This window comes from Hemitrygon akajei, unplaced genomic scaffold, assembly GCF_048418815.1.
Source record: "Hemitrygon akajei unplaced genomic scaffold, sHemAka1.3 Scf000095, whole genome shotgun sequence".
Taxonomy (NCBI): domain Eukaryota; kingdom Metazoa; phylum Chordata; class Chondrichthyes; order Myliobatiformes; family Dasyatidae; genus Hemitrygon; species Hemitrygon akajei.
This window is the reverse complement of record NW_027331981.1, coordinates 2,153,557-2,225,645: the sequence shown is the minus strand read 5'-3', so window position 1 is coordinate 2,225,645 and position 72,089 is coordinate 2,153,557. Positions and strand designations below refer to the sequence as shown.

The 72,089-nt window shown below is 42.7% G+C and overlaps 3 protein-coding genes across 3 annotated transcripts; 2 read left to right on the top strand and 1 right to left on the bottom strand.

The window, feature by feature from the left end:
* Nucleotides 1-14,871: 14,871 nt before the first annotated feature.
* Nucleotides 14,872-23,727, top strand: LOC140722963 (scavenger receptor cysteine-rich domain-containing group B protein-like). The gene is made up of 6 exons (XM_073037583.1): nucleotides 14,872-14,964; nucleotides 15,044-15,118; nucleotides 16,481-16,792; nucleotides 16,922-16,957; nucleotides 18,669-18,785; nucleotides 23,714-23,727. Exons 2-6 carry the CDS (start codon nucleotides 15,052-15,054, stop codon nucleotides 23,725-23,727), a joined length of 546 nt encoding a protein of 181 aa, XP_072893684.1. The 5' UTR covers nucleotides 14,872-14,964; nucleotides 15,044-15,051.
* A 10,943-nt stretch (nucleotides 23,728-34,670) lies between these two features.
* On the bottom strand, nucleotides 34,671-50,078 carry LOC140722970 (uncharacterized). The gene is made up of 2 exons (XM_073037594.1): nucleotides 49,996-50,078; nucleotides 34,671-37,569 (listed from the first exon to the last, which is right to left on the bottom strand). Exon 2 carries the CDS (start codon nucleotides 37,175-37,177, stop codon nucleotides 35,720-35,722), a length of 1,458 nt encoding a protein of 485 aa, XP_072893695.1. The 5' UTR covers nucleotides 37,178-37,569; nucleotides 49,996-50,078; the 3' UTR covers nucleotides 34,671-35,719.
* Nucleotides 50,079-53,907: 3,829 nt separating this feature from the next.
* Nucleotides 53,908-69,981, top strand: LOC140722962 (uncharacterized). The gene is made up of 4 exons (XM_073037582.1): nucleotides 53,908-54,060; nucleotides 56,223-56,416; nucleotides 59,468-59,635; nucleotides 67,963-69,981. Exon 4 carries the CDS (start codon nucleotides 68,356-68,358, stop codon nucleotides 69,979-69,981), a length of 1,626 nt encoding a protein of 541 aa, XP_072893683.1. The 5' UTR covers nucleotides 53,908-54,060; nucleotides 56,223-56,416; nucleotides 59,468-59,635; nucleotides 67,963-68,355.
* The last annotated feature ends 2,108 nt before the right edge of the window (nucleotides 69,982-72,089 follow it).

The window sequence follows — 72,089 nt, the reverse complement described above, 5'->3', positions numbered from 1 at the left end:
GTACACCTCTATCATGTCTCCTCTCATCCTCCTTCTCTCCAAACATAAATCCCTAGCTCCCTTTATCTCAGATCATAATCCATACTCTCTGAACCAGGCAGCATCCTGGTAAATCTCCTCTGTACCCTTTCTAATGCTTCCACATCCCTCCTATAGTGAGGCGAACAGAACTGGACACAGTACTCCAAGTGTGGCCTAACCATAGTTTTATATAGCTGCATCATTACATCGCGACTCTTAAACTCTATCCCTCGACTTATGAAAGCTAACACCCCATAAGCTTTGTTAACTACCTAATCTACCTGTGAGGCAAAAGGTTGAGGAAAATGAATTAGATATAACAAAATTGACAAAATTCGCCAACCATTATTTCTTTGAATGACAGTGCTGTCGGTTAAACAGGCGATTCTCCTTCCCATCAAATCCAGATCAATATGCTGTCAGTCTTGATTTAACTTAATTACCGTGCTTGCATTCTGCGCCTTTAAAGAATACCGAATGAGAAATAATGAATGCGGAATGCTATTATCTAGCCAAGTTCTCTTCGTCGAAAATGTTGACTTAATTTCATCTGATTTATTTATTTCATGTTTGAAGTATTTGTCTCCTATATATAATGCTTACTTCATTTTTTGTACACACGTTTTTCAGTGAATACTTGGCTCCACCATGGGGCAACAATGGAGAAGTTGCAATATATATTTTAACAATTCCATTTCCACGTATTCTCTTTGAGAAAAGTGAATGATGCTTTTGGAATTCCGATACAAACGTCACCGTATCTGGAAATGATGGGGATGATGATGATGATGATGATGATGATCATGATGACGATGATAATAATAATAATAATAATAATAATAATAATAATAATAATAATAATAATAATAATAATAAATGTTCTTACTTTTTCCATAATTATAATGATACTTCCATGTCTTTGTTTTCGTAACATAAGAAAGAAAATATAATTTCCTGTAGTAAAAAGAGGATATAAAAAAATAAACGTGTTAAGAATAATTATCTAGCCTTAATTAACGACAAAGAGAGAAAGTAATTTTGATACTCAGTTCCGATATCCCATTATGAAATTTGGACATGGAAAACCATGTCATCTGTTTGAGAACCAATTGGGACTTTATATACAATGAACGCAATAGGAATTCGCTGCACATTGTTCAAAAGTTCTTTTTCCTGACTCTGTTTCATATCGTCCTCAGACCACCGAGCTCCAAGATTGGTGTCCGGAAATGATGAATGCTCGGGAAGACTGGAAGTGCAATTCGGAGACACCTGGAAAACGGTGTGTGATCTGCACTGGGATATGAATGAGGCCAGCGTGGTGTGCAGTCAGCTTCAATGCGGAGTCGTTGTTGCTGTGCGGGGAGGAGCTTATTTTGGGGAAGGAACAGGACATGTTTCGACTCATGTCTTTGAATGTCAGGGTAATGAGTCGAGGCTATGGGACTGTCCATTTTCCTCAGGAACTCATCGTTGCACCCATGAGAATGATGTCAGTGTGATCTGCTCTGGTGAGTACCTAGAATCCAGATATCTGTTATCGACAATTCTCCCATTAGCGATTTACAAATTGCATCAGCAGAGCACTGTTCGATATGATTTTCATCTGACATTGACGGACAGATTAACAGGGTGAAAGTGCCGGAAGAATAAAATAATGATTGACTTCAATTTGGTTTCAACGAATGAAATTAGGATATTTGCTATTTGTTAATAAACTGAAAACAAAAATCACCAACAATAGCGCAGCAATTTCGCTGATAAAACCACAAAGCCGAGAGCAAAGGAAGTTTGTAGATTCGCCCATTTACTTCTGCATCAAGACACCGAGTGTCCTTAATAACGTGGAATTTGTTTCAGCGGGGGACTTAATGGCAGGCGTTATGCACGATAATGCAACTCTCACAAAAACGTGCAGGTTAAGATTCGTTAAGTACACAAAGATAAGCATGGAGAGACATACGCATTTCTATGTTTGTAGGAAAATAGCTCGTAATGCAGCGTTATTATAAATTAAAAACAATACATCATCGCAGTGGAAAATATATTAAAAAATGCGGAATGGTATTTTCCTTTAGAAATTGAGTGTGAAGTTTTTTCAGCACATCTTTCAAATTATACCGTACACCTGAACGCGAAAATTACTAATTCGAATAAATTTAATGATACTGGATCTTGTCACATGTCTGAATACAGACACAAAACTGATGAAACGTTAAAATTCCCAGCTGGTTTTGCAGCTCTATAACGGCTATCTCTAATAATACAAAGCAATTAAATATGATTTATTTCAGTACTGATATGTTGACGGATTATTGAATATTGCCCGAAACAATTCTCCTTTCTTCTGAACGGAACCACACAGATGAATTGGTGCGGAACGGCAGATGAATACAAACCATTGATTTTGCCGCACAACCTCGAAGCGTGCATCTGCACCAGTATAGAAAATACATGATTATAGCGAGATAACTTGTTCCAACAGCCTCGGATTTTACTGCTACAAATTTAGACATAACGACTGTAAAATGATAAAAAAGCAGAAGAATAAATAAAATATCAACTATATAGCTGTTAGTTGAACGAAAGATAGCTTGTGAATTTCCATAGTTTATAATCATCAGCGGACACTTGTTGGGACCGAACGTGATGAACAGTTTGAAAGTTGCTTATGAAACCTAAGAAATAAGTCGCCATTTAAATAAACAAAGATGGAAATAGATAATGGAAAAGTGCAAAGAAAATATACATCACAACCAAAGACAAACATCAATTTAATCACCAATAACTAAAAAGAAATTCGAAAATGTTCCGTGTGAGTGCATAATATTTGAATGCATGAAGCATATAAATAAGAAAATAAATAAATATAATACATATTCATATCGGCCATTGAGTGGGCAAGAACTGTATCGGTCGAATATGGTGCTGAATAACGGTATTTTCAACTTGGACAGAATATAACATTTAGAGTGATGGGCATGAAACTGAACGATCAACAGAATCAGGAGTACTGTATAGAAATCAGACAAGGAAACCCTTCTTCACCTGCATGGCCCAATGTTTGAAACAATGGTATTCATTCTGCTAAAAACCTTCAAAAACGCGAGATTCCTGTCGTGGTATATGCAGATTATTCACAACACTTTGAAAATACTTTGGAAAAATGATTGCGGGTCAATCAGATTAAAAAATAACATGTCTGCATTGTGCTATACTCTGTTATTTTCGCGAGGCTCTGCCGAGCAGACGGAGTGGATGGCGGTCCTATCCTGTGCAAGTTCTTTCAATTAGTTTATGCTGCGATTAATTAACTGACTTCTTTTATGAATAAAACAGGGAATCATGAAGCACGACTCGTTGATGGGGACAACAGATGTTCCGGCCGGGTGGAAGTTCGGCACGGGGACCAGTGGGGAACACTTTGTGATGAGTACTTCAGCTTGGAAGATGCTGCCGTGGTCTGTGAACAGCTACAGTGTGGTGCAGTAAATGCAACTCCCAGAGATGCATACTTTGGTACAGGAAACGGATCAATGTGGAAGGATGACTACATTTGTTTGGGCAATGAGTCCCGATTAGCTGATTGTCAAGTCTCAGCGTGGAGTCAGATCAGCTGTTCGCATGGAGATGACGCCAGCCTGATCTGCACCGGTGAGTTGTTGAAGCGTTTGTCTGAATGAAACCTTTCTTTGGTCGTAGAGATATCCATAACAGAGACAAAAATAAGAAAAAATAACAATTGAATGTATCCAAAATTTTCCGGCAAAACTAGGTAACGATTTTGAATTTTTGTGGCAACGATCTGTGTTTGCAATTTGCACGGTTTTATTGTGGATATCCAGACCTTGAGTACACAGTGAATAAAACTAAAATGTGAGGAGAAAATATTTGGAAGTGCAGAGAATTATGTCAATTGTTGTCAAGATAGTAATTTTAGTACCATTTTAAAATCTGTAAAAATAAAGATGTAATATTTGAGGGGAGTTAACTCATATTATGAACTGTTGAAAAAAACGATGACATATTTAAAAATAAATAAATGGCTTCCTTTATGTTCGGCGAGTAGGAATAATACCTGGGACCGCTACGTGTGTGTCTTTTTTTTTATCCTGCGGATTGAGAAGAGAGGTTTAATGGCTTCTGGGGTGATTGCCTTGTAGGAAATCAGTGTATAAATTAATTTTTGCCGCTAATAGCTGAACATATCTGGGATACATTGGCTAATTATTAACTGTTTTACACAATCCCATCCATATTGTAGATGAAATGTGGTCTCTGCGGCTGACCGAAGGGGGAAGCCGCTGCGACGGCCAGGTGGAGGTTTATGAGAACGGCAGATGGAGCAGAATTCAGGATAACTTCTGGAATATCGATGAAGCCAACGTTGTCTGTAATCAACTGCGTTGCGGTGTGGCCGCATCCTCCTACATCGCCTCGGGGCACAGAGGGAAAGAAGGGCCCGTGTGGGTGACCGACCTTCAGTGTGAAGGAAGCGAATCACATCTCGAAAATTGCAGGACATCCATATTGAATCGGTCTTCCTCCGACACCATCGGCGTTGGCGTCCTGTGTTCAGGTGAATAGCATGGAAAAGTGGAAGTTTTTTATTTGTAATATCGTGTGGCTATTAATTATATATAGATAAATTTAGACGCACTGAGACTTGCCGATATTGAAATCTCCATTTGTTTCATCAAATCGGCGTTGACAATCATATATCCTCTTGCATTGTTTCCAATTTATATAGTCACCCACAGCTCCTACGGCAGCCCCGCTCCTAAAACATACGAGCAAATTTATAGTACTCAATTAACTTTGTACATAGTACAAGTTGGGAGGGCGCATAGAAAAATGAGCACGGATGAATAAAAACGTACTTATCTGGGCAAAATGTGCAAACTTCGCATAGAGATTCGACATTAATTCTGCCTCGATAGAACTGCGAATTTGCTCCATGTTTTCATAATCCCATAATTTGGGATATGTACTGAACGGGATCGTCCTGGAAGTTCAAAAATTTTGCTATTGATTACAATTCAATACCAAGAGTTCTACCTGCCTTCTCTTTCTCTCTCTCTCTCACTTCCCCCCAGCCCCACCCACATCCCTCGCTTATTCCCTCTGTTTTAGTGCTAGTCTCCTTGTTTATCCTGTCCAAATTCAGACTTCTATTCGAGTCTCAATATATGATGATCAAAGTTATAGCAATGGCACAATCCAGTGCCGTGAGGTAATGTTACAGCTTGGTCATACTCCACTTGTTAAGTTCTGTTAAGTTCTGGTCAGCTTACTAAAGAGAAAATGCGGGGACTGTAGACAGTGTGCAAAGGCGATTTACGAGGTTGCCTTATGAGAGTGGGTTGAGTGAAATAGGATTTTTCTTCTTGGAGTGACGGAGCGACGGAGGGTGAGAGGTGACGATACAGGTGCATAAAAAGATTATAGGAATTATAGTTTGTGTCATTTCTTAGGAGTGAAATGGTACTACAACAGGGCACTGTTTTAAGCTTCTTGGAAGTAGATACAGAGGGGATGTCAGGGGTAAGTTTTTACAGAGAGTGATGGGTGCATGAAATGCACTGTCAGTGTTCGATGCGGATACAATAGGGTATTTTAAGAGACTCTTAGATAGATACTTTGACCTTATAAAAATAGAGTGCTATGTGTTAGGGCATTTATATGCAGTTCATAGAGAGGGTGACACGTTGGGCCCATCTATATTCTTGTTCTATGTTCCAAAAGAAGGAACTTCAGCATTTAGTTGCGCAAGGAAGGGGTTCTGGAGGGGAAATTTGAAAGAAGAAATTTGCAAGAAAGTGCAAAACCAAACGATGGTACTGACGCCTGGCATTATTTCTGATCGGAACCATTAGAGATATGGACTCAAATAAACGTTCAAATACGACGGAAATAATTGTCTTTTACTTCAAATATTTTTCGCTGCATCTTTTAATGAAATAGTTTGGTGATATTTTTGTCCGTGCACTAATACCGATTTTCATGGAATTATTTTTTTTGCGCATCAGTAGGTCTAGTCACCTGGAGTGTCTGAGAGACATCAATTTTGTGATATTAATTCTGAACCAACATTAATTGTTTGCTATATTCCGTAGATTTTCTCTGAAACTCTAACCTTGATGAGTCAATGCATGGGATGAAATTGGTTGTTTGTATATAGGTGCATTCATTGCTATTCTTTTATATAAAAGTGATACTTACCCTGGACATAAATGTAATGAATATCAATCGGTATAAAAAGGGAAAATGAACTATGAAGGAATGACACTTTAATAGGAAAACCCGTTGGAAATATCATGATAAATGCACATATTGTCTTTTTTACGCACGCAGCTATCTAAACTGATACGTCCTTGCAAAATCAATTTTATTCCATTTTGGTAGACAGGGCTTGACAGAAAGAGGAACCGAAATACATCGCTACAATGCATAGACTCTTAACTGGCTTGTAGCTCAGTGCAGCCTATGTGACAAGTACAATTGTATTACTGATATTCTCCTTGTGCAGATACATGCTACCCATTGACAACGCAAGACTCAATCTGCCAATTGCACAATTAAATTGAGAACCCTTTTTACTTTCAACCTGACTGGAGATGTGACATAGTTCAATAACAAGCGATGTCACACAGTATGCAAATCGTATCAGACTTACCAAGGTCCGCACACCAAGTGGTAGCAATACCCACGTCAGCTGAAGTTTGGCGACTGCATTTCATCGTTCAACACCATTGTAACAGAAATGCTGTACTTTTACGTCTTCATGAATATAATCTAGCGAAAGTGAGCCGTACCTTCTAGCTGATTTTCATGTAGTGTGATCGATAGATTTCTTCCTGTTTGACTGACTTAGTACTTGTTCCAGTCACTACACTGAATTTTGAATATAATATTTGTTCCGTCAGTGATATTTTGCTGCACTTTGAGTCATCCTGAAAGCTGCAGCAGGTTGTGAGCAAATTTGATGCTATCGCATAAAAAAGACATAGGGACAATAATTAGGCCATTCAGCCCATCGAATCTGCGACGCATCTATCAACGTTGATCTCGGATTCCAATCTACACCAAACACCTGACTTCTGGCCATATCTTTTGATATTCTGTCTGATCAAGTAACGATGAGCTTCCGCCCTAACTCTCCGTACCGATTTGGCCTCCGCCGCCGTCTGTGGCATATCATTACAAATATTTACTACTAGATGGCTGAACATATTCCTCTGCACCCTTCTTTTAAACGGGCGCCCCTCAAAACTGAGGCTCTGTCATCTACTTCTGGACACCCACACCATAGGAAACATCCTCTCCACACCCACCCTATCTTGTCCCGTCAACACTCAGTAGATATCAATGAGATACCTGTGAGTATAGATCCACCTGTCGGACACACCTCTTATGTTAACACCTTCCTTCCCGGAATCAGCATCGTCAATCTCCACTGCACTCTCTGCAATAAGAGCACACCCTTTCAGAGAGATAGGGCTAAAACTGCTGAGGATACTCCAAGTGCGGTCTATCTAGTGTCTTATAAAGGTACAATATTATTTCCTTGCTTTTATATTCTATTCTACTTGAGAGAAATGTCACCATTACATTCGTCTTTTGCTCCCACAGACTGAAGCTCTAAATTAACCTCTGGTAGTCTTTCAAGTGTACTCTTAATTCCCTCTGCACCTCTAATGTTTGAAACTTCTCCCCAATTAGATAATAGTCCGCATATTGCTCCTTTTTATCGAAATGCGTTATCATACATTTGGACTCTCAGCACTACCTACCACTACACACTTCTTCGTAATATCAGCAAGCTTTGACCATCAAATCCATCATCTGAATCACTGAAAGCAATGTGAAAAGCAGCGGTCCCAATACTGACCCCTGAGGAGCACCGTGCGTCACTGGCAACTAATCAGAAAGGTCCGCTTTCATTCTCACTCGATGCTTCTTACCGATCAGCCATTCCGTTATCCGTCTCTGTTCCTTTCCTAAACGCCATGGGATTTAATCCTGTTAAGTAACCTTTTGTGTAGCACCTTATTAAATGACATCGAAAGTCCAAGTAAATATCCACTGCCTCACCTTTGTCCACTTTACTTATTGCTTCTTCGAAGAACTAACTCTAACATATATATCAGACAAGATTTCCCTCAGCAGAAAACATGCTGACATTGACTTATGTTATCATTGTTTTCCAAGTACCTCGGAGCATCATCATTTATAAGAGAATCCAACAGTTTCCAAACCACTGTGGATCGGTAAACTGGACTATAATTCTTTCTCCTTTCCCTTCCTCCTTTCTTAGAGTGATATTTACCATCATTCCTTCCTCCAGGACCATGCCAGAATGAAGTGATTCTTGGAAGGTCACGGCCAATGCATCTATTATCTCTTCTGAAATGCCGAACATGTCCTTACCCTAGAAATTACCTAGGGTTAACTAGGTAGCTCTCTATTTTTCTGAGCTCCATGCACCTGTCCAGGAGTCTGTTGTAAGATGCTAAAGTATCCTCTTTCACCACCGTCGCCGGCAGCCCATTCCACACACTCGCCACTCCCTACATCAGCAACATCTTTGTAAATCTTTTCTCCACACTTTCCAAGGCTTTCACATCCTTCCTGTGGTAAGGCGACCATAAATGAGGAAAATACTCCAAGTGGAGTATGAACAGTTTCCAATGTAACTGCAACATTACCTGTCGGTTCCTAAACTCAGTCCCGCGATTTATGAACGCCAATGCACCGGAAACTTACTTAACCACGGAGTCAAACTGTCCAGCATCTTGATTGTCGAAAGGACCCAGACCCCAAGATCCCTGTGATCCTCCGCCCTGTCAAGAGTCTTCCCATTAATACTATATTCTGCTGTGGTATCTGATCTACGTACCAAAATGAACCATCTCACATTTATCTAGGTTGAACCCTATCCGCAACTTCTCAGCCCAGTTTTGCATCCTATCAGTGTCCCGCTGTGCCCTCTGACAGACCTCCACACTATCCACAACACTCCCAACCTTTGTTTCATCAGCAAATTACTAACCCATCTCTCCACTTCCTCCTCCAGAGCATTTATAAAAATCACGAAGAGTATTGGTGCAAGAACAAATCCCTCAGCCACACCACTGGTCATCGACTTCAATACAGAATAGGACTCGTCCACAACCAGTCTTTGCCTTCTTTGGGCAAGCCAGTTCTGAATCCACAAAGCAATGTCCCCTTGGATCCCCTGTCTCCTTATTTTCTCATTAAGCCTTGCTTATTGTACCTTTCTAAATGCCACGCTGAAACCCACGAAGGAAGCTTGACAATTTTGGAAGGGTTTGCACAAAGTAAAATCAAGCGACGTCGTGGGCAAAAAGCTTCTCTTCCAGATGGGCTCAATCCCTTTTATGCCCACTTTGACTGTCAAAATCTGGACGAGACATCAAGAATTCCCGAAGCCCCCGATAATTCTGTGATTTAAGTCTGTGAGGCTGACATGCAATTAGCGTTCATGAGGGCAAAGTCACCAAAAGCATCCGGCCTAGAAGTGATATCTGGCCACGTAGTTCAATCCCGAGCTGATCAACTGCCTGGCGTGCTCAGGGGGATCGTCAGCATCTTGCTTCGGCAGTCTGATAGAGCCACAAGTAAACGTCACATACCGATTTCTTATGAGAACCTGGTGATCTGCCTGAAGAACTATCGGTCACTTGCAATGGCAGCAACAATGAGGAAGTGTTTTGAGAATTTGTTAATGGAACATATCAACCTCTGCCTCAGAGGAGACAAGTCCGTGTTACACAGGCGTGTAGGTGGACGAAACCAAGTACAGAACACGGGCGCGGAGGCAGATTTGGGAGGCGTTATTGACGTATCGAGGAGAGTCGGTATCGTTATCCGGGAGAGTCTTTACCCGGAGTTCTGGGTTGGAGAAAATCCAGGAGCGATGTTAGACTTAGAACTGACAGTCCTAATTTACTCACACCGGAGACGACTAACGAACTAGCAGCTCTTTGTTGTCTTTATCCTGCATTTTCTGATGGAAAGCAGGAGGGCATGGTTAGTGGAATCTGGGAATGATTGGAAGTTAAACGAGGGGAGTGAGGCCCAATTCCGGAGGTAAATAGCAAGATGCGGTTTGACAGAAAGGACCATGACATCCCATATTTGCCTATTAGAGCAATAGGTTCACTAAAGATGCCATCTTATTGGCTCTTCATACTATCCAGGGACACCTGGACGGGAAAGATACACACATTATAGGGTTGTTTCTTCACTGCAGCTCAGCATAAAATGCCACCATCCCCTTACAACTGATCAAAAAATTGAAGTCGGTATCCCAATAACTACTTATACAATTGTATCCTGCACTGCAGACCCAGACAATATGTTCCGAATGACAACAAGGTCTAGTCTAAAATCTCCATCAGCACTGGTGATCCAAAAGTTTGTGAGCACAGCTTCGTGTTTCATTCGCTTTAAACTACACCTCTGCCATTCTCAAATTTGCTGACGACCCCACTGACGTACACCGAATCAACGTTGATGACACAACAGCATTTTGAATGGATATTAGAAAAGCAGGAGTAGTGGTGCCACAGCTCTAACCTCCTCCTCAAAGTCAGCATGACAAATTGGAGGTATTCAGTTCAGGAGGAGGAAACCAGCGGTCCATGAGTCAGGCCTCAACAGAGCATCAGATGCGGAGATGGTCAGAAATTTCAATTAGCCCCTGTTATTATTTCGGAGGACCTGTCCTAGACGCAACACATAACTGCAATTACAGCGATAGCACACAGAGTCCCGAGTTTCTTGGGAGATTTCGAAGACTCGGCATGGTATTTTAAAAAAAAAACAGAAAAAAAAACTTCGAAAGGTTTGTAGTAGAAAGTATATTAACAAGCTATATCACAGCTAGGTATGGAAGCATCAATTCTACTGAAGGGAAATCCTACAAAAGGAAGTGGAAATCAATTTACTAAATATGCGAATTTCAGCGTCGTTTTTGGTGACATATAGGTACCTTGATAATAGATTTATTTTGTACTAAAAACCCAGAACTAATAAACAAGATCAATAACCCGGGTCTCTGTTCCTCCCTCTGCAACTGGATTATTGACTTCCTCATCGGGACAACAGGTAGGATCGAAAACAAAATCTCCTCCTCGCTGATAATCAACAATGACACAGCTGTATTGTCCTATATTCTCAAGCAGTGTCCTTTGGTCTCAGACACGAACAACATTGGAAACATGCTCTGGACATCCACTCTGTCAAAGCCTTTCATCATCCGATAGGTTTCAATGAGGTCACCCGTCATTCTGGTGAACACAACCCAGACCCATCAAACGCTCTTCTTATGAAATGACATTCTAGTGAACCTCCTTTGACCCACTCCATTTTCAGCAGATCCATTCTGAGATAAGTGGCCCAAAACGGCACAGAATATTACTAGTGAGGTCTCACCAGAGCTTCAAATAATCTCAAAATTACATCCATTGCACTTGCCTTAATATCCACAACCTCACTATCGTTTGGAGAATCCTGCACAAGTGCTCCCAAGCCACTTTGCGCTTCTTTTTTTTTTGTATTTTCTCTCCAGTTAGGAAACCGTCAAACCTTTCTTTTTTTTCTAGAAAAGGGCATGACCATACACTACCCGAAACTGTATTGCATCTGTAATTTTTTGTCCACTCTCTTAAGGAAAATTTGTAATTCTGTGGCCTGTCACCTCCTCAAATCTAACTGACCCTCCAGCTACCTTCATATTGTCTGCAAACTTCTGAACAAAGTCATCAACACAATCATCCGAATCATTGACACAGAACATGAAATGAATTGGTCCAAAATCACTAAAATCACCACGTGTCGCCGGCGGCCAACGAGAAAAGAGTCCCTTCATTCCCGATCTTTGACTACTGCCAATTAGCGACAGCTCTACCCATCCTAGAATATTTCCTTTAATACAATGGGCTTTAACTCGTTAAGCAGCCACATGTGTGGCAAGTTGACGTTGGCCGTTTGAAGATCCAAGTACCACAAAATCGACCGACTCTCCTCTGTCTATCCTGCTTATTATTTCTTCAAAATAATTGCAACAGATTTGTCAGACATTTGTTTATCTTCTGCATTCTCATTGATAATAGATTTCAATATATTTCCAAACACTGAGATCAGGCTTACTGGCTTGTAGTTTCCTCGTTCGTGCAAAAGGCAGGGAAATGGAAAAGCAGCAGATGTGATAAAACGTCCAAATACCAGCCGCTGAGTTACGTCCTTAATGAGAGAAGCAACTCCCGCTTCTCGATATGTTCTATTCTTCCAAACTTACATTTTATGCTTAGATTTCAAACATTTTTAAATTCCAGAATAATTGTTACATCACGGCACAATACTTTTTAAGAGTAATAATAATAATTCCAGAATCATCTTTAGAAACGACAAACTGGTGATGTTTATAATTTACAATATATTGATTTATTTTCCATGTTTCTGTTCGATAGGCCACTTGCAGTTACGGCTCTCCGGAAGTGAAGATTCATGTGCTGGTCAGCTAGAGGTTTATTACCGTGGATCTTGGGGCGTGGTTTGCGATGACTCCTGGGATCTGGTTGACGCTAACGTGGTCTGCAGACAACTGGGTTGTGGATATGCTTTGGAGGATAAAACTCACGTTTACTGCGGAAGACGCTCTCTCCCAGTTTTGTTAGATGAAGTGAGATGCTCGGGTAACGAAACATTTCTCTGGGAATGTCCATCAGCACCATGGGGCGAACATGACTGCAGTCAAAAAGAAGCCCTGACATTAACATGCTCTGGTAAAGAAAATTTCAATTTGTTAAAATTTTGCAGCACGCAGTGACTACGGAGATGTAATAAATAATGTAAAGCAGGAAAGGAGACCATTGGGCCAGGATGAACTGTCTAAATGTTGATAATGCGTGAGAGCACACCTACGCAGAAACAATCAACTTATTCCCTACGTATCTGGAATGTCCATATTTCCCATTACTAATGTTATAACATTAATCACCCTGAGTTCAGTATTGATTCTGCCTAATAACTCTTCTGCCCTCGATCCAGTGTTTCCCCGTTTTCTTTACTCAAGCTAGGCAAGTAAAGAATCACCAGTCTATGCATCGATACAGTTTGATGGTTGACTGATTGTTCACCAACTCTTTACACTACTCAAGGAGCTGTGAAAAAAACAGCACTGTGAGGCGTTCTTACAAAAGATAGATTCAAATGTTGAATCCAGATGTTGATTCAAATTCCTTTGACCCATAGAAAAGTGCGCCTGACTAAAATATGCAAGCAGTTCTTAAATGCCCGATCTCCTGAGGAAATTCAATTAGTTAGCCATGCAGTAGTAAGTAGCTGTGAACATACAAGTAAGCAGAGCCAGCTGGTGACGAGAAGTAACATAGCAATCCAAACCAGGAGAGACGGAATAATACCATTTATCAAACTGGAAGATGCAAATTCCACGTAATAAGTACAAAAAAATCTAATTGAATTCAAAAACATGCCGTTGTTGTTTTTTCAATTTCCACTGCTTCTTTCTCCCCATGTTTCTTTACCTCTGCTTCTCACTTATTAAAGCAATTGGTAAAAAAAAAATCTGAAGTAAAAGTGCCTCTCGAAACAAAATCAACGAGAGGAGCCAACGTTAGAAATTGGATACTGAGAATGGAAGGTTGTAATGTGTCCAGAGAAGACAAATTTTCTATTGAGTTTTAATGCCGCAGAGAAGAATAAACGTGAGATAACACGATCAGTGTAGTTGTGGCAGAATGAAGTAAAGTGGCAAAAATCCAGAAGTTCATGTGAGGTCAGCTTTTCTGAACTCAAAACACTATTTTCTTGTCAAAATAGTGTAGGTGATCACATTAGAATCTCCAAAGATAATGCCTGGAATACATATAAAATGTATTTTTTCTTAAAAAATCTGTTTCAAATACTGTTATTGAATCGGGGGATAGAATAAATGAAAATAATATTGTAATTTCGCCTTTATTTCATCACAGTCTGTTATTAGTCTGGATTTAGTTGGTGCGGTCATAAGAATAAGGTACTGAGGTACAGTCAACACATTTAACCACGTACCGCTTTTGCCCTGAAGAGCAAGTGACGGTTTGTATCCGTCCACTTATTTCCAACGACTTAATTCACACTTTTCGTTAAGGACAGAGGATGGACAGTTTCTCCTTGCTCTTCAACTTCTTCCCTAAATGAATTCAAATATTTACCTTTCTCAATTGTTGGTGAATCCGATGAGATTCCAGTATCAGACACTCAGTCAGCTATTCCTCAATTTTCAGTCACTAACCCCTTCTCTCTTTTAAGTAATTCAGCACAATATATCACTCCGTGTTTCCTGGTTTCGCTTAATTTTGCTAATCTATCACTTCCTACTGAATATGCACATTTTCTTTGATTGTCCTAGCTCTACACACCACGTATATATACACACACACACACACACACACACACACACACACACACACACACACACACACACACACACACACACACACACACGGCTAATTTCTTTTGCAGAAGTAGAACAAACGCGATTTCCATTGTATGCTAATTTTGCCAAAACCTTTGTTTCAAATGTATCCTTATCAGAGCACAAGAAGTTGCGCCTGCAGAGCGCAGGTAGTCGATGCGGAGGAAGAATTGAAGTGTGGTACAACGGGACCTGGGGAACAGTGTGCTCCACGGATCTTGATGCCAAATCTGGGGAAGTGATTTGCAAACAAATGAAATGTGGACCATTAAAATATATTTATCCTGGCTCATATAAATTTGGAAAGGGACTTGGACCTATATGGTTGGATAAGATTAAATGTACTGCACACGAATCGACCCTTTGGCAGTGTGAGTCACAACCGTGGGGAAAACACCAGTGTGACCATTCGGATGACGGAGGAGTTGTATGTGAGGGTAAATAAGAGAGTCTTATATCTATTTACGTTTTACATATTTTTGTATAAAATCGTCAAAATATTTATTTTGCCAACAGAAACCAACATGACGGAAGGATTCACTGAAAAAGCCTGCTTGCAAGAAAACACATTCTCTTCTTTCCCTTCAGAAGGTAACGAATTCAAAACGCCTCTGCTGAAATCAGAAAGCCTTGTATAAACGTCGCTATTAGAAAAATTAATTTCGTTCCTTTTGTCCTCTACGAAATTGTGTCCGCATTGACTAAAATCCTGGTTTCCCGTGACTCTGTTGAGCACTGCCAAATGGGAGTGTCTAGTGAAAAATTCCATGCCCAGACAGAAGATAGAGGGAGTTAATTGGAAATAATTGGGAGAATTTGTTATCTGGCAAGATTATAAATGATATGCGGGAATTGCCTTATGACCAGCTGGACGGACTTGGGAATCGCTATTACCTGGGAAGGAGGGAAGTGAACGATGGAAGTAATGGGGTTATTCAAAGGCGAAAGATATTGCTGGTTTGATCAAAATAAATGAAGCAAATATATGTAAACCGAGGCATACATAAATGCAGTCGGGCTTCTGGGCAATATAGAGAGATGAATAAAGGCTGTGATCAATAGATAAAGATATCTATTTGGTTGGAAATGTGAGAAAAGGAAACTTCAAGGCATACTGTGTTACATTACCAAACTAACATAAGTGGTTAACCAGAGAGAACATAGGACGACGTATGTTCAAAGCCCATAATTTATGGTTGGATTGAAAGATATGCATGAGCTATATTCGACTATTTTCTTCGCCGGCATGAACTAAAGACAGAAAAACGGTGGCTGATAGTGTCTTCATCGTGTGGTTGAGCATTTCGTGATGAGGTATGAATTGAAGAGGAAGGTCTGTGACTTGCCTTCATTAATCGGACACTGATGGTAAGAATAAGATATGTTGCGTGTTCATTCAGCAAGGAATTGACTGCAAAAAGTGTTTGTGGATATGTAAGGCAATGGTTTCACATTATTTATATTGCCATTCGTTGCATTTCAAGAAGCATGTGGGGGCTATTCTGCGGACCTAAAATTAGTCCTAATAGATGCATAACATTAGGTGAGACAGGTCAGGTAGAGAGTCTGAATCATTGTAAAAAAAAATACCAAATATTAACGGACGTATTTAAGGTGACAGACGACGGCTTAAATGATGTGTTAGAGGAAAACCTTTATTCGTAAATTGAGCATGATGTTGCTTGGAACGGGCTTTGAGGAGTGACATAGAAATATTTACAATTACCGTCTTTGATAGGCTTTCCGCTGGAGTAGGCAAGTGTAAATATTTGACCGATATCGATTATATGAGGCGGAAGAGAGGTGGCATAATTTGCATAGTGTTGGATTAAGAAATGGTGTGCCGAGGTGCCTGCCCTTGCGTTCTATAATTAGTTCTATTTTCCCTCTGACGAACTTCAGATTCCCAGGTTAAGTATTAAATACATTTTCATTTTATTCTTTCATACCTAGATGTTCCATTGCAACTTGTTGGCGGCAGTCACAACTGCTCCGGAAAGCTTGAGATACGGTTTAATAACAGTTGGGGCACGGTGTGTGACGACTCTTGGGATCTGGCCGATGCCAATGTAGTCTGCAGACAGCTAGGGTGTGGCCTTGCTCTCTGGCCTCCAGAAGATGTTAAAATGACCCAGGTGGCCGCTGCTGTCTGGCTTGATGAAGTAAAATGCACCGGAAGTGAATCGTTTCTGTCCAGCTGTCGTTCCTCATCATTTGGTCAACACGACTGTGATCACAAAGAAGATGTCATCGTTCTTTGTTCTGGTATGCTTTGGGCTTTGTCTGACATTTCAATTTCTCTCCAACTGATTTGTAAATTTCGTAATTAGAAACATCAAATATAAACACCAACAGAGATGCGTTTGTTGAAACTTCTTTTCAATCTGTACACAGGTTCCAGAGTGACTCCTGCTGAACGCAACAATTCAGGTATGGATTTTGACGCTTAAATATCGCATTTATGCTGCAGATATCAAGAATTGATTATTCGTATTTCCTAACTGCTAAGTTCACAATAGATGATTTGGAAACTGCATGGGACCTTGATTGTCTCGCCAATAATTTTAAGCAGGAATATGCAGAATTCTTAAAAACTTGAACTCCACTCCCGTTCAAACATTTTTTGTGACTCAACTTGTAGCACATTCGATACTCTTGAGAAAGTTTTGATTTTTGCAGATAGTAAAAATTAAAGTTAAAAGGAAATTTGTTATCAGATATCCATATATCGTCATATACTGCCTTGAGATTCATTTTCTTACGGCATTCAGTGTACATACATAGAGACATAACAGAAATTCTAAAGAAATTCTCAAAAACAAGCGCGGAAAAATAACAAACACCAAAAGGCAACGAAGTAGGCAAATGGAAAACCAGCAAAAATGTCAACAAATGGATCAGTAAAAATTAATACTGAGAACAAGAGTTGTGTAACCCTTGAAAGAAAATATAGATTGTGGAATCTGTTCACCACTAGAATAATTGAAGTTACGCACCCTAGCAGGATCATGGCTGTTGATAGATAATAACTATTCCTGAGCCCAGTTGTGTGAACCCAAGGCTCCGGTACATTCTTCCTGATGACATCAGCGCTAAGAGTGCATGGCCTGATGAGTATTTAGTCATCCTGCGACAGCGCAGCATGTAATGTGTGCTCAACGGCAGTATAGTTGAATAATATTTTGGACCCGAAATAATATTCAAGATTTGGTGACGATCTGCAAGAGTGCAAATGCTCAGTCTTATTTTTGAACCCTTAATGCATGCGTTGAGGAAGAAGTATCAAGGCTATGAGGTCCTATTTCCTCTGTTTTGCTCTGACTTCACAAAGACCAACATCGCATGTGGACCTGGCCTATAAATGCATATTTGGAATGAAATCAATTGCACTACTGCTAGTTACATACAGACTGCCAGCAGTAATAATCAGCAGATTACCAACATTTTCTGGATCCATTGCGTGTCGTATGGGTTGACTTCATCGAGATAGCTCACTCCACTCCCACAGCATTCTCTCCTCAGCACTCCCACAATGTCCTACCTCACTCCCCTTCCACAGTTCCCTCCTAACCCCTGTGGCCCTCCCTCTTCGCCACAGCTGAGGGGAATGTGGTAGGTGATGGAAGAAAGGAGAGTAACGGAGGTCCAAGAGTGACACTATCTTTAAAATTATTATTTAAATTATTAGCTAATTATTAGCTAAATCTCTGTTTGCTGATTAGAGGCGGATAAGAGAAAAAAAACCATAGATAAGTACGTTGAAATAATTTCTTCCTGGAATTGTTTTCATAAAATTAAACTCACTTCCCTTCTTGCTGTTCCAATCCAGCAATGTGAGGGAAAATAGAATTTGAACACGACGTTGCTTCGGATGTTTATCCTGATTTGATACCAGGTGGCTGGAGAGAACGTTTATTGCTCTGGGAAATACTTCTGACATATCCGGCTTTATTGTGAAATAGTCCTTTTGTTTCCGCTCCGCTCTTTCTCTCATGAAATGTATAGGGATATAACTTTCAAAAATCGTGATAACTGAATATATGATTAAATTCATTAAACATCGCTCAAAATTTCGATGCATTGGATCTATAGTGTTTGTTTTCTGTTTATTGAAATAGATGTTTTTACGTTTCGTTTAAAGCTTTTGGAAACTGGACCCCATCCATCATGGTTACTGTCTGCATAATTCTTGGATTTATATTCATCATTGAGTTTTTAATACTGTTCACGATAACGTGGAGACGATCAGCAATCAGTGGTGAGGGGCAATCTTTATATCGACCTTTTATTGTGACGCTTTCAGTTTGTTGAGGTCTTCCCAAAAAATATTTTTGTGCAGAAAAGACTAAATTAAATATGTTTTCACCGCTTTAGTTCGAAATTAATTTGACTTCTGTGAGACATTTATAATGGTGGCTTTCACTGTCCCTTACTGTTCGTGGATTAATGATAACTTTTCATTATGCAGTAATGGAAATTGAAGGTTAAATCTGATTTGGTAAGTGGCTGCTTCACTGTTTATTTCACTGTAATACATCCATGCGTTGAACATCTGGACGTATAAGTTTTAAAAATCTGCTGTGTATTCTCGAATATTCTGATTCGGTTCTCCCAATCGAAGTAAGAGAATGCATTTTCCCCATTCCTTTTCTTCTTATGATTTTATCATTGAATATTCGCGATGCTTTAAAATTTCTTTGACACAGCCAAACTTTCTCTGTTAGGTGCTGGAGTGACGTGTGAATTTCCATCCTGTCTTCATCCGCTGCCATACTGATGGCATCTACATCTATCTAATAATAATATTAAACTCGTCTTCGATTCAAATGTGATGTGTATTCATTATGAAACAAAGATCGGAAATATACTCGTTCTTCTGTACCTTTCCCTTCGTCCTTCTGATGTCAAATTTATTCGGTTGATTGGCCAGGGATATGATGCACACATCAGTCCGTTTCAACGATCACGTTCCCTGACTCTTCAAATTGACTAAGATCATTTTAATTTATTTTAATTTAATCATAATATTCGTGTACAAATTCGTTGATGCCGATGTTCATCTCAACTCCCTCTTCATTAGGTACACTAATGAGTGGCCAAGGATTACCTATTGATTTCTACCAAGCAATTTATGAGGAAATTGAGAATATTCCACCATTCAAGAATTTTTCTGAGATGCAAGATTCAGGTCTGTATTATGACACAAAATCCGCGATGTACAAATTGATACCGTCTCAATTCATCCAATATTGTTATCAAAATCAAGGAACAACAAAAACTCACGGCTCTGTAGGTACTTCAGAAATGAAATTGTAACAAAAATAATAATGGGGTATCATACAATAAAAACAAGAGATTCTGCGGATGCTGAAAATCTTGGCAAAGCACACAGTATTCTAATGGAACTCAGCAGATCAAGGTGCACCTATGGTAGAGAATGAACGGTCAACATTTAGAACCAAAACATTTTATTGGCTCTGTGAAGGAGTTACAGAAGCCAAAATAAGGAGCTGGAGCATGGGAAAGGAGGGTAGGTTGGTTGGTGATAGGCGAGATCGGATGAGAGGCAAGGAACCCTTATAGAACGTGGGAAATTAAGTCAGAAGCTTCGAGGGCATAAAGACGTGTGGTAAATAGACGATGAAAATGCATATCTATTGTTCCGTAGCACAATAGATATGAATTGTGAGGGATGCTGTGAACCAGGTTTCAGCTATCTCAGTCTGGAGTCTGGAGTGGTATGATATCACTCACGATCATTGTACGGAACCTCAATTAATAATACAAATCTGAAGCATACATTGCCAGCATCTGCTGATATAATCCTCAGAGTATTAGAGGCATTTCCTTTCCTCTTTCCTGAAACAACTAGGATTTTTTCCAGCAATTTCGAAGAGCCTTCTTTCTAAACTTTTCTCTGTTCGGCAATAGAATGTAGAACAGAGAACACTGAACATGGAGCAAAATGGCACAGTACGGTTCATTACGCTCACGATGTTGGGATCAATTTTGCTCTCCCATCCTACACATTCTTTAGTTGCTTTCACATAAAGCAATTGACCACACGTGGCCACATAAAAAGTTTTCTAAATGGCCCTAATATATCTATCTCCAATACCAACCTCGAAAGGGCGTTCCCCGCTTTCACCCCTAGCAAAATTACCACTGACAACACTGCATTATTTCTTCGAATCAGATTAAAGGTAGCTCCCTCATATCAGCCATTTCCGATCTTGGAAAAGGCTCTGAGGAGGAGCACTCTATACCGAACAATCTGTAATTAAAAATTGCGCCCCCTACTTCGGGCATCATTCTGTTAAATCTCTTCTACACCGTCTCTGAGGATTCATGCCGTTCTAAAAATGAGCTGACCAGAAGTGAATGTGATATTCTAAGCGTGATTTAATCAGGTAAATTATTTCACAGACTATCCTCCCGAATAATTTACCCACCACGAACTATGGCTCACTCTTCCAAACTTTCCAGGGTCATGCCTACTCACATTCTAGTACGAAGACATTAACTAGAAACGTGAACTCATTCTCCCTCTGAACATGTTCTGCTAACTGGATGACGACTTCAGTCACTTTAGCTCATTTTACTTCTACTTAGTATATCGACTGAACTGTAACCGAACATTAACTGTCCCCACTTAAAGAAAAGCCGTGATAAGTACCCTTTCATCGTATTACTTTATCAGTCTATCTATCTTTCATTCTATATATTGTTCTCATTCACCTGCTGCAGGATTGCCGTAGTTATCTTCATTCGTCAATGATAGCGTTTCCAAAAGCAATACGCACACGAGTTCGCAATAAAATCGATTCCATGTGCACATTTAGATTATTTTATTATCAATTCAAGGCGGAACACACATCTTCCTTTTACCTTCCATTGAAGAGTATTCAAGGATTATGCCATGTATGGTAATGATGATACTGTCATTGATGTAATGATCGAATGATGTGTTCATTACAAAAACAATAAAAATACCAAGTAAATATCTTGAATATCTATTTCTTTGAATTTTAGTTACTGGATCCAGTCATTCCATTAATGAAGTCGAATGTCACACCGACGACGATCTATATATTACATGTCATGCTCCACAAGACCCTGAAGGTTTGTTTTACAATATTCACGGTCGGTACACTTATTTTCATTTTGCTGTACTTTAGTTCAATCTGTCTGTGATCATAAACCGGCAAAGAAAATTGTCGTAACTTGTGCGTATTGATGTGATTGAACAATCTCGTGGTTTTGTGAGGATCTTGCGTTACAAGAAGCGTGTTATTAAAGCCTGTAGTCAATTTAATACATGACTGATTCCCCTCTTTTAAATCACTTTGAATTATAGTCCTTTAAATATGAAATAAATGAGCAAGTTTGGAGTATGACAAAATAGGTCATCATCCCAAGTAATTTGTTGCACAGCGGCAATCGGCAGAAATAATGTTTTCTATGTAATCGCTACCTGATCTGGTTCCTGACGATCGCAATGATGCTGTGGGTGCCATAATTTATTCCTTAGACTGTGTGAATCTGACGGACAGTGGTTGTCCTGATATTCTGCAACCCTCTATTGCCGATATTGTTCAGAACAAACAAGACGAGTTCTTTCTTTTCTTCTAGCCTATCCACAGTAACCAGACATACATATTCATTGATTGCCTTGTATTTACTGATGTATTTTTGTGTCTGCTTAACACTCTGTTTCCACAAATATATCGTTTCCGTCAGAGGCTTACGAGAAGCTCTGTTTTGATGCGTGCAAAACATGACTTCCAAGTTTAAAGCGAACTATGTGAATTTTCACACTGCACATGTTCTTTTAATATACTACTTTTAAAAGTTGAAGTGGACTGGTTATGCAAACCAGAAATATTGCAGACTGCCTGTTGCCAACATTGGCCATTTCAAAGAAATTATTTGTTTTCACTCCACATTGAACATTCTCCCAATGTGCTCTTCGTTAAACATTACTTTGTTTGGTGAACACGAGGAAATCTGCTGATGCTGGAAATTCAAGCAACACACACTAAATGCTGGTGGAACGTAGCAGGCCAGGCAGCATCTATAGGGAGAAGCACTGTCAACGTTTCGGGCCGAGACACTTCGTCAGGACTAACTGAAAGGAAAGGCAGTAAGAGACATGAAAGTAGGAGGGGGGAGGGTAAAATGGGAAATGATAGGAGCAGACCGGAGGGGGTGGGGTGAAGCTGAGAGCTGGAAAGGTGATTGGCAAAAGGTATACAGAGCTGGAGAAGGGAAAGGATCATGGGACGGGAGGCCTCGGGAGCAAGAAATGGGTCGGGGAGCACCAGAGGGACATGGAGAACAGGCAGAGTGATGGGCAGAAAGAGCGGAAAAAAAGGGGGCAACGAAAAACTAAATATATCAGTGATGGGGTACGAAGGGGAGGAGGGGCATTAACGGAAGTTGGAAAAGTCAATGTTCACACCATTAGTTTGGAGAGTGGCTTCATCTTGACCGTAAAGGAGGCCATGGATAGATATATCAGATATCAGATAGACAAATCCCAATCTGATATGTCAATCCATGGCCTCCTCTACTGTCAAGATGAAGCCACTCTCAGGTTGGAGGAACAACACCTTATATAACTCTGGGTAGCCTCCAACCTGATGGCATGAACATTGACTTCTCTAACTTCAGTTAATACCCGTCCTCCCCATCGTACCCCATCCCTGATATATTTAGATCCCCCCCCCGCTTTTTTTCTCTTTTTGCCCAATATTCTGTCTGTTCTCTATCTCCCTCTGGTGCACCCCTCCCCCTTTCTTTCTCCCTAGGCCTCCCGTCCCATGATCCTTTCCCTTCTCCAGCTCAGTATACCTTTTGCCAATCACCTTTCCGGCTCTCAGCTTCACCCCACCCCCTCCGGTCTTCTCCTATCATTTCGCATTTCCCCTCCCCCTCCTACTTTCGAATCTCTTACTATCATTCCTTTTAGTTAGTCCTGGCGAAGGGTCTTGGCCCGAAACGTTGACAGTGCTTCTCCCTATAGATGCTGCCTGGCCTGCAGCGTTCCACCAGCAGTTTGTGTGTGTTGTTTGGTGAAACTGTGATTTTTTTGCTCAGTTTGACGCCAGTCATTTTCTCTCGAACAGAGCCCCAGTCCTAGATTCGCTTGCATCTGGCTTTCCCTGTTTTCTCTTCGATTGACAGCAACGATGAAATGAACGACAACAGTTCAGGATTTCCAAGTCACTTGCAGCTTGAATCGTCGACGGTTTATTCACATCCTTCACATCAGGCCGATGAAGACCGAAAAACAAACTGTGCCCTCTTTTGCTTGCACTTTCTATATGTTATTGTCTGTGAAGTACGCTGTTGTAGAATTGTTCAATATAGGCACAATAAAGTGTGCCGTAATCAAATATTAGCTAAGGGCTATGGAACTACTATAATAAATGTGGGAAGAATTCCATATGATGGTTTTGAATTAAATTGCACATTTCTATTGAGGTAGCATACTTTGGTGATGCTTGTAATCCATTTTAAAGTTAATGTCACTGTCAGTGCGATTACATTGCACACTTAAAATCTAGCTACTTAAATATATGCACGAAATCAATATTCCTATCGGTATTGGCATTTAATTGCAATCCCTTTTATACAACAAGAAATGACTTTGATTTATTTGGCAGCCAAATTTATAAACAAGTGCACAACTTATTTTACTATTGGCAGTATTGATTTTACATCAAATAAAATGTATTACACTGACAGCATGTCCTTTTCTCCAATCCAGAATGATGAATATGCAGATTTTCAGATTGTTATTTTCTATTGCTCTATTGCCAGTAACGGACGTATTGATGAAAACATGGAACCTCGGAAAACTACGGCACATTATATGGTCTTTGGCACAGAGTCTATTGCCCATCATATAAACTGCTCTGGAAACTGCCGAGAATTTATCTACCGCAAGGCTCTCTATTTTCCGGGCTTCATCTATTTATCTCTCTTAAAGAAACCTATTTGATCAGCATCTCCCACCTTTGCTGGCAGTGCTTTCTACTCACCCGCCACTCTGTGTGTAAAATATACAGCTGAAATTTCCTGTCTACCTTCTTCTAAGCACCTTAAAACTATGCCAACTCATGGCAGCCATTTCAGCTCTGGGTGAGAAAAAGCCTCTGGCTATCGACACGATCAATTCCTCTCACCATCTTTTACACCTCCATCAGTTCACCTCTCCTCCTCCCTCGCTTCAAGGAGAAAAAGCCAAGTTAATTCAACCTGTTCTCATAAGGAATTCACTCCACAGCAGGCAACTTCCTTGTAAACTTCCTCTACACTCTCCCCACGGTATACACATCTTTCCTGCAGTGGGGTGATCAAAATTGAACACAGTACTCAAAGTGAGGTCTAACCATGGTCTTCCCTTGCTGTAACATTACCGTAAGGCTCTTGCATTCACTCAGTCCCACGGTTGATGAGGACCATCACTCTATGCGCCTTCTTAACAATACTGTCAGCATGCGCAGCAGCTTTGCCTGTCCTATGGGGACGGAGCCCAAGATCTCGTTGATCCGCAATGCTGCCAAGACTCTTATGATTAATAGTATGTTTTCTTCAAATTTGACCTACCGCCATGAACCGCTTCACACATCTGAGCTGAACTCCACCTTCCACTTCCCAGCCCAGTTCTGCATCCTATCAATGCCCTGCTGTAACCTCTGACAAACCTCCAGACCATCCACAACAACACCAACTTGTGTATCCTCAGAAAACTTGCTAACCCCCAATTCCCCCTTCAGCTTGCTCATCCAGGTCATTTACAATAATTACAAAGAGGAGAGGTTCCTGAACAGATCACTGCAGAACACTTCTGGTCACCGCCCTCCATGCAGAATATGAACCATGGACAATAGTCCCTTCCCTTTTTTGGCAAGCTAATTCTAGATCCACAAAGCAATGTCTCCTTGATCATATGCCTCATTACTTTCTGAATGAGCCTCGCTTGGGGGACCATAGCAAGTGCGTTACTGAAATCGTTATAATCCTTAGAGTATCCACTGCTCTACCTTTATCAATCTGCTTTGTTACATCCTCAAAATAATTCATTCAGTTTCATTAGGCACCTGCCCTTGAAAAGGCCATGCTGACTATGCTTAAGCAGATTATGTCTCTCCAGATGCTCATAAATCCTGCCTTTCAGTATCTTCTTTAATAACTTGCCCACCGCTGAAGTAAGACTCACTGATCTACAATTTCTGATCTCTTCTCTCTTTCGTGAACACAAGAACAACGTTTGCGACCTTTCAATCCAATGGCTCCTCTCCCGTTCTTGCTGCCGATAAATCACCGCCAGTGTCTCAGCAATCCCCCCCCCCCCACCTCGCTTCCCACAGTAGTCTGGTGTACAACTCAACCGGTCCCAGCGACTCATCTAACTTAATAGCTTCAAAATCTCTAGTGCATCCTTTTTCCTAATGTTTATACACTCAAGCGTTTCAGTCCGCTGTAAGTCCTCCCCATTATTGCCAAGGTCGTTTTCACTGGTAACTACTGAAGCAAAGTATTCTTAAAGGGCCTCTGCTAGATCCTCCAGCTCCATGCGCATGTTTCCACTTTCACTCCTGATTGGTCCTACACTCACAAGGGTCATCGACTTGCTCCTCACATACTTGTAGAATGCCTTGGAGTTTTCCTTAATCCTGCTCGCCAAGGCCTTCTCGTGGCTCCTTCTAGCTCTCCTAATTTCATTTTTGGGCTCCTTCCTGGCACCCTTATAATTTTTCTAGAGTTCAAACAGTACCAAATTTCTTGAAAGTTTCAGAAGCATTTCTTCTCTTCTTAACTAGATTTTCTACAACATTTGTACGCTATGGTTCTTTTACACTATCATCCTTTCCTGCCTCAGTGGAAGATACCAATTGCAGAACGCAATGTAAATGATCCCTCAATACTTATCACATTTCTGCCATGAATTTCCCTGAGAACATCTGCTCCCAATTTAGGTTCCCAAGATCTTGTCTAATGACATCATATTCCGCCCGCTAATCCAATCAACTGTTTTCGCACATTGTCAGCTGCTATTTCGCTCATGCACCATGGTAAAGGAGACAGAGTTGCAATCATTACCTCCAAAACGCTCTTCCACCGAGCCGAGCTAAATTTCCCAGTACCAGATCATATACAGCCCCTCCTGCAGTTGGTTTACCGACATATCGTGTCAGGAAACCTTTCGGAATACTCCTAGTAAACTCCACTACATCAAAACTCCTTGCTCTTAGGAGATGACTGCCAATATTATGAAAGTTAAAATCACCCATCACAGCAACCCTATTATTATTGCAGCGTTCCAGAATCTGCCTCCGCATCCGTTCCTCAATGTTTCTGTTTGCGGGGTTGGGGTGTTGACGACAAAAGCAACTAGTAGAGTTATTATCCTATTCTAGTTTCTGACTTCCATTCACAATGACCCAGTGGACAGTTCCTTCATGACTTCCACCTTTTCTGCAGCCGTGATAATAGCCCTGATTAGTAGTACCACTGTCCCGCCTCTTCTTCTCCCTCCCTGCCCCTTTTGAAACATCTGACTCCCGGAACACTCAGCAGTCATTCCTGCCCAGAGAGATCCAACTTTCGGTAATGGCCAAAATATCATAGTTTAACGTATTGATCCAGGTTCATCCGCCCTGCCCTGTTTATGGTTCCACCTGCATTAAAATAGTCACATTTCCAACCATCGAGCTCAGTGCTTCATTACCTGTCATTCCTTGTGCGGCAACCGACCCATCCTCTGCCTCTTCACTTCAGCGTCAGCAAACTTCCCTTCCAGGATATTGATTCCCTTCCAGTTCACATGCCTCCCGTCTCACTTGTAAAGGCCACTCCTTTCCCAGAGAGGATTCCAATGATCTGAGAACATGAAACCCTGCACCACCTCCTCAGTCACGTACTCATCTGCCTATATTCCTGTTGTGACCTTCTCCAGCTCCTGGCACCGGGAGTAATCCGGAGATTACCACCTTGGAGGTCCTGCTCTTCGCCTCCCTCCTAACTCTCTAAACATACTGTCCAGGCCTCTAACACTCTCCTGCCTATGTCATTGGTACCAACATGTACCGCGGCCTCTGGCTCATTTTCAAGAACATTCTGCAAACATCCGGAGACATCCTGGAGGCAACACACTAGTCCGGCGTCCTTTTTGCTGCCGCAGAATCTCCCATCTGCACCCCCCCCCCTAATTATCTAAACACCAATGACTATTGCTCCACTTGAATACACCGTACCGTTCTGAGGATCAGAGCCGACCACAGTGCCCAGCTATGCCATCGCCCTCAGCAGAATCCGAAGGGGTTTACATGTTGCTGAGGGAAACGGCTACAGAAAGACCCTGCACTTACTCACTTCTTCCTTTACCTCTCTCGGTGTTCATACATCGATTGCCCGAATTCTGCCCTCTGGGTGTAACGACCTGGCTAATAGTTCTATTTATTAGATGCTCTGTCTCCCGGATGGTCCTAAGCTCACCCAACACCAGCTCCAGATTCTTAATGCGGTATTTCATGAGCTGGAGTTGGCTGCTCTTCTCGCGTGTGTAGTCAACAGGGAGATCCTGAGGTTCCATGATTTTCCACATCCTACAGGAGGAGCATTCCACTACCATCCTCCCTGCTTTGTACAATGGGCAACCACGACTAAGTTCTCTAATGTATTTCTTTGGCTTCTGTTTCCTTTCGTCCACGCCTCATGAGACAAAGTATGAAGCCCCTAGTCTCACCGGGGGCCTACACAAGACAATGCCGTCCCGCTTGCCCATTCCATACTTTTATTTAATTCAAAGAGCTCTGTTCCAACACTGACTGGATCTCTGGAATGCCCACAAAACTCCCTTTTAATAGCAGATTCGCCGCCCTGCGAATCACCTCCTCAATGTCCTCTGCTCCCAAGGCTGATCGCACCTCTGGAATCCGCTGATTGGACCTCCGTGTTTGGTCAGAAACTACTTAAGTTGATGTTTGTCCTTTTCTTATATAACTTGCAAAAGATATTCTTTATTATGCTTAATACTCACAGGTGGAATGAATAAATTATGACATTCAAACTCTGGAAATGAATTACATTCCTTTATCAATTAATTTATCTCGTTCATTTTCGTAAGTGTTTTTGCTACCCTAACAGGTGCAAATAGAGCACGGGGTGTGGGCACAGTTTGGGAGGGCGTTCAATTAGACGGAGTTTAGTTTCAGAAAGCGTTACCCTTTAATAGTTACGGACGTTCAATGTTGCATCAGATGGAATTCGATATCAAAGTTGTCATTTCGGTTGAAAAACAATGAGAACTACAAGACAACAAAACCATATTCCAACAAATGCTAATCCCTTCAAAGTAAAAATAAAAGATATCAAGCAGACATTTTTAACAACTGTTCCTATTCAGATCTTTTACTGAAAAGCAAATTGCAAGTTTTCATTATCGTGTGGAGAGACCGATGATGCATCAATTCGCTTGTAAGAATCTCAGTTCGTAGAAGTGTTTCAACAATGTCAATGCCCATCAGATGACATAGATAAACATTGTACATGAATTTAGAAGGTGGGTGTCACATGCCATGTTCAAATTAATGGGAAGTAGACGCAGACTATACTCTGAGATCAATGTTCTGCTTTTAAAGCATAGAAAACCTACAGCACATTGCAGCCCTTTCGGCCCACAAAGTTGTGCCAAACATGTCCCTGCCTTTAGAAATTGCTCGGCTTATCCGTAGCCCTCTATTTTTCTAAGCTCCATGTACCTATCCAAAAGTCTCATAAAAGACCCTATCGTATTGCCTCCACCACCATTGCCGGCAGCCCATTCTACGCACTCACCACTCTCTGAGTGAAAAACGTACCCCTGACATTTCCTCGGTACTAGCTCCCCAGCACCTTAAACCTTTGTCCTCTTGAGGCAACCATTTCGGCCCTTACCCCCATCGGTTAAGCCCGGCCATCGCCGTAAGCCCTCTGGTGGTTCTGTCCCTTCCTGTCCGTTGCTCCCGTTAGGTAAGCCAGGCCATTGCCGTTGCCCTACAGGTAGTTCAGTCACTTCCTAGCCCTCAGCTCTGATGGCTTGTGCCCCGCACCTTGCCCAGGCCTCCGTGTTTCCGCCTGGGAGGCGGCCCTACCCGGGATCTATGTGGCCTGACCTGAGATCTCTTCTGCCTGCCTTAACTCTGGGATCCTCCTGCCCCGCCTGAACTCTGGGATCTTCTTGCCTGCCACAAACTCTGGGATCCTCCTGTCTGCAGCAAACTCTGGGATCCTCCTGCCCCGCCTGAACTCTGGGATCTTCCTGCCCTGCCTGAACTCTGGGATCCTCCCGCCTGCCACAAACTCTGGGATCCTCCTGTCTGCCAAGAACTCTGGGATCCTCCTGTCTGCCAAGAACTCTGGGATCCTCCTGTCTGCCAAGAACTCTGGGATCCTCCTGTCTGCCACAAACTCTGGGATCCTCCTGTCTGCCACGAACTATGGAATCCTCCTGCCTCGCCTGACCTCCGGGATCCAGCCCCGCCTGCATTACCCCTTGCATGCCATGGCATTCCCATCCTGTCCTACCCCTAGTACTTCATAGCCTGCGTCCTGCATTTGGGTCCATTCCATGTCCGCTCCTGACATGGACAGGTTGGGTGAGTGGGCAGATGCATGGCAGATGCAGTTTAATGTGGATAAATGTGAGGTTATCCACTTTGGTGGCAAGAACAGGAAGGCAGATTACTATCTGAATGGTGTCAAATTCGTAAAAGGGGAAGTACAACGAGATCTAGGTGTCCTTGTTCATCAGTCACTGAAAGTAAGCATATAGGTACAGCAGGCAGTGAAGAAAGCTAATGGCATGTTGGTCTTCATAACAACGGTTGTTGAGTGTAGGAGCAAAGAGGTCCTTCTACAGTTGTACAGGGCCCTGGTGAGACCACACCTGGAGTATTGTGTTCAGTTTTGGTCTCCAAATTTGAGAAAGGACATTCTTGCTATTGAGGGACTGCAGCTGCAGCGCAGGTTCACGAGGTTGATTCCCGGGATGGCATGACTGTCATACGTTGAAAGATTGGAGTGACTGAGCTTGCGTACACTGGAATTTAAAGGATGAGAGGGGATCTGATTGAAACATATAAGATTAGACAATAGACAATAGGTGCAGTAGTAGACCATTCGGCCTTTCGAGCCTGCACCACCATTTTGAGATCATGGCTGATCATCTACTTTCAATACCTGGTTCCTGCCTTGTCCCCATATCCCTTGATTCCCCTATCCATAAGATACCTATCTAGCTCCTTCTTGAAAGCATCCAGAGAATTGGCCTCCACTACCTTCCGAGGCAGTGCATTCCAGACCCCCACAACTTTCTGGGAGAAGAAGTTTTTCCTTAAATCAGTCCTAAATGACCTACCCCTTATTCTCAAAACATGCCCTCTGGTACTGGACTCTCCCAGCATCTGGAACATATTTCCTGCCACTATCTTGTCCAATCCCTTAATAATCTTATCTGCTTCAATCAGATCCCCTCTCAATCTCCTTAATTCCAGCGTGTACAAGCCCAGTCTCTAACCCCTCTGCATAAGACAGTCCAGACATCCCAGGAATTAACCTCGTGAATCTACGCTGCACTTCCTCTACAGCCAGGATGTCCTTCCTTAATCCTGGAGACCAAAACTGTACACAATACTCCAGGTGTGGTCTCACCAGGGCCCTGTACAAATGCAAGAGGATTTCCTTGCTCTTGTACTCAATTCCCTTTGTAATAAAGACCAACATTCCATTAGCCTTCTTCACTGCCTGCTGCACTTGCTCATTCACCTTCAGTGACTGATGTACAAGGACTCCTAGATCTCTTTGTATTTCTCCCTTACCTAACTCTACACCGTTCAGATAATAATCTGCCTTCCTGATCTTACTCCCAAAGTGGATAACCTCACACTTATTCACATTAAACGCCTTCTGCTAAGTATCTGCCCACTCACCCAGCCTATCCAAGTCACCCTGAATTCTCCTAACATCCTCATCACATGTCACACTGCCACCCAGCTTAGTAACATCAGCAAATTTGCTGATGTTATTCTCAATGCCTGCATCTAAAGCGTTGACGTAAGGGACTGGACACACTGGAGGCAGGAAACATGTTCCTGATGTTGGGGGAGTCCAGAACCAGAGGACACAGTTTAAGAATAAGGGCTAGGCAATTTAGAATGGAGTTCAGGAAAAAGTTTTTCACTCGTGGAGTTGCGGTTCTATGGAATGCTCTGCCTCAGAAGGCAGTGGAGGCCAATTCTCTGGATGCTTTCAAGAAAGAGTTAGATAGAGCACTTAAAGATAGCGGAGTCAAGGGATATGAGAAGAAGGCAGGAACGGGGTACTGATTGTGGATGATCACAATGGCATTGAATGGCAGTGCTGGCTCAAAGGGCCAAATGGCCTACTCCTGCATCTATTGTCTATTGTCTAAAATGTTGGTGGAACCTCGGAGGCCAAGCAGCATATATGGGAAATAGTAAACAGACGACGTTTCGGGCCAAGACCCTTAATCAGGTCTGGGGGAAAAAAGTCAGAGGAAGAAGTGTTGGGGTGAAAGGGGTGGAAGAAGTGGTAGGTGATAGGTGAAACTGGGAGAGGGGGAGTAGTGAAGGAAAAAAAACTACTTAGGATATAATTTCTTTCACGATTCTCAAAAGATCATTGCTACTGCCTCCACATCTCTTCAGCCACCTCTTTCAGATCTCTGGGGTGTACACCATCTGGTTCAGATGACCTATTTACCTTCAGACTGTTTCCCAAGAACCTTCTCCCGAGTAACGTAACTTTACACATTCTGACCACTAACATCTGTGTATTCCATATTCCTGCCAGTTTTTTGACAGCTAAGAGTGATGTACAAGACTTATTCAGTTCATCACCTTGCACCCTCACCCCATTACTACCTCTCCAGCATCATTTCTCAGTGGTCCGATATCCACTTCCACCTGAAGAAAAATCTTGTATCCTCTTAATATTACTGGCCAGCTCAACTATGTATTCCATCTTTTCCTTCTTAATTATTTTAGTTGCATGCTATTTGTTTTTAAAAGCTTCCCAAACCTCTAACTTCCCAGTCATTTTAGCTCCATGCCCTGTATGTGGTTTTCATGTTGTGTTTGGTTTCTCTCATCAGCCACGGTTCTGTCACCTTACCTTTAGAATACTAACTCCTCTTTGTGATGTATATATCCTGTGCCTTCCAAATTGCTTCCAGAAATTCCAGCCATTGTTGCTCTGTTTTCACCGTGTTCCTTTCAAATCAATTTTGACCAATTTTTCTCTCATGCCTCTCTAATTCTCTGTATTCCACATCCAACTTTAGTTTCTCCTTCTCTAATGTCGGGTGAATTTGATCATATTAAAATTACTTGCCCTTAAGGGTTCTTTGAACATAAGTGACCTAATTAATTCCAGTTCATTACAATACCCAATCCAGAATAGTTGATCCCCAAGTTGTGTCAAACATGAACTGCTTTATAAAAGCATCTTGTAGGCATCTAGGAATTACTCCTCTTCAGACCAAAACACCATCCTAATTTTCCCAATCACCTGCATGACAACCCCCCATGACTACTGCAACATTGCCCTTTTGACAAGCATTTTCTATCTCCCATTGTAACTTGTGGACCACATACTTACTACTGTTAGGAGGTCTCTGTACAATTTCCATCAGGGATTTTTTTTTACATTTGCTGTTTCTTAATTCTACCCACAGAGATTCTACACATTCCAACCCTAGGCCACCTCTTTCTAATGATTTTACTTATTTTACCAACAGAGCCACAGAATCTCACTACCTGCCAAGCAGAGCTCAATAGTTAATAAAAACAATAAAGGCAATAAACTCTTTCATCAATACTGACAGAGACGTTTTTTAATGAAGATACCTTGGTCCCATTTCAATCATTAAAATTTACAAAGATATATAAGAACTGAAATGACAACTTTAGAAAAGACTATTTACACTCAAACCCACTTAGACTGACACTACCTTGGACAGGAGGAGGAAGAGGAATAACACATGAAAAAAAATCACACAACAGTCAGATACAACTTCTAAGTATATATTTTTTTATCAAAAATAAACATTATTGAATGCTCCATGTGTGTAAATGCAATTGTGATAAGAAATACAGACCAGAAAACTTAAATGAGAGGCGAACTCAGAAAAATAAATCATTTATAGGGAAGAAAGCATTAACCAGTGCAATGTGTATGACCCTCCATGGGAGGCATCCCAACGATCTGAGCAGACTAGATGTTGACAAGGAAGCATCGAGCACCTGACTGAGATTTGGAGACCTCTTCCTAAAAACAGAGGGGTTCCTTGCAGAAATACAGAACAAGATGATGAACAAAAAAGAAAAAAAAAGAAAAAATACATACAATACAAACAAACAAGGCAATACAAGCAGAAAATGCAGAGAAACCAGACACAATCCAACACATTCTGGGATTCTGCAGCAGTTTAACTGAATCTGATTACTTATGCAGGTACAATCAAGTGGCAAATATCATTCACCAAAATCTTTCTTTAAAATACAAACTCATGAATGACCACAGTAACTTTATTAAGGCACCATAAATTCAAGCCTGATCCAGTTAGGGACAGAATCTCACAATTAATATGATAATCAATACATCATTGCAGATAGGATAATCTAAAATAAACATCCAGATATAACATAACAGGATAAACAAGCAGGAACAACTCCCTCAATGGAAATAACCATTCTCAACACACACATGTGCCTCGACCAATGGGGCACCTCACTACAGGCATTGTTTGTGTCATCAGTCAGACAAGCGAATTATTTTCTCTGCCAATTATCATCCAAATGTTGCTAGTCTGTCATTCGTTGTCACGCCCTGCTGCTGATTCCCTTCTCCTCATCATACGTTCTTACCCAGACCAACGACAAGAGCCCCAAACTCTGCCCTGTGCTGACCCGCCTTTGGTATCTGACCCTGCTCCATTGAACATCCAAGTAATGGTTTCCCATTCTGCTTTCAGTGTTTAGAGGACAGTGGTGCTTTCTAACAACCCTTTAGAAGCAGCGAAAATGACTCATAATGTGGAAATGATCCCTGAATAAGGGGATTAGCTCCCAATGTCATTCTTCCTCAGCCGAGAGATTTGACGGTCAAAGAACATCTCAGACAGAATTGCAGTCAGTTTGACTTCTTCAGTCTACAGAAAATTTAAGGGAAACCTCTTCACCCACAGAGTGGTGACTGGAACCTATCCCACAGGGGGAGCGGGAAGTGAAAAAAAGGGGAGGATTCAAAAGGCCTATCGTGGAACAAAATCCCTGGCATGGTCCAGCTGGCCTCAGCTGACTCTCTACTGTACACTAGTTGTGTTATGAACTCACTAAGTACCAAAGACAAAGTTCAAAATAGAATTGATTTATTTGTCACTTATGTAGAATATCAAACTCCAGTCCCATTAAAAGTGAATGTACAGCAGAAGGAACTCCTCCCATGCCCAGTGACCAGGGTGCAGAACTGGGTGTGGTGAGCAGCAGCAATAATTGCAGAGTTCAGCACCGGCAGTCACTCTCAAAATTGCATTCAGCAACGGTGATGGACAAATATCCAGCATGCAGCTTATTGAAACTTTCTCCCCAGTGTGAACCCGATAGTGTGTCACATGTGTAACATGCTGCAAGGTTTCACTACTCACATAATGGCCTCTCTGTAATGTTTCACTGCTGAGGTAATGGTTTCTCTGTAACAGCAATGTTTAGGTTACAACGAGAGATAACAGGGTTTTGGAGTGCAGGGCTATCCAATGAAAGAAATGTCCTTTCTTGTGAATCTGGAAGAGAGATTTTTGTGCTCTTTTTCTAGGGAGAGATGCGAAGACGTGAATGGAGAGAGTGGGCCCTTTATCTTTCTTTATTTTCTCAACTAACCCTATAGTCAAAGTAAGCATTCTAAAGCTCAATTGTTTAATCACATATTGTGTACTGTTTGTTATTTCGGGGTACTGATCTGTAACAGGGGATACATCACACAGCATCCACCCAAACGAGATTTCTTTTTGGCCGGCCTGTAGGGCTATCACCCCCTATAATAAGCTGCTAGCCGAAGCGAGAGTTACACAAGGTTAATTGACTCAGTGATTCGGTTCCCACAATCACAGCAGGTGAACGGCCTCTACCCGGTGTGAACTCGCTGGTGTCTCTGTAGGTCGGTGGACCGAGTGAATCCCTTCCCACACACTGAGCAGGTGAACGGCCTCTCCCCGGTGTGAACTGACTGGTGTGTCAGTAGACGAGATGACAGAGAGAATCCCTTCCCACAGTCTGAGCAAGTGAACGGCCTCTCTCCAGTGTGAACTCTCTGATGTACCTTCAGTTGAGATGATTCAGTGAATCCCTTTCCACAGTCTAAACAGGTGAACGGCCTCTCTCCGGTGTGAACTCTCTGATGTACCTTCAGTTGAAATGACAAAGTGAATCCCTTCCCACAGTCTGAACAGGTGAATGGCCTCACTCCAGTGTGAATTCTCTGATGTACCTTCAGTTGACATGACTGAGGGAATCCCTTCCCGCAGTCGGAGCAGGTGAATGGCCACTCTCCAGTGTGAACTCGCTGATGTACCTTCAGTTGAGATGACAGAGTGAATCCCTTCCCACACTCTGAGCAGGTGAACGGCCTCTCCCCAGTGTGAACTGACTGGTGTACTTGCAGGCTAGCTAACTGTGTGAATCCCTTCCCGCAGTTTGAGCAGGTGAATGGCCTCTCCCCTGTGTGAACTCGCTGATGTACCTTCAGTTTAGATGACGAAGTGAATCCTTTCCCACAGTCTGAGCAGGTGAATGCCCGCTCTCCAGTGTGAACAGACCAGTGCGCTTGTAGGTTGGAATACTGACTGAATCCTTTCCCACACTCTGAGCAGGTGAACGGCCTCTCCCCACTGTGAACAGACTGGTGTCGCAGTAGGTGAGATAACCGATTGAATCCCTTCCCACAGTCTGAGCAGGTGAACCGCCACTTCCCAGTGTGAAATGACTGGTGTCCCTGTAGGGAGGATGATTCAATGAATCCCTTCCCACAGACTGAGCAGGTGAATGGCCACTCCCCAGTGTGAACTGACTGGTGTCTCAGTAGCTGAGATGACAAAGTGAATCCCTTCCCACAGTCTGAGCAGGTAAACGGCCTCTCCCGGGTGTGAACTCGCTGATGTACCTTCAGTTCAGATGACCGAGTGAATCTCTTCCCACAGTCTGAGCAGGCAAATGGCCTCTCTCCCGAGTGAACTGACTGGTGTTTCTGTAGGTGACATGACGAAGTGAATCCTTTCCCACAGACCGAGCAGGTGAATGGCCACACTCCAGTGTGAACTGACTGGTGTCTCAGTAGGTGAGATGACAAAATGAATCCCTTATCACAAACTGAGCAGATGAATGGCCTCTCTCCAGTGTGAACTCTCTGATGTACCTTCAGTTGGGATGACCAAACGAATCCCTTTCCACAGTCTGAGCAGGTGAACGGCCTCTCTCCAGTGTGAATTCGTTGATGTCCCTTCAGTTGAGATGAGGAAATGAATCCCTTCCCACAGCCTGAGCAGGTGAACGGCCGCTCCCCAGTGTGAACTCGCTGGTGTGTCATTAGGTCACATGACCGAGTGAATCCTTCCCCACAAATTCAGCAGATGATCAGCCTCTGCCCAGTGTGAACTGACTGGTGTGCCCACGGGTGGGATGACTGACTGAATCCCTTCTCACCCACAGAACAGGTGAATGGACTTGTCCCAGTGTGAACTTGCTGATGTACCTTCATGAGATGACATTGAATCCCCACAGTCTGAAAAGGTGAGCAGCCTCTCCCATGTATAAAATGACAGGTGTGCCAGTCGGTCAGATGATTGAGGGAATCCCTCCCCACAGTCTGAGCAGGAAGGATGATTGAGTGAATCCCTCACTCCACTTCTTAAATACATGGACAGAGACAGCAAAACAGTGTTCAAGATTCCCACAGATAAATTCCTTGTTGTTGTTAACCTGAAAAAAGATTTATAAAATCCATCAATGGGTGTAGGACAACATTTCAGATTAGATTACTTGAGTTGTCAAGGTGTGATCTGGCATCACACTGTTACAGTGAAGTTTCACCCAAGTTGGAGAGAGAAATCATCTTCCAACTGGGCACGGTGATGGGATCTGGAATGACCATCAATCTCTCTGATGCTCTTCCTGTCTCTACAAGAATCGGGCATTTCTGCCATCTCCAATCTGTGACCTGGCTCAGTTTGACTCTCTCCACTGGTATTATTCCCTGTTCCCACTGAGCTGCATGGGTGCCTGGCCCCACAGTAACTGAAACACTCTCACAGAAATAGCCTTTGTTGACGTTCAGCTGAGAATGTCTTTCATGTACTGTTAATGTAAAGTGCCAGTTTTAAATCAATGTTAACATGCCCTGCCCAGATGAATGGTTGGTCTCCACAGCAGTTAAGAGGAATTGAATGAATATCAGTATTATTTCATGTTCTTGTCACAGTCATGGAAAAGTACAACAGAAACAGGCCCTTTGGCCCATCTAGTCTGTGTTGAACTATTTAATCTGGCTACTCCCATACCCTTAACATCCAGGTACCTATACAAAACTCTTAAATGCTGAAATTGAGCTCGCATGCACCACTTGTGCTGGCTGCTCATTCCACACCTGGATAACTGTCTGCGGGAAGAAGTTTCCCCTCTTGTTCCCCTTAACATTTCACCTTTCACCCTTAACCCATGGCCTCTGGTTGTAGTCCCACACCATCTCAGTGGTAAAAGCCAGCCTGCATTTACCTTATCTAGACCCTTCATAATGTTGGTACACCTCCATCAAATCTCCCCTTAATCTTCTCCATTCCAAGAAATAAAGTCCTGCCCTGTTCAATCTTTCCTTCTAATCCATCTCCTCCAGACCTGGCAACATCTTTGCGAATTTTCTCTGAAGTTTTTCAACCTCTTTTACATCTTTCATGTAGATTGGAGACCAAAACTGCACACAATACTCCAAACTAGGTCTCACCAATGTCTTGTACAATGTCAGCATAACATCCATCTCCTGTACTCAGTACTTTGGTTTACGAAGGTCAATGTGCCAAAATCTTTCCTTCCGTCCCTGTCGAACTGTGACACCACTTTCAGTGAAATATAGACCTGTATTCCAAGATCCCTTTCCTCTACAACACTCCTCCATGCCCAACCAGTCACTGTGTAAGAAGGTCCTACCACAGTAAAACACCTCACACTTGTCTGCATTAAATTCCATTTTCCATTTCTCAACCCATTTTTCCAGCTGGTCCAGATCAGCAAGCCATGGTAGTCTTCCTCATTGTCCACTACAGCCCAATCTTGGTTTCATCCACAAATTTGCTGATCCAGCTGACCATGTTAACATCCAGATTACTGATATAGATGACAAACAACACTAGATCCAGTACTGATCCCTGTGGCACACCAGTCAGAAAGGCAATCATCTGCTACCACACTCTAGCTTCTCCCAAAGACAGTGTCTGATCCAATTTACTATCTCATCTTGAACGTTGAGTGACTTAACCTTCTTGACCCACCTCCCATATGAAGCTTTGTCAAATGCTTTGCTAAAGTTGATGTAGAGAACATCCACCGCCTTTTCTTCATAAACTTTCCTGATAACTTCCTCGAGAGACTCTGTAAGATTGGTTAGACATGACCTACCATGCACAAAGCAATGCTGTCTGTCCTTAATCAGTCCACATCTATCTAAATACTTGCATATCCAGTTCCTGCACACACATTCCAATAACTGTCCCCCTACTGATGTCAATCTCACCAAAGTACAATTTCTTAGTTTATTTTTACAGCTTTTCTTGAACAGCGGATCGACATTGGTTGTCCTCCAATCTTCCAGTACCTCAACTGTCACTAAGGATGATTTAAATATCTGTGTTTGGGCCCCGACAATTTCTGCACTTGACTTCCACAGGGCCCCAGGTAACAACTTGTCAGGCCCTGGGGATTTATCCATGGCAATTTTCCTTAGGACAGCAAACACCTCCACCTCTGTAAACTGTACAAGGTCCATGGAGTTGATGCTGCTTTGCCTCACTTCTATAGACTCTGTGACCATCTCCTGAGTAAATACAGATGCAAAGATAATATTTAAAATATCCCCCATATATTTTGTCTCTTCATATGGATTACCATTCTGATCTTCCACAGGATTTATTTTTTTCCTTGCAATTTTTTTGCTCTGAACATATCTGCAGAATCCCTGAGGATTCTCCTTCATCTTCTCTGCTGGGGTAAACTCTTGCCTTCATTTATTTCTTTCATAAGTGTTCACTTGAATTCACTGTACTTCATAAGTACCCCATTTGTTCCTATCTGCCTGTACCTGGTATGCACCTCCTTTTTATTGATCTGGGAGATGAAACCCAAAGGGGTGATAGTGCTGCATGGTGGGAGGTGGGGGTAGGGGATGGATGTTTAAACCAAAGTCTCAGGGGGAATGGGAGCCTGAATAACAGAACAGATAGTGGAGGGGTTTTGGAGACAGATGTTGTTCAGACCTCAGACAAAGTCAGGAATGAAAAACGTTGAGCATGGTGCAGTGAATATGCTGAACCCTGTATATCTCAATACAAGGAGCAGCGTAGGAAAGGCGGATGTGTTCAGTGCATGGATCAACACCTGGAATTATAACACTAGGATTTGGCAACTGTGGACTGGGACAGGCTGCTTTATGGCAAAGGTGTGTTTGGTAAATGAGAGGCCCTCAAAGTGAAATTCTGAAAGTACAATGTGGGTATGTGCTTGTCAGAATAAAAGATACAGATAGAAACTGTAGGGAACCTTGGATTTCAAGAGATTTTGAGACCCTGGTGAAGGACAAAATGGAGTTGTATAACAGGGATAGGCAGGCAGGTTGTTACGGAGTATAAGAAATGCAAGAGAACACATAAGAAATAAATCAGGATGGCTAAAAGAAGGCATGAGATTCCCCTCGCAGAAAAGATGGAGGATAATCCTCAGGGATTCCAGATATAGAGTAAGAGCAGAAGGATTGCAAGGCAATCTGGAAGACCGGAATGGCAACCCACGTGTGGAACCAAAGCAGATGGAGGAGATCTTAATTTTTTTTACCTCTATTTACTCAGGAGATGGACACAGGGTCTATGGGTATGTTTGGAAAAGCAGCATTAAAATCCTGGTCCCTGTACAAATTAAAGAACAGGAGATGTTTGCTGTCCTGAGGCAGATGAGAGTGGATAAATTTCCAGGGCATGACAAGGTGCTCCCTCGGACCCTACAGGAGGCAAGTGCAGAAATTGTCGGGATCCCTAGCAGAGATAATTAAATTATCCTTGGTGATGGGGGGATGTACAAGAGGATTGGAGAACAGCCAATGTTGTTTCAATGAATGACACAAGGCAAAGAGTAGTTGTAGGTGGGTCATATTCTGCATGGAGGTCGGTGACCAGTGTTGTGCATCGGGGATCTGTTCTGGGACCACTACTCTTTGTGATTTTTATAAATGACCTGGATGAGGAAGTGGAGGGATGGGTTAGTAAGTTTGTTGATGACACAAAGGTTGGAGGTGTTATGGATAGTGTGGAGGGCTGTCAGAGGTTACAGTGGGACATGGATAGGATGCAAAACTGGGCTGAGAAGTGACAGATGGAGTTCAACTCAGAGAAGTGTGAAATGGTTTATTTTGGCAGGTCAAATATGATGGCAGAATATAGTATTAATGGTAAGACTCTTGGCAGTGTGAAGGATCAGAGGGATCTTGGGGTCCGAATCCATAGGACACTCAAAGCAGCTGCGCAGGTTGACTGTGTTGTTAAGAAGGTGTATGGTGTATTGGCCTTCATCAATCATGGAACTGAATTTGGGAGCTAAGAGGCAATGTTGCAGCTATATAGCACCCTGGTCAGACCCCACTTGGTGTGCTGTGCTCAGTTCTGGTCACCTCACTACAGGAAGGATGTTGAAGCCATACAAAGGGTGCAGAAGAGATTTACAAGGATGTTGCCAGGATTGGGGAGCAAGCCTTATAAGAATAGGTTGAGTGAACTCGGCCCTTTCTCCTTGGAGCAAATGAGGCTGAGAGGTGACCTGATAGAGTTGTACAAGATGATGAGAGGCATTGATCGTGTGGATAGTCAGAGGCTTTTTGCCAGGTCTGAAATAGCTGCCACAAGAGGACACATGTTCAAGATGCTGTGGAGTCGGTACAGAGGAGATGTCAGCGGTAAGTTTTTTACTCAGAGAGTGGTGAGTGTGTGCGACAACAGTGGTGGAGGCGGATACGATAGGGTATATTAAGAGGCTTTTAGATAGGTACATGGAGCTTAGTAAAATAGAGGGCTATAGGTAAGCCTAGTAATTTCTAAGTTAGGCACATGTACGGCACAACTTTGTGGGCCAAAGGCTGTAGGTTTTCTATGTTTCGCTGTTTAACATAGAACATAGAAGTCTACAACATATTACAGGCCCTTCAGCCCACAAAGTTGTGCCGACCATGTAACCTACTCTGGAAACTGCCTAGAATTTCCCTAATGCATAGCCCTCTATTTTTCTAAGCTCCATGTACCTGTCTAAGGGTGTCATAAAAGACCCTATTGTATTCACTTCCACCACCGCTGCTGGCAGTGCATTCCACACACCCACCACTCTCTGTGTGAAAAACTTACCCCCGACATCCCCTTGGCACACATTTTCAAGCAACCTAAAATTCTGTCCCCTCGTGTTAGCCACTTCAGCCCTGGGAAAAAGCCTCTGCCTATCCACATGATCAATGCCCCTCATCATCTTATACACCTAAAAACGGTTCTAAACATAATCAAGGAAATTATACATTGCTTTGAGGATTTGTTCAAAGCATACACAATTGTGAGGGTACAGATAGGGTAAAAGCAAGCAATTGTTTCCACTTAGGATGGATGTGATGATAACCAGAGGTCATGGGTAAGTGGGGAAGGTGAAAATTCAAGGGGAACATGTGGAAAAACCCTTCACTGAAATGGTTGTGAGTGTGGAATGAGATGCCAGCACAAGTGGTTCATGCCAGCTCAATTTCAGCATTTAAGTGGAGTTTGGATGGGTACCTGGGTGGTAGGGGTATGAAGGGCTGTGATCCCAGTGTAGGATGTTGCATCAGAGAGTTTAAAAATCTTCAGCATTGTCTGGACGGGCCAAATGGCCTGTTGCATGGAACTTCTCCATGTCCCTATGACAGAGAAGCTGGCCAAACTTGATTGGAAGGGGAGACTGGTAGGAATGACGATGGAGCAGTAATGGCTGGAGTTTCTTGGATCAATTCGGGCGCTGAGTGATCAATACATCCCAAAGAAGTGGAAGCATTGGAAAGGCAGGGGGACACAACCATGACTGAAATGAGAAGCCAAAGCCAACATAAATGCCAAAGGGAGGGTAAATAATAGTACAAAAATGATTGGAAAGTTTTAGAAACCAACAGAAGACAACAATCTCCGGATCCTGACAGGATATTCCCTGGGACGTTGAGGAAACTTAGTGTAGAAACAGTAGGGGCTCTGACAGAAATATTTCAAATGTCATTAGAAACGGGGATGGTGCCGGAGGATTGGCGTATTGCCCATGTGGTTCCATTGTTTAAAAAGGGTTCCAAGAGTAAACCTAGCAATTATAGGGCTGTCAGTTTGACGTCAGTGGTGGGTAATTTAATGGAAAGTATTCTTAGAGATGGTATGTATAATTATCTGGATAGACAGGGTCTGATTAGGAATAGACAGCAGGAATTTGAGCGTGGAAGGTCATATTTGACAAATCTTATTGAATTTTTTGAAGAGGTTACGAGGAAAGTTGACGAGGGTAAAGCAGTGGATGTTGTCTATATGGACTTCAGTAAGGCCTTTGACAATGTCCCACACGGGAGGTGCCAGACAGTAGTGGTGGATAACTGTCAGGTTGGAGGCCGGTGACTAGTGCTGTGCTTCAGGGATCTGTATTGGGTCCAATGTTGTTTGTCATATACACTAATGATCTGGATGATGGGGTGGTAAATTGGATTAGTAAGTATGCAGATGATACTAAAGTAGGTGGCATTGTGGATAATGAAGTAAGTTTTCAAAGTATGCAGAGAGATTTAGGCCAGGTAGAAGAGTGGGCAGAACAATGGCAGATGGAGTTTAATGCTGATAAGTGTGAAGTGCTACATTTTGGTAGGAATAATCCAAATAGGTCATACATGGTAAATGGTAGGGCATTGAAGAATGCAGTAGAACAGAGTGATCTAGGAATAATGGTGCATAGTTCCCTGAAGGTGGAATGTCATGTGGATAGGGTGGTGAAGAAAGCTTTTGGTATGCTGGCCTTTATAAATCAGAGCATTGAGTATAGGAGTTGGGATGTAATGTTAAAGTTGTACAAGGCATTGGTAAGGCCAAATTTGGAGTATTGTGTACAGTTCTGGTCACAAAATTATAGGAAAGATGTTAACAAAATAGAGAGAGACAGAGAAGATTTACTAGAATGTTACCTGGGTTTCAGCACCTATGTTACAGGGAAAGGTTTAACAAGTTAGGTCTTTATTCTTTGGAGAGTAGAAGGTTGAGGGGGGACTTGATAGAGGTATTTAAAATAATGAGGGGGATAGATTGAGTTGACGTGGATAGGCTTTTTCCATTGAGAGTAGGACAAATTCAAGGAAGAGGACATGATTTGAGAGTCAGGTGGCAAAAGTTTCAGGGTAACACAAGGGGGAATCTCTTTACTCAGAGAGTGGTAGTTGTGTGGAACGAGCTTCTAGTAGAAGTGGTAGAGGCACATTCGGTATTGTCATTTAAAGTAAAATTGTATAGGTATATGGGCAGGAAAGGGATGGAGGGTTTTGGGCTGAGTGTGGGTCAGTGGGACTAAGTGAGAGTAAGCGTTCAGCACAGACTAGAAGGGCTGAGATGGCCTGTTTCCGTGCTGTAATCGTTATATGGTTATAACTAAAATAAAGATCAGGTATGCTCAGGGCACTGAATTATGATTTGTAGTCACTAATGAGTCTTGGTTGCACCTACCAGTCTGAGGCATTTACAGGAATAAAATATCCGGGGCCACCATATCTTTTGAAAACCAAGGTTCCCTGCACCAGTTACCTTTCAACTTTTAATTTTGCAGGCACATACAAACTCCACAGATTCAAAATTCCACTGCTGAAGGACTCCCATTTACCAAGTACTCCTTCGACAGAAAACATCCTGACCCAGTCCATTCTTCAGATCCTTTCTGTTAACATCCAAATTGACCTTTCTCCTATGTAGAATCTCAACCTGTGTCCCAGACCTCTCTTTTTTCCATATTTACTTGGAATCTCATGGCATTATGATCACTAAATACAAAGTGTTCCCATACACTAATTTCTGTCACTAGCCCTGGATCATTCCGTAATAGCATATTGCACACTTCTATGTTGGGAATTCTACATACTGATTAAGGACACATTTGCCAAATTCTACCCCAGCTAGTCCTTTTGCAGGATGGGAGACACAGTCAATATTTGGAAAGTTAAAATCGCTTACCATATCAACCTTTGTTTCTTGGCATGGTCTGTGATCTACCTACACATTTGTTCCTCTAGGGGACTCCGCCTCCCAGCTATGGACATGTCGGACACAGCCGCTTCTTGTCCGTCTTTAATCTCTCCCTTTTCTGATTTATACTTAGAAATTTCAACTTTATTCAGTCGGATCAGATATAATTATGGCCACTCTCAGAAGCGCCATAAGAAATACGGACCTGGGCAATGGGAAAATTAAGAAAACTGACGAATTCTCGGAGGAACCCACTCCTGGGTAAAGAGACTAAAATCTCAAATCAGCAATATCAGCATTGAGATAACTCAACTAAAAGAGAAATTCGAAGGAAAAGTCGACTCTTTGAGCCTTGATCTTAAAGAGGTTAGTCTAAGTACTTTGGACCTTTCCTCTCGTTTGGAAAAAGCCCAACAACGGATCATTGATCTTGAAGCTCGATCACATCGGAACAATATTCGAATTGTTGGATTAAAAGAGAAATCAGAATTGGCCGACACACTGGATTATTTCGCAAAAAATGCTTCAGTCTTTATTTCCAGAGGTTTGCTGACAGCCTTCAGATATCAAAATGGCTCACAGAATCGGCACTTTAAAATTTTTGGATCAAGGTAAAAACAGACATATTGTTGTGCGTTTTCTCCATTTCAGAGACAAAGAACGTATTATTAAGCTTGTGAGAAAAAAAAATCTTTTCAGTATCTGAATTCAGACATTCGCTTTTTTGAAGATTTTCCACGTGAAGTTGTGTTTTTTGTATTTATTAAAATTTTAGAAAATTACAAAAAATAAATGTGACGATAAAATAGTGAGAAAAATAATATTAACCCTCCCCTTAACCCTTATCTAAAGAAAGAAAAAAAAAGAGAGAAAGATTGCCTGGATATCGGAGGATCCCCACATGCTCCATGGAGTTCAAAATAATTTTAATATTTATTTTTACTTTCCCCAATCACTTTATAATTTTATCTTCAAAGGACCTATGTATTTAATCCTATCTTTTGTCGGTATGGGAGCCAAATTTTCAAAAATATATCATACTCATTTCTTAGATTGTATGTAATTTTTTCAAGTGGAATACAACTATGTATTTCATTATTCCAACAATCCATAGTTAAATATAAATCAGATTTCCAAGTAACTGCGATAACTTTTTTGGCTACTGCCAATGCAATTTTTATAAATTTTTTCTGACACTTATTCAATTTAAGTTTCGGTATTGTCCCTTCAATGTCTCCTAATAAAAATAATACTGGACTATGTGGTAGTTGTACTCCAGTAATTTTTTCCAATAAAAGTCTTAGATTTATCCAAAATGGTTGAATTTTAAAACAAGACCAAGTAGAATGTAAAAAAGTACCAATTTCTTGATTACATCGAAAACATTGGTCAGACATATTTGAATTTAATCTATTTATTTTCTGTGGTGTTATATATAATTGATGTAAAAAATTATATTGTATTAATCTGTCAAACATTTATTGTATTTCTCATACTATCAGAACATAATCTTGACCAGTTTTTTCCATCAATTTTAACATTCAAATCAGATTCCCATTTTTGTCTTGATTTATGAATTCCTGATTTAATTGTCTGTTTTTGAATCAAATTATACATACAATATGTAAATTTTTTAATCTTTCCTTTTTGAATTAATATTTCTATTTCACTAGATTTTGGCATCAACATTGTTTGACCCGACTTTTCTCGTAAATAAGCCTTTAATTGCAAATAACAGAAAAGAGTGTTATTTGATATTTTATATTTATTTTTTAATTGATCAAACCACATCAATATACGTTCTTCAAAACACACATCTATATATTTAATCCCCTTTTGGAACCAATTATGTAAAAGTTTATTATCCATTGTAAAAGGAATAAGCCTATTTTGAATTAAAGTTCTTTTTGCTAATAGAGATTTCTTTATCTCATTGTCCATATTTACCTTATTCCATAAATCAATCAAGTGTCTTAATATAGGAGATTTTTTTCCCCCGTATCCATTTGGATTCCCATTTATATATAAAATCTTCTGGTATGTTTTCTCCTATCTTATCTAATTCTATTCTAATCCATGCCGGGTTTTCTTCATCAAAAAAAGACGCAATAAATCAAAGTTGATTTGCTTTATAATAATTCTTAAAATTTGGAAGTTGTAACCCTCCTAAATCAAATTTACATATCAATTTTTCCAATGATATTCTTGACATCTTTCCTTTCCAAAGAAATTTCCTTACATATTTATTCAGTTCTTGAAAATACTTCTGAGGTAATTGTATTGGTAAAGTTTGAAATACATATTGCAATCTAGGAAATATATTCATTTTTACAGCATTAACTCTACCTATTAATGTTATTGGTAACATCATCCATTTATCAAGATCCTCTTTTATTTTTTTTAATAATGGCAAATAATTTTGTTTATATAATTTTTTTTACATCATTATCAACTCTAATACCTAAATATTTTATCTCATTTATTGACCATCAAAATTGAGTTACTAATCAACATTGATTATAATTTCCTTTGGTAAGGGGTAAAATTTCACTTTTATCCCAATTTACTTTATACCCTGATACTTTCCCATATTCTTCCAATCTAAAAGATAATCTTTGCAAAGATTGCAATGGGTTTGTTAAATAAATCAAAACATCATCAACAAATACATTAATCTTATATTCCTCTTGATCAACGGTAAAGCCCCCAATGTCTAATTCTGTTCTAATTAATTCAGCTAATGGTTCTATTGCCAATACAAATAAAGCAGGTGATAATGGGCAGCCTTGTCCAGTTGACATCGTTAAGCAAAATGGTGTTGAAATCTGACCATTTGTAACTACTTTAGCTTGAGGATTAGTATTTAAGGTTTTAATCCATTGTATAAAAGATTTTCCTAACTCATATTTTTCCAATACCTTAAATAAAAAATCCCATTCCAATCTATCAAATGCTTTTTCTGCATCCAAAGCAACTGCCACACTCATTTCCTCTCTTTTTTGTGCCAAATGAATTATACTAAGTAACCGGGTTATATTATCCATTGATAATATAACAGGAACATAAAGATTCTGTACCCTCAAAATTTTACCTTTAAATGCAGATGTGAACTTTCCACTCTTCAGGACATTTACAAAGACAGTTGCGCAAAAAGGCCCGAAGGATCACCCCAACCACAAACTGTTCCAGCTGCCACCATCCGGGAAACGGTATCACAACATAAAAGCCAGGCTCTACAGGCTCTGGGACAGCTTCTTCCACCAAGTTATCAGACTGATTAGTTTATGCTGATACAATTGGATTGACTGTCCTTACTATAATTACTATATATTACACATTGCACATTTAGATAGAGAAGTAATGTAAAGATTTCTACTCCTCAGATATACGAAGGGTATCAGTCATTTCAATTCACCCTCTCCACTGTCTGTTCTGGCATTCTGACTCCACTTTAGTTTAACCACCACCCCCCCAGCAAACACTAGCACTAGCAAGCCTTACCACTAGGATCTTAGACCTTTGTTAGTTTTAATTCCCTAACAAGCAAATCAGCTATCAGCCCTTTGACATTCCTCTGTGAGGTAATCCCCCTTAACAGTTTCTAAAGTGTTCTACCTGTTGTTACAGGGGATGGCCAGAAGAGTACTCTGTGATGGCTATTTAACCTCTATCCCCTTCCTGACTGTCACGTAGTTCCGTGTCCTGCACCTTGGGTGCAACTCATCTCTCTTCTTGTCATATCTATCAGCCCCTCCAACTCCCGGATGATCTGGAATTCATGCATTTCAAGTTCCAACTCCCTGACGTTCAGGGCTACAAGCTGCAGCTAGATGCACAATTTGTAGGTGAGGGCATCAGGGGCACTGGAGGTCTCCCCACCTTCCCACCAATGTCCCCTCTAATTTGTAATGTCGAAAAATCTTGTGCTGTGCAATTTTTACCCACTGACAACATGTGTACACTGAATTTTAAATAGAGAGGTATTTATTTTAACAGCTAGCAAAACACTGTTAATCAGAACTTTGATCTCCTCTAGGTTTGATTGAGTTCATCTGCACTCTCACACAGCCTGTGCAGCAGGACTGCAGAGGATAATGAAGGATTTTCTCACTCCAGCTTTTGCACACCATCCATATCTGATTTGCTTGCTAAATGATGATTTAAAAAGTCAGATTTCCAAGTATCACTCCACTTCCTCCCACTTGCAAATTCTCCAACAACTTCTGCATCGCCACAATACTCACAGGTAACACCAGTTTCTGTATTGTACATAAATATTTCCCCTGAACCCTCCACCTGACGGTGTTGAACTCATTGTTGGCAATGCCAGTGAATATGATGGGAAGGGCACTGACTGGAGTCTGGCAGCTTTGTGATGTGAAAGATACTTGTTGCCCAGGGCAAAAGTGTTTGATATCATTATGTACCCAGACAGAATGGATCAAAACATGTTCTCACCGGTACAAAAGTTCAGAACAACAGGAGATAGAACAAGCAATACACATAAAATGCTGGAGGAACTCAGCAGGCCAGACAGCATCTATGGGAAAGAATACTAATTCTGAGTTCCTCCAGCATTTTGGATGTGTTGCTTGGATTTTCAATGTCTGCACATTTTCTCTTGTTTGTGATTGGAGGTAGAACAAAGGTGATTTTCTCATTTGGTGATGTAAAAGATTTTGTTCCCTTTCTCCGAGTTCCTAATCCTTGCATTCAGAAAGCTGGAGCTCAGCTCATCGGTTCCCACTCCCTCATCAACTGGAAGCTCCCCGGGGCTGAGAGAGAGGGAAAAGAACAGAACTGTCCCGGGGTTACGGTGGTCCGGAATCCAGAGCAATTGCCCCGAATTCGGGGCTGAAAGAACGCGCCACGATTTCTTTCTTACCTGGAGCCGAAATCCTGAGGCCTTTTGTGTACTGCGCATGCGCGATATTCGGGAGCACCCGCAATCCTGACGCCTGCGTATTCGATCGGTGCTTCAGTGACGGCGAAAATTGTGACGCAGAGCATTCTGGGTAATCACGGTGCCATTAAAAGTTTCTGCAAGCTCCGGTTCCATGCCTATACCTCAGGTTTTTTATTGTGTAGAAAACTCAGCAGCTCTTTTAACGCAAAAATACAGCTCCCATAAACAATGTACTTAATAACAGCAACCTTTCCGCATGTCTAATGCCGAAGGAGAACATTCTTACAAATGCAGTTTGGAAACACAGGAGATTCTGCTGTTGCTGGAAATATAGAAACGCACACACACAAAATGCAGGAGGAACTCTGCAGTTCAGGCAGCAGGTAAGCAGAGGAGTACTCAGTCTAGACATGCTAAAGGGGGTCAGCCTAAACGTTGTCTATTTATTCCTCTCTGCACTTGCTGCCTGATCTGATAATTTCCACCAGTATTTTGCAGAAATTAACCATCCTTTTGCTTTTCGATCGACCAGTTTCAAAATGTTTCGGATCTTTCATTTGTAGCCACATCCTGCTGGTCTGATTCCTCTTCTTCCTACTCCTTGTAAATCCTAAGCCCCATCTCTTTCTGGGGCCCCAAAGCCCTGACTCAAGCTGGCAACTCTTTGGTTTCTGACTCTGCTTCATCGAACATTCACTCTCTAGTCTGCTGTCAGAGTTTGGAGGCGCATTGCAGCAACCCAGCTGTCTGAGGCACAATCCTTTGAAATGAGTGACAATGACACAAAACTTTGAAAAGAGCAGGGAAGGAGTTTAACCACCTTAGTCCAGAGCTCTGAAGAACGTTAAAACCACAGTAAGCTCATCTGAAATGGCTAAATGAGGGGGCATGGTTTTAAGGTGCTTGGAAGAAGTTGCAAAGGATATGTCAGAGGTAAGTTTTTCCACACTAAGTGTGGTGGGTGGGTGAAATGCACTGCCGGTGACAGTATTGGAGTGGGATACAATAGGGTATTTTAAGAGATTCCTAGATTGTTACATGGACCCTAAAAAAATTAGAGGGCTATGCGGTAGGGTAATTGTAGGCAGTTTCTGGTTGGCACAACATTGTGGGCTGAAGGGCTTGTGATGTGTTCTAGATTTATATAATTCCTTGAAAATCAAGGGAAATCTTTTCTCTGACCGAGTTTTGACTAGTTGCAACCTGTCATCACAGAGCGAGTGAGGGGGGAGCGGCAGGGATAGATTTTAAAATACTGATATGGAACAGAAACATGGGCAGGGACAAAATGGGCCGAGTGGCCTCATTAGTATTCATTGTGAGTGTGGTAGAGACAGTAAGTACCTGAGAAACGGGATTTGATACAGAACCGATTTATCTTTCACAGTTCCACTATATTAAACACCAGTCAAGTTCAAGGCTAACATCAGCAGAACAGACTCCTCCAATGCTCAGTGACCAGGGTTCAGTCCTGGATGCGACGAGCAGCCACAAGAACTGCAGAATCTGACAGTAACAGTCCCTCATGATCCTGCAGCTGCCTTCAGTCACCGTGAAGGTTAAACATTTAACACGGAGCTGACTTGAACTTCCTCCCTGATGTGAAGTTGATGGTGTTGCCGCAGCTGGGATGATTGAGTAAAACTCTTTGCTCACTCCGGACAGAAATGTGGCCTCTATTTATTTTCAAATCACTGGAGCATCACAAGGTGGGTTAACTGAATGACTCGCTTCACCCACACGGAGCTGGTGAACGGCCGACTGAATCCCTTCCAAAATGAGACCCAGTGAATGATGTCACAATGCTGCAACGTCATGGCAATGTATCCTATCAAATCACGGACATGGACACGTGTTCCGTTTCTCCTTGTAGCGAGTGGGGCGCTGTCTTCTCCAGCATCTCCGCCTCCACAATGAAGGATCGGTGGTATTCAAGCGCTGGTAAACTGGCAGATACAGTGGAACCAACGTGCTGTTGTGTTTGAGATTCCCATACACAAAAAGTGTACAGAAGTTTCTGCACTTTTAAAAGTTTACAACGCACGTCAGTGGGTGAAGGACAACATTTCAACTCAGATAATTTTAGTCTCCATGGTGCCTTCAGAAAGAAAACAGTCACAGTTCAAAACAATTTGGAGGAACAAGACTTCACCTTCTAACTGGCCACAGTTCCGGCATCAGGCACAATATCAAACTCTCTGCTTCCCTCTGAATCAAAATGATCATTCCTCCCCTTCATCAGTCTGTGACTTGGCTCAGTTTGTCTATCTCCTTCCCATTCTGAGCATGCGCCACACACTCACTGAGATCACATTTTATTTACACGGCTGCGACTAGAGACTTTCTGATTATTGTGTCCCTCCTGGCATTTGACGGTGGTAAACTCAGAGACAGCAATGCTACTGAACCTCAGGAGTAAGTGATTAGGATTTTTCGTTGGAGATCAATAGACTGCCGGTAGTGTGTGTGTGGTCGTTCTCAGACTGGAAGGAGGTAGCGTTTGGAGTACCCCAGAGATCAGTCCGTGACCACAGTTGTTCACAGTTTAATGTCCTGGCGGAGGCAGCGAGATGTGAGATGTCCCAGTCTGCTGGTGACGCAGAACGAGTGGAGTTAGGGAACGGGAGGCTATTCACATGCAATTTCATAGCTTTGCAATCAGTACATAGTGCTTTGTTGAGACTGTACCTGGAATATGGTGTAAAATCCGGCTCCCCATACTAACACGGGTTAGACAGACTAAAGAACAAACTGCCGGAGGAACTCAGTGGGTCGGGCAGCATCTGCGGAGGGAAATGGACCGTCAACATTTCGGGCCGAGACCCTCCCTCTGGACTGAGAGTGGACGGGAAATAGTCGGAGAAAAGAGGTGAGGGGTGGAGATGGGGCAAGAGCTGGGGAGTGAGAGGTGGATCCAGGTGAGGGGGAGGTGGAAGTTGGAAATACTGACAGGGGTGGGAGGTGAGTGTTTGGGGCAACATCGGGCTGCAGAAGATGGAAATTAATTCCATAGAGGATTTACAAAGAGGTTAGAGAGTATTTGTTATAGAGAGTGCAATGAAGATTCACCAGACTGATCCCTGGAGTGGTGTGTCATCATATGAAGAAAAATCAAATGCGATAACCCTTTCATTTAGAGAATCGAGAACTGAGAGGTGAACACATTGAAATGCACAACATCATTACCGGTTGAACCAGGAATCCCAGTCTCTGAAAACGGGGGTGGACTGTCTGGGATTAAGATGAGGGGAAATGTCTCTACACCGAGGGTGATGAATGTCTGTAAATCCCCACTACAGAGGGCGGTGAAGACTCGGTGACCTTCCTCGCATAAAACAGAGGCCGGCATTTGTGTGGGGACTGAAGGAATCGAGGAAACGAGGATCGGGCCGAAAGATATGGCTGAGATGGGAGATCAGTCGCCATCTTGTTGCTAGTTAGAGGGGCTGAATTGTCTCCTCGTGCTGTTTCTCACTTGATGTTTCGGTTCCTGTCCAGTGAGGTTCCAGAGAAATGTGAATAGAAATGAGTGTTTATAAACAAAACTGATTTAAATGAAACCTGCATATTTCCGGTTTGGGTCTGAATTTTGTGTCTGGGGTGGGAATGGAATGCCTAACTCTGTAACCAGTTGGGTGGAGGGGTGGGGACGGGGAAGATATAGAGGGAAAATTAAAAATGTATCTGACGTAAACATGAAATAATGTGGGAAATAATGAATTAACGTGGGGAAATGCAGCATGGGTCGGGCAGAGTGTGAGGGACGAGGAGCAGAGTCACTTGATCACATGGGCGACCCTCCACCGTCACCTGAACCCGTTTTACCGCGTATCCGCAGTATCTGCGGGTTTGTTTCCGAGGCTCCGCCCGTTTGACGCGCTGACGACATCGCGCAAGCTCAGTCCTTGATGATCGGTGTTTCTCTCGTTCTTTGTGGAAGCGGGTCGGTGGAGGGATCGGAATCGGAAGAGGGTCTTTGCTCTTCGGGGCGTGGAGCCGGGGACGGATTATTCTCTGCCGGGCGACACCAACAATTTCCCTTCGGTGAGTACTGGAGCCGGTCTCGAGAGCGGAGTTCTGATGTCCCGTAAACTTTCCCCAACTCAAACAAGAGAAAATCTGCAGATGCTGGAAATCCGAGCAACACGTACAAAATGCTGGGGGAACTCAGCAGGCCGGGTAGCATCTAGGAAGAGAGTACAGTCAACGTTACCGGCCGAAACCCTTCGGCGGGACTGGAGAATAAAAGGTGGGGGTGGGGAAGGGAGAAGGAAACACAAGGTGATCAGTGAAACCTGAAGGGGGAGGGGATGAACTTTCCCGAACTGGCGGCCTCGCCCCGCTTCCTTCACAGAATCTGCCGGGGTCGGTCCGGGTTGTGAGACCTTCACACCGAACCGTCTGAGATGAGCCGCCGCTCAGCCCCTGTTGTTCCGGTCCGATTAGCAGGATGACGTTAAACATGTTTCTCTATTGTTACTGACAGAGAATTGCATATTTATGTTCCGTGTGTTATCTGAATGTACTTGCCTGTGATGCTGCTACACGTCAGTGTTTCCCTGTGCCTGTACCTACCCGTACTTTCTCACTTGGCAACAAATTCTACTGGACTTGAGAAAGCGCAGTGAGATTTGATTAGTGATGATCATCTTGGCAGCTCGGTGAGTGGAATGTCGGGAGACAGGACTCTGTTAAATGCAAAACCCTGAGCAGTGTCGATGATCAGAGGGATCTTCAGACTCATCGCTGCCTGAAAGATCTGCACAAATTGATCAGGTGGTTAAGACGGCAAATGGCGTGATAGTCTTTATTAGTTGAAGCATTGAGTTCAAAAGTCGGGAAGTTGTGTTGCAGCTTTATACAACTAGTTAGACCACATCTGGAGTGTTTCATACAGTTCTGGGCGCCCCCACTCTCGGAAGGATGTCGGGGCTTTGGAGAGGGTGTGGAAGAGGTTTACCAGGATACTGCCTGGATTAGAGGGCATGAGCTATAACGAGAGTTTGGACAAATTTGTTTTGATTTCTCCAGAGCGGCGCTGGCTGGGGTGAGACTGGATGGACGTTTAAAAGATTGCCAGAGGAATAGATAGAGTGAAATACGAAATCTTTACCTAGGGGTTGAAATGTCCAATACATTTAAGGTGAGAGGAGATGTGAGGGGCAAGTTTGTGGCAGACATCCTACCCTGCAAAAACTAATTTCAGGGAGGTAGCACCACCACCCCCACCCCTCACAACCCCATAAGTCCTCACCTCCCCCCATCGACCTCCAAGTGTGTATGCATACAGGAGATTTGATTATGAAAGAGCACAACAATTTATTAGATCACATATTGAATCTATTTACACACACACATATATGTATATATGTGTAAACATATATATATGTGTGTATATATATGTATATGTGTGTGTTTATATGTATGTATATATATATATATGTTCCTTGTAGAGTATTTTGTAGGCAGTCTCAATGCTAATAACTAAATACTAATGCAAAGAGCTTTTCTATTTTGCAAACATTCCTTACACTGTGATGTGGCTTGCATGGCAAATTAGAGCATTTTGCCAGAAGTTTTAATCTCACAGCATTCTGTATTAATGAAATTGTTAATTTTGCAAGACATCAGATTCGCAAGTGTTTTGTGAGACAGCTGACTTCTGAATTCTGCCTTAATGTGACACGCCATTCTGAGTGCAATTTCTACTTCACAATCAGAATTTGGCAGCACCAAAATCAGCTTCATCAACTGGCAAAGCTCTTTGAATCTCAACTGTCCTGTGCTCACAGATTTTACTTTGGACAGCTTCCCCTAGAACTAATCAACTGGCAAACTTTTGTAGTTTGACACCAGTCCTTCAAGGTTAGTTGAGACACTGAACAGAACCGATGGACAATAAAAGAGAGAGAGAGGTCGACTGTAAAGCCCACCCACAGAGAAAACTGATAGGTCTACTTAGCACAAAGAGAGACTAATCAGGATGTCTCTCTCCCTCTTGCTGGCTCACTCTCAAAAAGATCGTTTCCCGGATATTATATGTAATTTCTGGGCATCAGGGAGCCGCTGTCAATATGTGGGAGACTCCCAGAACTTCTGGGATAGGTGAGATGTCTATAGAATGGGAGGTTAGTTGGGGTGCTCTGCTTGGGTTGGGAGTCCCCACCGGTTATGTGTTCACATTTGCCCCTCCCATTTAACTGCAGATGGGCAGCATCTGCGTGTCTGTTTCTGCCCCTCCCTCTGGATGATGTAACAATCATTGTGCACATGCTCACAGTCTTCGGATGGATGGTGATTTCCTTTCCACTCAGTGCTGAAGTGGATCGTCTGCGGGATCAGGAGGGATCCTCACTTCCTGGATCACGGTCTGTGGGTTGAAGATATCACTTTCCCATCGGTGAGTATTGAGACCGATCCCGAGCGGGGAGATCCGATGTTGGCCGTGAGCCCCAAACTGAGGGCGAGTTACTCATTTATTTTCCAGTTATCTGGGCTCATCAAAAATATGTCGGCTTCACTGAACCTGCATTGAATGATCCAAACCAGGAGCCCAGGCTGTCTTTTTCCGCAGAATTGAAATGGAAGTCCTGCCGACAGGTCACGTGAGGCTGTTTACTGCAGATCTGCCCCACCCTCTGCTTTGTGACGTAAGATCATGTGGTGTGTGCACACAGTTCCCAGATGGGTGGTGATGCTTCCTCCATGTTGTGTTGGGGAGATCTGATGTTGGCCACTGAGTCCTGTTAACTTCCCCCAACTCACCTCGCTTCCTGAGGCTCCTTGCATTTGTCCTGAGCTTTATGGCTGTTGTGTCTTCTCCCTGATTGGGGTGGATGAAAAAGGAGAACATCCCAAATTGTGGGGATCGTGTGAATAGTCAGAAGCATTTTCCCAGGGCTGAAATGGTTGCCACAAGAAGACACAGGTTTACGGTGCTGGAGAGTAGGTATAGAGGAGATGTCAGGGGTAAGATTTTTGCTCAGAGAGTGGTGAGTGCTTGGAATGGGCTGCCAGCAGCGGTGGTGGAGGTGGATACGATAGGGTCTTTTAAGAGACTTTTGGATAGGTACATGGAGCTTTGAAAAATGGAGGGCTATGGGTAAGCCTAGCAATTAATGTAGGGACATGTTTGGCACAACTTTGAGGTCCGAAGTGCCTGTATTGTGCTGTAAAATTTCTATGATACTATGTTTCTATTTTTGATTTCAATGCCTGCTTTACCAAGGGACTAGGAAGTCTAGAAAGAGATCTTTGAGGGGAGAATGGTTTCTGTAATATGTTGTTTAGTATCCAAAGGTCTCTGCTGTTCCTCACAGTCATGGGCAGAGCAGTTACCATGCAGAGCATGAAGTGTCCGGATGGGAAACTTTCTATGGTGTGTTGATAAAAATTTGGTGAGGGTCAAAGTATATATGGCAAAGTTCTTGCTGTTTGTTTAAACTTTGTCATTTTAGAATATTTTATACAGTAGTATGTACTATTCATTCAGTATCTGTGTATTGCTGGAGGATCATCAGTGATTGTCCTTGAACCCTTCTCCCACCTGGTTCCATCTGCTCATTCCCAGCCCATCTTGTTCAACCTCTGTCCAGTCTCTCTCTCCCCCAGCTTCAGTGATGTATATCAAGCATCTGGGGCAAACTTGGTCCACCCTATATCCCATTATCTCAATGTTATATATCAGCAATCTTTCTTCTAACCCTTGTCTTCATTGTGAAGTGTTCTTTTGCACCTTTGGTCTTGCTGAGTTATTTCCAGAATTGGTTTTTGTTAGCTGGAATGCCAGAGGGTCATCAGGTACCAGTTCTGTTGTGCATTGTTTTCAAACTGTGACTGTCAGCAAAGAGTACTAGAAGAGTTGGTACTTGGGCTATAATCCCATGATCGGCATTCCCAGCATATGGAACTGTCGGTGTTTTGGCTTTGAGATTGGTTAGTGCTTCTATAGATGGCGCTGGATGGTCATCCTTCTGAAATGAAGCAGAAATTTTGAGCAGCTGGATATTGGTTGTAGGGAAATCCCTGATTGCACTACCCAGTGTGAGATGCAGGGACATTGTGTGAGAATCTCAGGGTCGGTGAGTGGCAGATTCAGTTGTGTGACTCTGTGAGGATGGGTCCTGGGATATCACAGTTTTTGATCCAGGTAAAATGGACCTGGGGATCGAGCTGCTTGGGCTTATGAGGTGTTGAATGAGTATTTCTTGTTGGGATCAAGCGTTTGTTACTGGAGTTCCTTTGGAAGCAATGACTGCTAATCTGAGGAGAGGATTAGTTCCCATTCCATTCTCACAGGGACAGGCTGTGAGTAAATGGGCTGCTTCATGTTTACAACAGTAGAAAAAGACCATGAGTATTGTGTTCAATCTATGTTTGGAAATCTGCCCCCCCCCCCCCCCCCCCACTGTCACAAGTCTGTCACTCGGTGGAAGTCAAGTTGCTGGAGATCTGCACTAAAAACTGAAAATGTTTTGAAGTCATTCTGACAAAATGTTATTAACCTGAATTGTTAAGACTGTTCCTCTCCCCACAGCTGTTCCTTACCTGCTGAGCGTTTCTGGTAATTCCAGTTTCTTTTAATTACACTCACCCTGGAATGGTTTATATTTCCTGAAATGGACCTGTTTTAACCTGGAAATGGATCATTCTGTGATAGTAGAACAGTAAAAAAAAACACAGCTTTTACCTGTAACATAATCCTGGTACCAATCCGTCTGTTCTTCCTGGAAATGTGTTCAGTACAGTTGTTGCTAATGAGGTTTAGAAGAGTAATCTCAGGAATGACTGGCTTTATGTATGAGGAGTATTTGATGGTTCTGGACCTGTGCTCAATGGAGTTCAGAGGGACAGTGGGGGCTGATTGGGGAATGTATGGTTAAGTAAACCTATCGAATGCTGAAAAGCCCGGATACAGTGGACACAGAGAGGATGTTTCCATTAGATGGAGAGCCTGTGATCTGGCAGCACAGTCTCAGAATAAAGTTGTTCCCTTTAAAACTGAGAATTATTGTTTTGTTGAAAAGATGTCTGATCTATGTAATTTGTTGCTGCAGAGGTTGGTTGAGGCTGCCATTTGGGTATATTTATGACAGAGATTAATATACTCATGATTGCTAAGTAGTTTCAGGGTTACAGGAGGAAGGCAGGAATATGGTGTTGGAATGAAAATCTGCCATGTTTTCATCTGCCCAGTGGTGGGGCAGACCAGCTGGATCGAATCACCTAATTCTGTTCCTGTGTCTTATGTCTTACCATGACTGAATGATGGCTCCTTCTTATCCCATATCGTTTTGTGACGTGTGACGGACAATGAAAGATTGTTCACTGAGATCATTATATGTGCCTTCAACGTTTAAATTTCAGCGAGTTTTGTTGTTAGTAACATTAAGCAGAAACGTTTGGTTCTCTTTTCTATTGTTAAAGTGCTTCATTATCTTTCATGTTAAAGTTAGACCTGCGGTGAGAGATTTATTGGAAGAAAAACCCCAACTGGAAGCAAACCACGACTGAAGACGAGGGAACATCAACAAGTGAACCAGCCCGAGGATTGAGAGCATCAACTGGAGAGAACCCATCTGACTCAGAGAATCCAGTGATTCAGTCAGGAGAAAGTTTGGTGAGTCTCATTTACTCAAACACTGGTCCTTTAGACATTACATACCTGTAAATGGAAGGTAGGAAACAGTTGGAGTGAGACTGAATGTGCCCAGAAGAACCAGTTATGCCTCTGTCAGATCCAGTTGCAATCACTCCAGGTCTGGTAATGTGCTTCCAGCAGCCCAGCCCTTTAAAACCACTCCCATTCTGTGGAAGTCGAATCTGGAAAAAGTCACTCAGAGACCGTATAACTACAAACTCTTTACTCCAAGCATCTGGGGCTTACTCAGTTAGTCGCTCAAACAGGAACAGTCTATGACTGTTCCCGCCCAATCCACTAACTGACTAACAATTCCCCTTACACCACAGATATATCTGTCCAGATACCCACCACACAAGGCAGGCTGGAACCAAAGTTATTTACTATATTAAAAATAAATTACAAAATAGTCATAATGGCTTACACACACAGAACAGACTGAAGCTGTCCTATCTCTACGCACGAGTGCACAATTCAGATAAACATCCAGAAACCCTAGCTAGCTACCCTCAAGAAGAAATATGGCTCAGCATGGCTTAGTACATTGGCTAATCATCAGCAATTTCTTTCAGAAGAACAGGCGGCTATTGTTTAAGGAAGTGTTAACCCTTTTACATACTTTACCACTCCCTTCTTTTGATCATTACATGATCAACAAAGCAGTAATTTTTTCACAGAGAAAGCAACAGTGTACAGCATTGACTTATCAATGGATAAAAACAGTGCACAACAGTAATTATAACAATGATATGCACAACTATTAAGCCATAATGCAATATCATGCCTCACATATTACCAAACAGGCCTTCAAATACTACCATTTCGAACCTTCGGTGAGCCTGTGTAAATCCTACCCTACTTTCTTGATGCTGTCAATCTCCCTGGCAGTGTGCTCAGAGAGGGATGTAATGTTAGTAGACTCATCAGGGATATAGGTGCAGCATTCTGTGTCAATAATAACACAGGTTCCCCCTTTCTCAGCAAAGATAAACTCTAAAGCCAAATGATTCTGTAGGACTGTTTGCCGGATTGCAATCATTTCAGTGGATATTTCTGTTACTTGGGCCTGCGTTTCTGTCAGGGCCTCTGCAGTATTGTGGCCAGCTCAAGTGCTGTAGCCAAATTGATTATCTTTCGTGGATTCCTGGCTACTCAATAGGAGAGAAAAGTGATCATCCAAAATCGCTCAGTCTCAGTTGTTCCTCTCGGCTGCTGGGCACCTGCAAGTATGGTCAGGATGCATGTTTCCCAGTATAGGAAGTTCCGTTTGGTGGAAGCCTGAGATACCATCCCTGAAAACACTGACAGTCACAGTCATCTCTGACTGGATCCCAGTTCCGCATCTCTCTTCCCTGGGTGTTATTTGAGAAAGCCCAGGCTGAGAGTTCCTCACTCTGGTTGAGCGGGATTACTAACATTGGAGTCATAGTTTTACTATGCTGCGGAATTTTGGCACAAACCCAGCAGCCCCCTAGCTCTACCTGTTTGGCATCGGTGTGACAGAGACACAGAAATGTATTAACATGTGGAGCCCGGATGCTGGGGTGATCCCTCTCAAAGACATAAACACGAACACCACTGTTACATACCTGTAACAATTTAAATGAACCAGCAGCAATAGACCACACATGGAGTCTGGTTTTGATGTTAACACCACTATCTTTATTTGTATCTACTTATAATATAACAACTTAAGCAAAACAATCAAAAGGGACCTTGGGGTTCAAATCCATACATCCCTCAAGGTTGCTGCACAGGTTGATAGGGTGGTTAAGAAGGCCTATGGTATGCTAGGCTTCATTAACAGGGGGATTGAGTTCAAGAGTAGAGAGGTCATGTTGCAACTCTACAAATCTCTGGTGAGACTGCTCTTAATGTTTAATTCTGGTCAACTCATTATAGGAAGGATGTGGACGCTATGGAGAGGGTGCAGAGGAGATTTACCAGGATGTTGCCTGGTTTGGAGAACAAGTCATATGAATCAAGGTTAGCAGAGCTGGGACTTTTCTCTTTGGAGAGTAGAAGAATGAGAGGGGACGATAGAGGTCTACAAGATTATGAGAAGCATAGGCAGGGTGGATAGTCAGTATCTGTTTCCCAGGGCAGCAATAGCAAATACCAGAGGACATCTGTACAAAATTAAGGGAGGGAAGTCTAGGGGAGACATCAGTGGTAAGTTTTTTTACACAGAGGGTTGTGGGTGCCTGGAATGACTTGCCAAGGATGGTAGTGGAGGCTATAACATTAGGGTATTTAAGAGCCTCTTGGACAGGCACATGGATGAAAGAAAAATAGAGGATTATGTGGTAGTGTGGATTTAGTACATTTTTTAAAGGATTATATGGGTCAGCACAACATGGAGGGCTGAAGGGCCTGTACTGTGCTGTAGTGTTCTATGGTTCTATGGTTAACAGTGTTATGTGTATACATATGTGCAAATATAACTCCCAAACCATTGAGGTCAGGGAATAATACCAAGCTTAGAGTCTTAAGATGGGGAAGTATGAAAGTTCAGCTCATCCACGGAATAAATGATGAGAGAGAGATATTTGTAATCCAAGGTGAATGTCGAGAGTAGGCAATTGCTTCCAATTCCACAAGTTCCGCGGTGGTAAAACAGGATAACAGTCGCCAAAGATCTTATCCGTCTTCGTTCCAAATCCACATATGAATTATCACCAAAATTATCACCATCTTCAAAGGGAACTACCACCCAGGCAAGGGTTAACACACAGGTAGATTCCACAAGGTACTCCCAATCCAGATCCAACTCACAAAGTATTACCGACAGTGATTTCCACAGAATATCCCCTCTCACAAGTGGTTCCCACATAACACACCCGAATGCAGCTAAGAGTTAACAAATGTGGTAGCCATGGGTTGCTCCATCAAAATCCCCATATGGATTATAGGAATTATCACCAACAGTGATTTGTCACGGGGTACCCTGTACAAGTGAATTACCACCCCCAGGCAAGGGTTAGCACAAGTGGTCTTCACAGGACACTGCCAAACCTAAAGATCCACTCGAGTGGATCAAACAATGTGACAATCACACATTCAGTATTTGCTGGATCAACCCACCCTTGTGGGCACAGGAGAGTTCAAACAGCGAACTTCGGCCACTAGGTCCTTTGTTTCGAACCTTCCATCTTCTTTCTTTCTCTCCATCTGACTGTCTGTCTCTGACTGTCCTTGCTTAAATAAAACAAACTGCGAGCTATGTAAACACAAGCTGTGAGCAAGTGTAAACACGCTGCAGAGTCAAATAGTTCCACTTCTCCCTCTCTCTCAGTAAGAATCAAACAGGAGCTGAGAAAGCCGGTGGCTGACGTCACTCAGGCACTCTCTCTTAAAATGACAAGAAACCTAGTGGTTCAGCACACCACAATCAACCAATACTTTTTCCTTTAGTCCGAGAGAGTCCTTCTACTCAGTTCCTTCAGTAACACATTTGTAGTCTGTTCAATGTATCCACCGAGATTGCCCCTTCAGTCTCAGAGCCCTGGAGTGGTCAGTAACATCTAATATGGTCCTCTCCACCGAGGTCTGAGTTTCCCTCAATCCCAGTTCTTGGTCAGGACAAAATTCCGAGGTTCTAGGGTGGGATAGTCACTCCTCTCTGCGGGATAGTACTCTTCCTTGTAAGCCTGTTGTACCTGTGAATGTAATGCTTGGAAAATTTTGTTTAGTTGGCATATGTATTTCCCCATCTCTTCCACTAGGGTATGCATATCCAATTTACCTGGTAGACTTTCTGAGAACAATGGTCCACAGGGTGTCCTCATGGGCGGTCCATAAATGATTTCCCCTGGTGACAACACTGTTTTCCCCTGTGGGGTGACCCTCATGTGAAATAGGTCTAACAGTGGGACCTTCAACCAAGTGTGTCCCATCTCTGCTGTTAGTTTGGCCAATTTACTCTTCAGAGTGCCATTGACACTTTCCGCTAAGCCATTGTGAGTGGTGTACACAGTGGAAATGTTGCTTGATAGCTAGTTTGTTACACACCCCTTCGCTTGCTTTCACCACAAAGTGTAGGCCATTGTTAGAGCTCAGCATCTCTGGCAGGCCGTACCTGGGAATTATATCCTCTAATAATACCTTTACAACAGTCATAACAGTATTATTGGTAGTTGGAATAGCTTCACTCCATCTATTAAATGCATCTATAATAACTAAGCAGTATCTATAGCAATGTACTCTAGGCAATTCAGTAAAATCAACTTGTAGACACGAAAATGGTCAAGGGAGTCGTACCCGGTGTGCAGGGTGCAGGTTAACAACCATTCCCTCCTTTTCCAGGTGTGTGCAGAATTGACCAATATAGGTAAAAACTGTGTAGGAACACAAACCTGTCCCGCTGGGGTGATCCAGAAACCTCGGTCGGGGTCTTTCTGGCACCCCACCTGGAACTACAGCTTGCACTCCTCCTCAGAGGCGTCCCCCTGAAAAGTACGTACCTCCCATATGTCTGGCAAACTCGTTCTGCTTGAGTCATGGAGGATTGCTTGATGGGAACCCGAGGAGACTACAACTATCGAGGATTGTGCAGCACTTTTCGCTGTCTCATCTGCTGAAGCATTGAGTTTAGTGACCTGGTTGGACATGCGGGTGTGGGCCGCACATTTAATAATAGCCAAAACCTCGTGGTAGCTGTTGAGTGGTGAGTAAGTTGTTTACAAAGGAGGCATTACTAATGGGGTGGCCAGAGCAAATCAGGAATCCCCATGTTCCCAGAGAGCCCGGTAGTCATGTACAACTCCAAATACATAACGGGAGTCCGTGTAATTGTTCGCACTTTTATCTGTTGCTAGGATACAGGCACAAGTCAGAGCAAACAGCTCAGCCTTCTGGACGAGACAGCTGCTTCAAAAGAGGCCTGCTCAATTACTTCACTGTCCGTCACTATCGCATCACCAGAATATTGTTTCCCTGCTGGATCCACAAAAGGGCTTCCATTCTCATAAAACATTGCCTCGGGCTTGAGGGGATATTGCAGAGTGGATGGGAGAATCTGTCCTTCTTTCATGGTGATCCGGATGGGGGGCAGTTTAAGAAATTAACAAGCAAGGCCAATTTCATGGCCTGAGATTGCCCAGAGATGGGGTACAGCCTCTTGGGTTCAGTCAATATTAAAAGAGTGTCTTACCAGATGTCCTGTCTTCACCTGAGTCCTTCCAGTATCAGAGTTGGCATGCGGCCAAGTCTGGCCAGCCTCCCTCGGTGCTGGAGGCTTGTTTCCTCAGGGTGTAGGCAAGGAACCCTAGGCTCTTTGGCTTGAACCCAAGGCAAACCCTCACGGTGGTATGGGGAACCACCTGTCCTGTCTGTCGCCAAAGGAAATCCGGAACTTCGGCCAGTAATGAACTGTTCTCTCTTCCTTTAACCTCTCTAATGTGACTGGGAACTTTGTCCCTAGACGGGTGCATAATACTGGCTTTTCTCAATCCCCCTGGAATTCCACCTGTAGTGGCTGTGTATGTGAATACGTGTGTTCCGTGCCTTCGAACCTAGACAGAGTGATTGTCGTGTTTCATAGCTGGAATCCATTTTCCGATATTATTTCCTGATTGAGAGTGGTTGTGGTTGCCGGCATATCAATCATAAATGGAATTGGAATTCCAACAACTTGCAATAATACATTGGGCTCTTCCTGAGGGGTGGTACTCATGGCAGGAAGCATCCTTGCTTGTTAATTTGAAAACGGGTTGTTGTCCCCACCTGTCCCTTGGTAGGTTTTTGTTCCCGTTTCTGATCCCCAAATATCGCCCTCTCGCGTTCTTCTTCCCACTGAACATCTTCACCTTTAATATTAGTTCCCTTCAGGGTTGATTGGGATTTGAAAGTCAGGTCAAAGCTCGTCACATTCGATTTTGGTCATTGTCAGGCCAATCCATATTATTTGTTTTAATCATGTTGGCTATCTGTTCTGTTATTCAGGCATCCATTCCCCCTGAGATGTTAGTTTAACCCCCCCTTACCCCCACCCCCCACCATGCAGCTCTATCACCCCTTTGGTTTTCATCTCCCAGATCAATAAAAAGGAGGTGCATACAGGCAGATAGGAACAAATGGGCTACTTATGAGATACAGGAAATTCAAGTGAACACTGATGAAAGAAGGCATGAGGTTGCCCCAGCAGAAAAGGTGAAGGAGAATCCTCATGGATTCTGCAGATATGTTCAGTGCAAAAAGATTTCAAGGGAAAAAATTAATCCTTTACAAAATCAGAATGGTAATCCATATGAGGAGACAAAATAGATGGGGGAGATTTTTTCTGCATTCGTATTTACTCAGGAGGTGGACACAGAGTCTATAGAAGTGAGGCAAAGCGGCATCAACTTCATGGACACTGTACAGATTACAGAGGTGGAGGTGTTTGCCGTCTGAAGGCAAATTGCCATGGATAAATCCCCAGGGCCTGACAAATTGTTCCCTGGGACCCTTTAGAAGACAAGTGCAGAAGTTGTTGGGGCCCAAGCACAGATATTTAAATCATCCTTAGTGACAGGTGAGGTAGTGGAGGATTGGAGGACAACCAATGTTGTTCCGCTGTTCAAGAAAGGCTCTAAAAATAAACTAAGAAATTGTACATTGGTGTGCTTGACATCAGTAGGGGGAAAGTTATTGGAACTTATGTGCAGGAACTGGATATATAAGTATTTGGATAGATGTGAATTGATTAAGGATAGACAACATGGCTTTGTGCTTGGTAGTTCATGGCTCACCAATCTTATAGAGTTTCTCAAAGTTATCAGGAAATTGGATGAAGGCAAGGCAGTGGATGTTGTCTACATGGACTTCGGCAATGCACTTGACAAAGTCTCATATGGGAGGTTGGTCAAGAAGGTTCAGTCACTCAGCATTCAAGATGAGATAGTAAATTGGACGAGACACTGGCTTTGAGAGAAGCCAGAGTGTGGTAGCAGATGGTTGCCTCTCTGACTGGAGGCCTGTGACTAGTTGTGTGTCATAGGGATCAGTGCTTGATCTGTTGTTGTTTATCATCCAGATTACTGATATAGATGACAGTGTGGTTAACTGGATCAGTAAATTTGTGGATGACACCAAGATTGGGGTGTAGTGGACAGCGAGGAAGACCATCATGGCTTACAGTGCAATCTGGACCAGCTGGAAAAATGGTTTGAGAAATGGAAAATGGAATTTAATACAGACAAGTGTGAGGTGTTGCACTTTGGTAGGACCTACCAGTGTAGGTCTTACACAGTGACTGGTTGGGCACTGAGGAGTGTTTTAGAGGAAAGGGACCTGGGAATACAAGTCTGTAATTCACTGAAAGTGGTATCACAGTTAGGTAGAGATGGAAAGAAAGATTTCAGCCCATTGGCCTTCATGAACCAAAGCACTGACAACAGTAGATAGATGAAAGTTGTAAAAGAGGTTCCGAGAGTTCAGAGAAAATTCACAAGGATTTTGCCAGGTCTGGAGGACTTGGGTTATGAGGAAAAATTGAACAGGTTAGGACTTTATTCCTTGGAATGTAGAAGATTGAGGGGAGATTTGATTGTGATAGAGGGGCATAGATAAAATGCAAGCTGGCTTTAACCACGGAGATGGTGTGGAACTACAACCAGAGGCCATGGGTTAAGGGTGAAAGGTGAAATGTTAAGGGGAACATGAGGGGAAACTTCTTCACACAGATGGTCATCTGGGTGCAAAATGAGCAGCCAACACAAATGGTGAATGCGAGCTGGATTTCAACATTTAAGGAGTTTTGTGTAGGGACCTGAATGGTAGGTGTGTGAGAGTGGGGAGTTTAAATAGTTTAGCACAAGCTAGATAGCCCAAAGGGCCTGTTTCTTTGTTGGTACTTTTCTGCAAGAGCCTTTAACAGCTGTGCGGACCAACCATTCATCTCAGCAAGAAATTTTTATAAGGCATTAAAACTGTGGCACTTTAAGTTAATAATACATATAAGAAAATCCCAGCTGCACGTCAAGAAAGACTATGTGCGTGAGAATTTTTCAGTTACTGTGCGGCCAGGCACCCATGCAGCTCAGCAGGAACAGGGAATAATACCAATGGAGGGAGCCAAACTGAGCCAAGGCACAAATTGGAGACCGCAGAAATGCCCCATTCCTATAGAAACAAGAAGAGCATCAGAGAATTGATGGTCATTCCAGATACCAGCATTGTGCCCAGTTAGAAGATGATTTCTCTGTCCAACTTGGGTGGAACCTCACTGTAACAGTGTGATGCTGGATCAGACCTTGACAACTCAAGTAATCTCATCCGAAGTGTTGTCCTACACCCAGTGATGGATTTTGTAAATCTCTTTACAGGTTAAAAATCAGAAGGAATTTGTCTCCCAGAAGCTCAGACATGGCACACCAGTTTTGCTGTCTCTGTCTAGATATTTAAGAAGTGAAGCAAGGGGTCCAATCGACCATCCTACCTGATCAGACTACGGGGCAGGATTCACTCAGTCATTTGACCAACTGGCACGCCCGTCATTTTACACAGGGGAGAGCCCATTCTTCTGCTCAGACATTGGGAATGGACTCAATCAGTCATCTCAACTGAAGGTACATCAGCAAGTTCACACTGGGCAAGGTCATTCACCTGTTCTGTGTGTAAGAAAGCATTTAGTCTGTCAACCCACCTGTGGACCCACCAGTCAGAAGCTGGTCATCTGCTGAATTTCTGGGAAAGGATTCACTCGGTCATCTGACCTGATGGCACACAAGCGAGTTCACACCGGGGAGCAGCCGTTCACTTGCTCGGGCTGTGGGATGAGATTCACTCGGTCATCCACCCTACAGAGTCACCAGCGAGTTCACACTGGGGAGAAGCCATTCACCTGCTCAGACTGTGGGAAGGGATTCACTTTGTCATCTCACCTACTGACACATCAGCGAGTTCACACTGGGGAGAAGCCGTTCACCTGCTCAGTCTGTGGGAAGAGATTCACTCAGTCATCCCACCTACAGATACATCAGCGAGTTCACACTGGGGAGAAGCCATTCATCTGCTCAGAATGTGGGAAGAGATTCACTGATTCATCCACCCTACAGAGACACCAGCGAGTTCACACTGGGGAGAGGCCGTTCACCTGCTCAGTCTGTGGGAAGGGATTCATCAACTCTTCCAGCCTACTGACACACCAGCGAGTTCACACTGGGGAGAAGCCATTCACCTGCTCAGAATGTGGGAAGGGATTCACTCGGTTATCCAGCCTGCAGTGTCATCAGCATGTTCACACTGGGGAGAAGCCGTTCATCTGCTCAGACTGTGGGAAGGGATTCACTCGGTCATTTGACCTAATGGCTCACCAGCGAGTTCACACCGGGGAGCGGCCGTTTACCTGCTCAGACTGTGGGAAGGGATTCACTTTGGCATCGAAACTAGTGAGACACCAGCGAGTTCACACTGGGGAGAAGCCGTTCAACTGCTCAGTCTGTGGGAAGAGATTCATCAACTCTGCCAGCCTACTGACACACCAGCGAGTTCACACTGGGGAGAAGCCATTCACCTGCTCAGTCTGCGGGAGGGGATTTACTCAGTCATCCCACCTACAGAGACACCAGCGTGTTCACACTGGAGAGAAGCCATTCACCTGCTCAGAATGTGGGAAGAGATTCACTGATTCATCCACCCTACAGAGTCACCAGAAAGTTCACACTGGAGAGAAGCCATTCACCTGCTCAGAATGTGGGAAGGGATTCACTGATTCATCCACCCTACAGAGTCACCAGAAAGTTCACACTGGGGAGAAGCCATTCACCTGCTCAGTCTGTGGGAAGGGATTCACTCGGTCATCTCACCTACTGACACACCAGCGAGTTCACACTGGGGAGAAGCCATTCACCTGCTCAGTCTGTGGGAAGAAATTCACTTCGTCATCCAGCCTGCAGAGACATCAGTCAGTTCACACTGGGGAGAAACCGTTCACCTGCTCAGTCTGTGGGAAGGGATTCACTCAATCATCTAAACTGAAGGTGCATCAGCGAGTTCACACTGGGGAGAAACCGTTCACCTGCTCAGTCTGTGGGAAGGGATTCACTCGGTCATTTCACCTACTGACACACCAGCGAGTTCACACTGGGGAGAAGCCATTCACCTGCTCAATCTGTGGGAAGAGATTCACTGATTCATCCAACCTGCAGAGACATCAGTCAGTTCACACCGGGGAGAAACCGTTCACCTGCTCAGTCTGTGGGAAGGGATTCACTCAATCATCTAAACTGAAGTTACATCAGCGAGTTCACACTGGGGAGAAACAGTTCACCTGCTCAGTCTGTGGGAAGGGATTCACTCAGTCCTCCACCCTACAGAAACACCAGTCAGTTCACACATTCTGAACTATTCACCTGCTCAGAATGTTGGAAAGGATTCATTCAGTTATCCCAACTACTGGCACACCAGTCAGTTCACGTTCTTATTAATTCCTTGCTTTTGCTTGCTGAGGACATTCATTTTAAGAGAGAGAGTGATTAAGAAGGCAAATCAGTCGGGCTTGCAGCTTGTTTACATCGCTCACAGCTTGTTTAGTTTTAACCGAGGACTCACACTCAGAGTCAGGTGGAGAAGACGGAAGAAAAATGGAAGGATTGAAACCAGGGAACTAGTGGCCAAGGGTCACTGTTTAGAGCTTTCCTATGCCCACAAAGGTGGGTTAAGTGTTGATTCACCATACATCGAATGTGTGGTTATCACCTCATTTGATCCATAGGTGTGGATCAGATTTGGGGTATCCTGTGAAGACTACTTATGTGTTAACGCTTGGCTGGGTGTGGTGTGATAATTCACTTGAAGGCGATACCCCTTGTGACAAGTCACTTTCGGTGATAATTCGTATGTGGATTTGAAACGATGAAGCATAAAATCTACAGCAACTGTTCTCTCGTTTCACCACAATGGAACCTTTGGAATTTGACGTAATTGCCTTCTCTCGACATTTACCCTGGATTACAAATATCTCTCTCTCATCACCTATTCCGTGCATGAACTGAACTTCCAGACTTTACCATCTCAAGACTCTAAGCCTTGTTTCCCCCGAGCTCAATAGTTTGGGAGTTATATTTTGTTACACCTGTGCCCCAACTCTGAGGGGCTGAAGGGTACAAAGTAGCCCCCACCTTTTTGAGAATCGCAAGATCGCTATTAATTCAGGTCAGGAGACGCAGGAAATGAGAGAAAGACACGCAGAGTCCACATGTGGTTTGGAACGTCCTGGCCCCTCAGCGATACGAAGCCACGGGAAACGGCCATTGTCTCTTGGAGACGGAATTGTGTATTGAGTACTGTACTATTTATTTGAAGCCCTCAGGGAATGAGCCGAGGGGGCTGGCTGAGGGATTGCATCATCCCAACCTGATTGACATCTGAGACCCCGTGAGTAAGGATAAAAGAGGGTCTGGGGAACAACCCCTTTAGACGCACCAGGAGAAACGATAGAAATCCCGTGACAGCATTTAATAGCGACTGCCGGTGGTGACTCGTGTGTGTGTCCATCCTTGCCCGGATGATGAGTTTTCCACGGAACGGCTTAGCTAAAGGACCCACTACAAAAACGGAACTCTCGAAGGATCGACATCATAAAAAGGAAAGCAGGCAAGTTTAAAACATCTGTCTCTCTTGACTCCAACAAAAGGCTGCAGCCTGCATGAACTTGAGTGACTTTTATATTTCCATCGGACAATACATTATCCCCTACACAACGATAGAGTTATTTCTTATTGATAATTATTATACCCGTGCTTTTAGATTTAGCATTGACAACGTATATTATCTGTATGTTTGCATTGATATTATTTTTGTGTATTTTTATCAATAAATACTGTTAAAAATAGTACCATCAGACTTCAACGGACCTTTCTATCTTTGCTGGTAAGTGACCCAGTAATGGGGTACGTAACAATTTACACACACATATATACACATAAAACTGTTAACTTTTGCTAGTATCTTGCTTAATTTACTTTATTATAAGTAGATACTAATAAAGATAGTGGTTTTAACATCAAAACTAGACTCCAGGAGTAGTCTATTGTTCCTGGTTAATTTCTAAAGCTTTAGTTTCTAAATTTTTGTTCATAACAAAATTGGGGCCTGCATCTGGGATATGAACAAATTTGAGGGCGTGTTGATTAATTAATTATTGATTTCATTGGGGAAATCCCTTTCGATTTATTTTTCTGCAAAATCAGCAGCAATGGATGTTGATAAATGTCTGGAAGCACCAACCTCTGAGTCATTAGAGGACGCCAGAAGGATCGTGTTGTTGTGTATTGTGAAAAGGTTTAAACTTGCTAAGGTGAAATTGACACTGAGGAAGGCACAGATGCAGAGGATTATAGCTGAACATCATGTATCTGAGGTGTGTTTAAAGTGGAGGAGTTGGAGGTGTTTCTTGAAAGTAAACCTAGTGAGCTTGAGCTCCATTACAAGTTAGAAAAGTTAAAGATGG

Excerpts from the sequence above, each read along its gene's own strand:
- LOC140722963 (XM_073037583.1), top strand. The coding sequence starts at position 15,052 with ATGACGGAAGGATTCACTGAAAAAGCCTGCTTGCAAGAAAACACATTC. Across the intron at positions 16,793-16,921 it reads TGTCATCGTTCTTTGTTCTG|GTTCCAGAGTGACTCCTGCT; the intron begins GTATGCTTTGGG and ends ATCTGTACACAG. Across the intron at positions 16,958-18,668 it reads TGCTGAACGCAACAATTCAG|CTTTTGGAAACTGGACCCCA; the intron begins GTATGGATTTTG and ends TTTCGTTTAAAG.
- LOC140722970 (XM_073037594.1), bottom strand. The coding sequence starts at position 37,177 with ATGACACACCAGCGAGTTCACACTGGGGAGCGGCCGTTCACCTGCTCA.
- LOC140722962 (XM_073037582.1), top strand. The coding sequence starts at position 68,356 with ATGGCACACAAGCGAGTTCACACCGGGGAGCAGCCGTTCACTTGCTCG.